This window comes from Mustelus asterias, unplaced genomic scaffold (genome assembly GCF_964213995.1).
Source record: "Mustelus asterias unplaced genomic scaffold, sMusAst1.hap1.1 HAP1_SCAFFOLD_199, whole genome shotgun sequence".
Classification (NCBI taxonomy): domain Eukaryota; kingdom Metazoa; phylum Chordata; class Chondrichthyes; order Carcharhiniformes; family Triakidae; genus Mustelus; species Mustelus asterias.
The window spans coordinates 696,813-768,901 of NW_027590191.1; the positions used below are offsets into that span (position 1 = coordinate 696,813).

The following is a 72,089-nucleotide window of genomic DNA, read 5'->3' on the forward strand; positions in this document are numbered from 1 at the left end:
TCCCCTTTTTCAAGAAGGGAAGTAGAGACAACCCTGGTAATTATAGACCAGTGAGCCTTACTTCTGTTGTGGGCAAAGTTTTGGAAAGGATTATAAGAGATAGGATTTATAAACATCTAGAAAGTAATAACTTGATTAGGGATAGTCAACACGGTTTTGTGAAGGGTAGTTCGTGCCTCACAAACCTTATTGAGTTCTTTGAGAAGGTGACCAACGAGGTGGATGAGGGTAAAGCAGTTGATGTGGTGTACATGAATTTCAGTAAAGCGTTTGATAAGCTTCCCCACGGTAAGGTACTGCAGAAAATACGGACACATGGGATTGAGGGTGATTTAGCGGTTTGGATCAGAAATTGGCTAGCTGTAAGAAGACAGAGGGTGGTGGTTGATGGGAAATGTTCATCCTGGAGTTCAGTTACTAGTCGTGTACCGCAACGATCTGTTTTGGGGCCACTGCTGTTTGTCATTTTTATTAATGACCTGGATGAGGGTGTAGAAGGATGGGTTAGTAAATTTGTGGACGACACTAAAGTTGGTGGAGTTGTGGACAGTACGGAAGGATGTTGCAGGTTACAGAGGAATATAAATAAGCTGCAGAGCTGGGCTGAGAGGTGGCAAATGGGGTTTAACGCGGAAAAGTGTGAGGTGATTCACTTTGGAAGGAGTAACAGGAATAGAGAGTACTGGGCTAATGGTAAGATTCTTGGTAGTGTGGATGAGCAGAGAGATCTCGGTGTCCATATGCATAGATGCCTGAAATTTGGCACCAAGGTTGATAGGGTTGTTAAGAAGGCGTACGGTGTGTTAGCTTTGATTGGGAGAGGGATTGAGTTTCGGAGCCATGAGGTCATGTTGCAGCTGTACAAACTCTGGTGCGGCCGCAGTTGGAGTATTGCGTACAGTTCTGGTCACCGCATTATCAGAAGGGTGTGGAAGCATTGGAAAGGGTGCAGAGGATATTTACCAGGATGTTGCCTGGTATGGTGGGAAAGTCTTATGTGGAAAGGCTGAGGGACTTGAGGCTGTTTTCGTTAGAGAGAAGAAGGTTAAGAGGTGACTTAATAGAGGCAGACAAAATGATCAGAGGATTAGATAGGGTGGATAGTGAGAGCCTTTTTCCTCAGATGGTGATGGCTAGCACGAGGGGGCATAGCTTTAAAATGAGGGGTGATAGATATAGGACAGATGTCAGAGGTAGGTTCTTTACTCAGAGAGTAGTAAGGATGTGGAATGCCCTGCCTACAGCAGTAGTGGACTCGCCAACATTAAGGGCATTTAAATGGTCATTGGATAAACATATGGATGGTATTGGAATAGTGTAGGTTAGAGGGGCATTAGATTGGTTTCACGGTCGGCGCAACAGCGAGGGCCGAAGGGCCTGTACTGCGCTGTAATGTTCTGTGTTCTATTATTCTGAGGCTGTGCCCTTGGATCATCGTCTGTCCTACGAATGGAAGCATTTTTGCCACATCCACTCTATCCAAGCCTTTCGGTATTCTGTAAGTTTAATTGAGCACCGCCCCTTCCCACCACCATCCGCCCCCCTCCCCCCCCCGCCCCCGGTTATCCTTCTAAACTCCATTGAGTACAGACCCAGAGTCCTCAAATGCTCCTCATACATCATGAAGCTCTGCTGGACTCTCTCCAGGACCATCACATCTTTCCTTTGATACAGGGCCCAAAATTGCTCATGATACTCCAAGTGTGGTTTGACAAGAGCCTTATAAAGCTTCAACAGTATTTCCCTGGTTTGGCAGCACGGATTATTTTAATTTCTAAATGTGGCAAAGACCTTGAGGTTAAAAAATAAAACTCATAGAAATCCTACAGTGCAGAAAGAGGCCATCCGGCCCATTGAGTCTGCTCTGACCACAATCCCACCCAGTCCCTAACCCTATACATTTACCCGCGAATCCCTCTAGCCTATGCATCTCAGGACACTAAGGGGCAATTTTTTAGCATGGCCAATCAACCTAACACGCACGTCTTTGGACTGTGGGAGGAAGCCGGAGCACCCAGAAAAAACCCACGCAGACAATGTGCAAATTCCACCCAGACAGTGACCCAAGCCGGGAATCGAACCCAGGTACCTGGAGCTGTGAAGCAGCAGTGCTAACCACTGTGCTATCGTGCCGCCTCAGCTGCTGAAGTTAATTATTACATGTCAATGTCCCAGATTGGTCTGTTATGATTGACCTAACAAGAGGAGATTCAGGTGCAGCTTCCAGTCGATTTCTCACCCACTGGGAGTTGCTTTGATTATTTATCTGATGTCTGTGATCACCCTGAACAAATATTAAACTGGAGAGATGATGAAGTTTTAATTGTAATATCTAACGGTGTAACTGGGAGCAAAGTGGATTTGATAAAGTCTGGAATACAGGCTGGGGGAATGAGAGGGAAGCTGTTGTGCTGAATGAATGGTTCTTGTTGTCGGGAGGGATGGAGGGAGGGAGGCGGGTGTGGATGGGGGTAAATTTGAGAAGGTGCTGACATTTGAACTGGTTCCCAGTGCCTCTGAACAGCTGAACTGGGGAAGCTTTTGGGCAGAGACGACACTGGTGCGACTGCTGTTTCTCCTCCTGATCGCCAGGGGTCGCTGTAGCGCTCCCAGCTGCTTCTCCACCCAGTGTCATCTGCGCCTGGACGCTGCCCTCTTTTTAGGTCAAACCAAATAAACAAACTCAGATTAAGTCAGGACAAAGTAAAAGGGACAGCTCCCCAAAAGGAGGGGCAACAGCCCGAACAGAAATCAAAGTACAAAGGAATCTTAAAAACATCAAATTAAAATGTGATTATTAGGGTCGATAATGCACCCCAAGGCGTCAACCGCGCCCGTGGACACCGCATGCTCCCTCTCCAGGGACACCTGGCCGCGAACGTAGCCGCGGTAGAGGGGAAGACAGTCAGGGTGGACGGCCCCCTCGATCGCCCGCTGCCTGGACCGGTAAATGGTGCATTTTGCCAGGCCCAGGAGCAGGTTCACGAGGAGGTCGCCATCCCGACCCTCCCCTCTCCGCACCGGGTGTCCGTAGATCAGGAGCGTGGGACTGAAGTGCAAACAAAACATCAATAAAAGGTTCTTTAGGAAAACATAAAGGGAGTGCAGCCTAAGACACACAACATAGACATGGTCCATGGACTCCACAAGGCCACAGAAAGGGCAGTCTTCGGAGCCTGTGAACCAGTGAATACTTGGGTTGTGCGGCACTGCTGCATTCATCACCCTCCACCCCAGGTCCCCGACATAATTGGGGGAGATCCCTCCATAGAGGGACCTCCAGCGGGGACCCCCGCCGCCCGGCGGCAACAAGGCCCGCCAAGGTGTATCCGGGCGACAGGCGAGGAGGCGGTAGTGGAGGGTGTGCAGCAGCAGCCCGCACAGGAAATGCCTCTGTGCAGTAGAAAAAGGCACGGAGGACATTTCCGCGAGGCGGCTCAGGCTGTGGGGCACCTCACCAAGGGAGGGGGGTTGAGGTTTTGGGCCAATGTGGAATTCCATCCTAACAGAGGAACGCTCGGGCGGGATCCCACCGCACACCTGCGCCGCCTCGAGTTTGCGTGCAGTTTCGGGGCCAAGCACGACCGTCCTAAGGTAAGGATGACTTTGGCCGCGTGCCAGACGGTCGTCCCCATGCGCTCAGCCAGCACGCGGGGACTCATCCAGCCCGCCCCTCCGCCATCGAGCACGTCCCCGATTCTGGTCACCCCGGCGTCCACAGCCCTCCTCTCCGCCAGCCACCTGAAGTTATATGGCTGGAGGAGCGGATTCCTGAGCAGCGGCTCTCGCACGAGAGCCGCTACTCCTGACGGGGGAGAGCTGCATCGCGAGGCGACCTTGTTCCAGACAGTGAGGAGGTCCTGGTAAAAGATGGGCAACTCCTGCAGGGTGGTCGAAGCACGCCCCAGTTCGATATGCAGGAGCTGCACGTCATAATTGAGGCCGTGCCACTGGCGGAAGAAATACGTCGCCATGGCACACCATTGTGGAGGGGGCTCAACGTAAAGGTACCTCTGCAGGGCCTGGAGGCGGAAGGTCGCTATCTGAGTGCGGAGGCACACCAGACTTTGTCCGCCCTCCTCAAGCGGGAGATACAGAACCGCAGCAGGGACCCAGTGCAGTCGATTGTCCCAGGAGAACCACAGGAAGGTTCTCTGGATATCGGCGACAAAGCCAGGGGGAGGGGTCAAAGGGACCAGCCGGTACCACAGCATGGAGGCGACCAGCTGGTTCATGACGCAAACTCGCGCCTCGTAGGACCAGCACTCGGAGCAGTCCTGTCCAGCGATTCAGGCGGGCGGAGACTTTGGCCTCCAGCTCCCGCCAGTTCGCCGGCCAGGATTCCTCGGCTGGGCAGAGATGGGCCCCCAAGTAGAGGAGGTTGGTCCTGCTCCAGGTAAAAGGCCTGAGCTCCTCCGGAAGGTGGTCCATCTCCCAAGGACCAACAAGGAGTCCAGAGCACTTGGCCCCGTTGATCCTGGCGGAGGACACGGCAGAGTACACCGCCTGGCATTCTCACATCCTCCGCAGGTCAGCCGGGTCCGTGAACATGAGGAGCACGTCGTCGGCGTAAGCTGACAGGACCACCCCTACGTCCGGTCTGCGCAGGGCCAAATCTGACAACCTCCTCCGCAAGAGGCGCAGGAATGGCTCCACGCATACGGAATATGCCTGGACGCTGCCCTCTTTTTTTTTTTAGGTCAAACCAAACCAAGTAAACAAACTCAGATTAAATCAGGACAAAGTAAAAGGGGCAGCTCCCCAAAAAGGAGGGGGAACAGCCCAAACAGAAATCAAAGTACAAAGGAAACTTAAAAACATCAAATTAAAATGTGATTATTGGGGTCAATGATGCACGCCAACCCCTGCGGTGCCCAGCGGGCGCGGAAAGCGTCAACCTCGCCCGTGGACACCGCATGCTCCCTCTCCAGGGACACCTGGCCGCGAACGTAGCCGCGGTAGAGGGGAAGACAGTCAGGATGGACGGCCCCCTCGATCGCCCGCAGCCTGGACCGGTAAATGGCGCGTTTCGCCAGGCCCAGGAGCAGGTTCACGAGGAGGTCGCCATCCCGACCCTCCCCTCTCCGCACCGGGTGTCCGTAGATCAGGAGCGTGGGACTGAAGTGCAGACAAAACATCAACAAAAGGTTCTGCAGGAAAACATAAAGGGAGTGCAGCCTAAGACACACAACAAAGACATGGTCCACGGATTCCACAAGGCCGCAGAAAGGGCAGTCTTCGGAGCCCGTGAACCAGTGAACCCTACGGTTGTGCGGAACTGCTGCATGCATCACCCTCCACCCCAGGTCCCCGACGTAATTGGGGGAGATCCCTCCGTAGAGGGACCTCCAGCGGGGACCTCCGCCGCCCGGTGTCAACAAGGCCCGCAAAGGTGTTTCCGGGCGACAGGCGAGGAGGCGGTAGTGGAAGGTGTGCAGCAGCAGCCCGCACAGGAAACGCCTCCGCGCGGTAGAAAAAGGCACGGAGGGCATTTCCGCGAGGCGGCTCAGGCTGTGGGGTACCTCACCCAGGGGAGGGGGCTGAGGCTTTGGGCCAATGTGGAATTCCGCCCGAACAGGGGAAAGCTCGGGCGGGATCCCACCGCACGCCTGCGCCGTCTGAAGTTTGCGTGCAGTTTCGGGGCCGAGCACGACCGTCCTAAGGTCTAGGATGGCTTTGGCCGCGCGCCAGACGGACGTCCCCGCGCGCTCAGCCAGCACGCGGGGACTCATCCAGCTCGCCCCTCCGCCATCGAGCACGTCCCCGATTCTGGTCACCCCGGCGTCCACAGCCCCCCTCTCCGCCAGCCACCTGAAGTTATACGGCTGGAGGAGCGGATTCCTGAGCAGCGGCTCTCGCACGAGAGCCGCTACTCCTGACGGGGGAGAGCTGCGTCGCGAGGCGACCGTGTTCCAGACAGTGAGGAGGTCCTGGTAAAAGACGGGCAACTCCTGCAGGGTGGTCGGAACACGCCCCAGTTCGATATGCAGGAGCTGCACGTCATAATTGAGGCCGTGCCACTGGCGGAAGAAATACGTCGCCATGGCACACCACTGTGGAGGGGGCTCAACGTAAAGGTACCTCTGCAGGGCCTGGAGACGGAAGGTCGCTATCTGAGTGCGGAGGCACACCAGACCTTGTCCGCCCTCCTCAAGCGGGAGATACAGGACCGCAGCAGGGACCCAGTGCAGTCGATTGCCCCAGAAGAACCACAGGAAGGTTCTCTGGATATCGGTGACAAAGCCAGGGGGAGGGGTCAAAGGGACCAGCCGGTACCACAGCATGGAGGCGACCAGCTGGTTTATGACGAGAACTCGCGCCCTGTAGGACAGCACTCGGAGCAGTCCTGTCCAGCGACTCAGGCGGGCGGAGACTTTGGCCTCCAGCTCCCGCCAGTTCGCCGGCCAGGATTCCTCGGCTGGGCAGAGATGGGCCCCCAAGTAGAGGAGGTTGGTCCTGCTCCAGGTGAAAGGCCTGAGCTCCTCCGGAAGGGGGTCCGTCTCCCAAGGACTGACAAGGAGTCCGGAGCACTTGGCCCAGTTGATCCTGGCGGAGGACGCGGCGGAGTACACCGCCTGGCATTCTCGCATCCTCCTCAGGTCAGCCGGGTCCGTGAACATGAGGAGCACGTCATCGGCGTAAGCTGACAGGACCACCCCTACGTCCGGTCTGCGCAGGGCCAAACCTGACAACCTCCTCCGCAAGAGGCGCAGGAATGGCTCCACGCATACGGAATATGCCTGGACGCTGCTCAGAGGTGGAACATCCGCGGTCTGTGGAGGGGCGGGACCATCGCCATATTGTTATGAAGTCACCGCGAGGCCCTCCCAGCCTTTTATTTTTCAATAAAAAGGAGAAAGTGAGAGAAATTCTGAGCCGGACAACCCGCCAGGAACGGAATTAAAATTAAATAAAATGCATATTTATATCAAAATGCCGGCGGCTGAACTGCGCATGTGCAGAACTTTCGCCCAGACGGCATCGCACAAGTCACATTTAAAAAAAAAATAGAAAATGAAGCGACGTTCGTGAATCGAGCAGGAACCGAAATTGTGACGAGAGGATCATAATCAAAATCATCAACATTTAAAGAAGATTAACATGTAGCTGCCTGTGCGCATGCGCATGAGGGGAATTCTCCCAGAGGGTAGCGGGCGGGTCGCCGCCCCATTGAAGCTGTCGCCCTGACATGGCCGCCGGCCGTCTCCACTGAGTTTGTTCATTTGGTTTGACGTAAAAAGAGGGCCGGCCGTCTCCACTGGCAACGCAAGATGGCCGCCAGCCGTTCTCCCACGCCAACGCAAGATGGCCGCCGGCCGTCAACCCTGGCAACCCAAGATGGCCGCCGGCGGTGGGTGTGATTGTGGCGCAGGCGCAGGTCTCCCTGCAGCCCATTGTCCAGGTTGCCCCCAGTGGATGTGGTTGGCATGGTACAGCAGATGGAGCAACAATCCCAGTTTCAATGGGGGGAAAGAAGCTGCAATGCTGCTCCCTGTTGTACACTCCTCTCCAGTCTCTGCATTGCAGAGCGTTTAAAGCCAGAGAGTGAATTGTCCGCGCAGCAGCTTGACGCTCTTCCCTTGGTATCAAACCAGCCCCAATTAAAACCATAGAATCCCGACAGTGCATCGAGTCTGCATTGACAGAGCATCTTACCTGATTCCCCTAACCCTGCATATTCATCCTCTAATCCCCCTAACCCACACATCTTTGGAATGTGGGAGGATACCGGAGCACCCGGAAGAAACCCACGCAGACACGGGGAGAACGTGCAGACCCCACCCATACAGTGACCCAAGGCTGGAATCGAACTCGGGTCGCTGGCGCTGTGAGGCAGCAACGCTAAACACTGTGTCACTGTGCTGCCACTCGGGCAAATGTATTTGTTTTGAACACGGGGCGGGCGGGGGGATTTCTAACTCACTTTGATTATTGGGTGGGGGGGTGAACTCAGCGTTGCCTCAATATCCACCCTCCCCCCCCCCCCCACCTCCCCCGCCTTCCTGCTCTTGTTTCTTATTTAAAAACAACTCATTCCTCCACCTGGCCCACCGATAGAGTAAGAGAAAGCAGAGAAAAGGTTACGGCATAGAAAGAGGCCATTCAGCCCATCCCATGGTGCACCAGCTCGAGAAATAGAAACTAGCATTCCATTCTAATCCCACCTTCTAGTGACCCAACCCCTCGCCCCATCTTTACAGGTTACAACATTTCAGCTACAGATCCGGGTGCTGATCGAGTGAGTCGAAGGGTTTCTGTCTGAACCACCAGTTTACACAACGAATTCCAGACACCCACTACACTCTGAGTGAAAAGCTTCTTCCTAATATCCCCTTTAATCCTCCCATCAATCCCCTTCAATCTGTGCGAACCCCACTCCCCAGGTAAGTGACGTCTCCCTGCTCCGGGGAAACTGCTGTTTCCTCTCCACCCTGTTTCGGCCCCTCAGATTTTTGGACACCTCAGTTTGGTCTCCCGTCCGCCTCATGTGTTCTCAGCAAAACAACCCTGGCCAAGCCGATCTTTCCTCATCGTCGCAATTTCCCAGTTCTGGCAACACTTCTATAAATCCAAATGGTTATCCAGTCACATTAAGCTGTCCATTTAACATTGCTTCATCGCCAACTGTGACACCAGCAGAGACGGTGCAAATGTTCGAATATTTATTTAGAAAACAATGGAATATTTATTGAAATGTTCAGGTGAATCTCAATGATGGTCATTGACCAGGTCTACATTAAACAATCGTGCAGTCCAAGGTTAAAAGTAATTTTAACAAAGTTGAAGGTTATCCTGAAATTGGAGATTGCCGGTGATTCCCAATAGATTTATCAATTCGAGCAATCGTTTATAAAAGCACCAGGATTGTGTGGAACTTTAACATTAACATTTCGATCTTCATGAGGAGTATTGTGTTTACTGCAGGCCACCACTTCAGCGCAGAGATTAGGAAGGGGACAGCGGAGACCTTTTGGAAGATTTTCAAAGATGAAATGCTTCAGTTATAAGGAGTTGTTGGAGGAGTTTGAGTTGTTGTGCTTCGAACATAGAAGATTAGAAAATAACCTAATCGTGGTTTTCCCGATGTGAGGTCTGGATGGAGTATGCAGGAAATGATTCCCTCTGCTTTAAAGTCAATTGCCAGGGGTCATGGATATCAAGGCAGTGGCAAAAGACAGAGAAAGGACGGGAGCATGTTTGGTGGGACCGCAAAGGTGGCAGTAGGTAATTTCATTAACAATTTTGAAAAGGGAATTGGAAAGCTATTTGAGGAAAAGCACCTGACAAGCACACAACTAATAAAAAACCACACAGGATAAATGAACGGAAATAACGCAGGCAGGGAGAAGCAGAAACTTGCACACGAACGTACACACGCGCATCTGTGCACACAGGCAGACACATGTATAATTAAACATAGAGTGACTTACACAAAGGGACAGAGGCACAGAAAGATCACTGCCAGTCATTAGGCCGATCATTCGTGTACTTAAGGCAGAAATTCCGTGAATAACGATTAGAAAAACATCTCTCATTGTTGAAAGGCAGGGGTTACCCTTCCGGGTAAGGCAGGATCCATCCCAAAGGAACGTGGTGAAACTTGAAACTGAATGAGGAATAGGGGAAACATGTTGGACAGGATTCGAACCGGAAGACTCCCATGTATTTCCAGTCCATCAGCTTAACCACTGGGCTATAACTACACTGGGTCGTATTCTAAAACATTAGACTGATCATCATTCAAAACAATTCGAATAAACATCACCGTCATGATGTGATTTCGACTTTTTAGTCAGGATGTAAATGCGTTTCATCACTCTGCTGGTTTCACAGATCTGTATTCTTTCCACATTTCAGCCCAATATAATTTGACGTACAAAGATATTTTTTTTCGACAAATACACGGATAATCCATGTGCATGCATCACAGTTGTGATATAAACAGTGAGACCGTGATGTAATCCAATACCGAGACAACACAATATCTCCCCGAAAGGCGCTATATGAACGCAATTTCTTATTTGATTCAGCTAACACCATGTTATCATGGTGATATAATATAGATTTAGAATTCAAACGACTCTCCCACGTACTAAGTACATATTGTATTCCTGAACGTCCGATTTGCAAATTTGAATTGAATTCGCGATTTTGCACGCTAAGGTTTTGTTTTCTGTATTTATTACCACGGAAATCCTCAGTCAAATACAATAAAAATAAAACATTCGACTGGTGTTGAATATTGAACTGCACTGAAAATGGTGCAAAAATCCTGAGGGTCCAGAAACATCTTAGACCCAGACAGTGGTTTGGCTTCTTAAGTCAAGAGAGAAACAGATTTAACGTTTCCAGTCCATGTGACCCTTCATCAGAGGTAAAAAGAGGGTTTCATTTTTGTTACATTTTCAGCTCAATGGCTTCAGTTCAGGTCTGAAATTTCCCAAAAGCCCCAAAGATATCCTGAACTTTCTTCTAAATCAATTGGTTAGTTCACATTCAGAAGTAAAAACACATCTCTTCCTTGCAGTTTATTACATACGGGGCTGAAACTAGATTCACAATAGAGAAGAGGTTTGAGAGCAGCCAGTATCGAAACATCGCTTCTGGGACACTGCCACAGCCCCTCCAACTACTTCCCCTCACCTCCCTCACCATCCCATCTCGCCCCCTTTCCCCGACAAGTTTAATATTCATTCCCTTCCTCACTGTCACACAATGACAGCAGTGCGTTGAATATATAACAAACAATATATAAGTCCCCAAACCCCGTTCTACAGCATCTTCCACACACAGGACCTCTATCACTTAGAAGGAGAAGTACAGACAATAAGTTCGCAAATCAAAACCTGCAGGTTACCTTCCAAGACGCATATGTTACTGTCCTGGTTCTGTGTCACCATTCTCTCATCTTCGCTTAGACAAAAACCTGGAAATCTCTCTGAAGATCACAGTGGATTTACCTACACCATGGGTTCAAGCAGTTGGCTCACAGCCACATTCAGAAGGATAATAAAGTTTTCTTTTTAAATAAATGGTGACCTTGCCAAAGACGCTCATGCACAGGAATAGAAACTTTTCCAAACCTCGGTCACCCTCTCTTGGCTTTGTGATCCAGTCTCTATTGAAAGTGACCCACAGTGCCCCCCGCCTCATCACCTACACACTGACAGATACAAGAATATCAGCCCCTGCTTCAGTGAGATTAATGTCCATGTTTTCTAGCTGGAATACATTCCCTTCATCGGGAATTCAGCCGAGACAGCGTACTTCCCACATCGAGTCCGACTGCCCATGATTCACAGGCTTCATGTCTGCATTGACTGGAAGGTTTCAAAATAGCAAATGATGTGAAGGTGATGGGAAAATTTCCCGATGCGAGTCTCCCACTCTCCGTCCTTCTCTCTCCCTCTCTCCTGCTGTCTCACTCTTTACTTCACACTGTCTCTCCCTCTTTCTCCCTTTGTCTCGCTCTCCGCCTCTTTCTGCCTCTCTCTCTTTCTCTCCGTTGCTCTTGCTCTCGCCCTCCAGCTACCTATCTCCCTCCCGCTGTTTCCTTCTCGCTGTGTCTTCTTCGCCCTATCATTGCTCCCTCTTTTTCCCATTCTCCAGTTGCCTCGTTTCCCTGCCTCCCGCTCTCGATATTTCTCCCTTCTGCTCTATCCCTTTGCTCTTGCTCTCTCCCCTTGTCTTTTGCTCCCGCGCCCCCCCCCCATCCGACCCCCCCCCCACCCCCTCCACTTTCTAACTTCCCACTTGCTGTCATCCTCTATCGTAGTCTCCCCCTCTCGCTAGCGCTTCCTCTCACTGTCTCTCCTCCTCATTGTCTCCCCATTATCTCAATAAATTACAGTTTGTGCAAAACCGTAATGTGGAGACAGCTGACAAGGTGACAGAGTAAAAAAAAAAGACCTGCCAATGTGGGGACGCATTTCATCTGCTACCAGGACATCGACAAATTGAGACAAACCCTGTCTCTCTCTCTCTCTTTCTAGTGAAGGGACATCTCATGGTCTGGCTTGTGAAAGTATCAGGCGCTCTCAATGTATTTTGTTTCTCTCTCCAGTTCTCTCTACCTCTGACACATTTTCCATCTCCCGATCTTATGAGTGGTTGGGATAGAGTTGTAAGAGGTGGGAGGTTTGTGAGGGATGAATGGTTTATGAAATGTTGAGGTTGATAAATCCACCATCTTATCTCAATTTGTCGATGTCCTGGTAGCAGATGAAATGCGTCACCACATTGGCACGTCTTTTTTTTAACTCTGTCACCTTGTCAGCTGTCTCCACATTAAGGTTTTGCACAAAATGTAATTTATTGATATATGGGATAACGTATCTGCACCGATGGAAGGTTGGCTAGCCAACAGGAAACGGAGAATTGTTTGAACGGCTGTGACGAGTGGTGTGCCATCGGCATCTGTGCTGGGTTCACAACCTTTTTACAATTTGTATGTAAATTATTTGGATGAAGGGACTGAAAGAACGGTTGCTAAATTTGCTCATGACACAAATATTGGTTGACAATTGTGATGAGGGCAGAAGGAGGCAAATACCTGACAAATGGAATATGAAGTGAAGTAAAGGGAAATTCGCAATGTTGATGCGAATAATACGAAAGAAGCTTATTATCCAAATGATGAGAGGCGGTAGAGCTGTGAAATGCAGAGCGATCTGGGTGTCCTGGTGCTTGAATCGCAAAAAAGCGAGTATCCAGCTGCAGCAAGTCATTGGGAAAGCGAATGGAAGGGTAAAATTTACTGTGAGGGGAAATGAATACAACATTCGGGAGGTTGTGCTTCAGTTCGATAGGGCATTGGTGAGATGATAACAGGAGACTTGTGTACATCTATGGTCTCCTTATTTAAGGAAAGATGCAAATTTATTGGAAGCAGTTCAGGACAAGTGTCCTGCACTAATATCTGTAAAGGGCTGCTTGCTGATTAAATAAGTTTGGCGAGATCAGGTTTGCATTCACTGCAGTTTAGGAGAGTAAGGAGCGATTTGATCAAAACCTCTAAGATCCTGAAGGGTACTGAAAGGGTAGATGTGGAAAGAATGTTCTCTCTTGCTGAAGAATCTAGAACGAGGGGCCACTATTTGCAACATGGGGTCGTCCATTTACCGGACAATATTTCTTTATTGTTGTACAGTAAGCGATTAGTTAATGAATTCCTAATGTATGCCAAATTTCCCATTTCCTTGTATGATTACACCCAACGTTACACCCAACATGTTTCTGAACTCTTTCACGAATAACCTCACAATTCCCCAATTTGACAGAAATTTGAAACAATTTCACTGCTTCTTCACCTGGCATTCTCTTCTCCCACCGCTGGTGTCGGTGTGTCACTCCCTCTCTCTCTCTGCACTCTTTGCTCCCACCGCTGGTGTCGCTGTCACTCTCCCCTTCTCTGTCACTCTCTCATCCCACTGGTGGGGCAGCTGTGCTCCCCCCTTCTCGCTCTGTCACTTTCTTCTCCCACAGCTGATGTCCCTGTTTCTCGTCCCCTCGCTCTGTCACCCCGACCACGGCTGGTGTCACTCTCTCTCCCTTTTTCGCCTTGTCACTCTCTCCTCCAATCGCTGGAGTTGCTGTCTTTTCCCCTCTGGTTCTGTCACTCTCTCCTCCCACCGCTGAAAGCTTTGTTTCCCCCCTCCCTCGGTCACTCACTCAAACCATCGCTGGTGTCACTGCCTCTCCCCCTCTGGCTCTGTCACTCTTCTCCCACAGCTGGTGTTTCTGTTTCTCCTCCTCCTCTCACTCGCATGGTGGCACAGTGGTTAGCACTGCTGCCAGACAGTGCCAAGGAATCGGGTTCAATTCCTAGCTTGGTCATTTTCTATGCGAAGTCTGCACGTACTCCCCATGTCTGTGTGGGTTTCCTCCGGGTGCTCTGGTTTCCTCCCACATTCAGAAAGATGTGTTAACGGAGGATTGGGCATGCTAAATACTCACTCAGTCTATCCGAACAGGCGTCACTGTGGATTTCACAGTAACTTCATTGCATCTCAAGGTAAGCCGACTTGTGATACTAATAAATAAACCCTCTCCTCCAACCACTGGCGCCACTGTCTCTGCGACTCTCTTCTCAACAACTTTATTGACAACAAGTCGTTGTGGACCTGACACAGCGGAACACAGCAAGTTCAGTGGCAGAAAAAAAGCGCGAGCGAGGTGGGCCTATATTTAAACATTTCCGTCTTAATCTGCGCTCAGAACATGGTACTGAATTGTTCAGCTTTATCACCATTCCCAGTATTTATGTATTTGTCAAATGACGGTCTTCAGCTGATGCATATTTTTATTTTAATGGCCGTAACGACCGAAGGATGGTTAGAATTGCCGGGGCGATAGTGCAGGGGCTGATCTGGAGTAAATGAAAACGAATGGATTACTGGATATAAATCTTGTGAAATTATAATGAAAAGGAGACATGGAAATCTGACCAGCATCTTCACATCTCCCGGTGCCGAGTACGAGCGGTAGTGCTGGGACGCAACATCATGTTGTATTCAGTTGCTTGGGAAATGCAGTGGACCCTCCCCCTCGCCTCCATGACAATCTAGAGTGCATTAAGTGACGATAACGGAAACAAATCATGTAATTATCTGCCCTAATCTTTATTTAAAGAAAAGCTTTTACGAAATAAATTTCAAATGCACTTGACAAAAATACACATCAAATTTTGAATTATAGTAACTGCTCCGTTCCGCAATGCAATGCGATGTTACAGCTTTAATATGGACAGTGCAATACTCGATATACATTCTACGTTGTTTCTCATTGTTCATTGAATCGAACGTTTACTTTTTCACGCAAAACGAAAAAAGACAAAACACAGCATGAAGTAACAACCTATTGATACAAAAACAACAATATTTATATCTAGACTTAAAGCATATTCGACATGGCGATATTTGTGGAAAAGTTAAGGGGCGTTCGCTTTCATTTAGTGCCATGATTCATATGTCTGAGGACGTCACATCCTGGATTTGTTGATGACTGTGACCTGAAACGGTAAAAGAGAAATGAGTGAGAATTACAATCATTTCCACAATCAGTTCAACACTTCACAAGTACTTGTATTAAATTCCAGCTCAACTGGCTGTTTCTTTCTATGCAAAACACACTGCACATTTTCTCCGACACCTTCAATGTAAAACACCACTGAAAATACTGCAGGAAATCACAGCAGAAACCACGTGAGACAGGTCACATCCCTCCACTGGCACACCCATTGCAAAATGTCATAAAAATACGGTTGAGCAGTATATTGTATATGTATATCTTCGGAGATGCATTGTCACTGCCCAATGACAGGTAAAACCCCAGGCTTGTGCCAGAGATAACGTTGTTATTCTTAGCTGGCGTGGAAAGAACCGATAAGAGGGGTCAATGCGAATCTACTGTACACTGTGGGGGTAGACATATTTTTAGTGAACTTTGTGCTTAAAATGGATTCTTTGTTTAATACAATTCTGCGCATTCGCGACAGGAACTAAAAACAAATGCCGCATTATTCTTTGATCGACTGCACACCAGAGCGAGTATATTCCACACAAGAGGGCGGGAGATTGCAGTAATAATCAGAGGTGATAATCAATTCAGAAAGCTGTCGCAGCATGGGACTCCATGAAGGACAACAGAAATGACAGGGATTTCCTCACAGTATCCATGAAATGCTAAATTTCAATCTGAAGTCAACTTTGTTCATTAATTTAGCAATCAATTAAACATTGCACAAAAACAACAATATTCAAATATTGGAATATAATACAAGTACTTGTGAAGTGTTGAACTAATTGTGAAACGATTGTGTGAATTTTAATCGCTGGTTGAAAACAAGTTTTTATAACCTCTCAGCTGGAGCTAGTTAATTAGAAAGCAGGATTAATGTCGCTTCGGAAGCCTTGAATTTCGGGGCAAAAACAGATGGTACTTCAGTGTGGCCTTGTCTGGAGCTTCGTGAAACGGGAAGTCACAGGGCTGAGTTTGAAGGAATGATGCAATTTAATTTAATGGTTTATTTCAATCTAAAAATCAATCTGAAGCCCAGAATGTTTTTAACTAATAAAAACAAAATAAGGGCAGCACGGTGAGACAGTGGTTCGCACTGCTGCCTCACAGCATCAGAGACCCCGTTTTCAGTCCCGACCTGATTGTGAAGTTTGCATATTCTCCCCGTGTCTGTGTGGCTTTCCTCCGGGTGCTCTGGTTTCCTTCCACAGTCCAAAAAGTGCAGATTAGGTTGATTGGACATGCTAAATCGCCCCTTAGTGTTAGGCAAACAAGCAGAGAAAATATATAGGGCCTGGCGCGGAGGTACCACTTTTGGTGGACTGATTGCGAAACTGTTGGGATAATGGCTTTACCTTTGATAGGAGTAACATCACAATTCATGGCACCACATTTGGCTCCATTGTGCGAGAAAGAAGCAGAAGATGTGGGAATGCAATACTTATAGGAGATTCAATTGTCAGGGAAATTGAAAGGCATTTCTTTGGCCGGAAACGATACTCCAGGCTGATATGTTGTGTCCCTGGTGCTCGCGTCAAGGATGTCTCAGAGCGGTTAGAGGATATTCTGCAGGGGGCGCTGAGCAGCCACTTGTCATGATTTGCATCGGTATTAATCAAATGGGTTAAAAATCATTAGATCCAAAAAGTCGAATATGGGGAGTTGGGAAGTAAATTGAAAAGTATTACCTCTAAGGTAGTGATTTCAGAGTTACTATCAGCTCCATGTGTTCGTCAAAGTATATGCAGAAGGACATATCAGCTGACACCCGGCAGGGAAATGGTGCTCTGGTGACGGGTTTTAGATTCCTGGGACTTTGGGGCCGGTTCTGGGGGTGCGGGGAGCGGGGGTGAGAGGGGGTGGGGAGTGGGTGGGATCAAAACAAACTGGACGAGTTGCACCTGGCCAGGGCAGGAAATGCTGTCCTGTGGCGAGTACTTGATAGTGTGGTTAGGAAGGAATAAAATGGAATGACAAGTGGATGGGAACGCAAACTGTGTGACACAGGAAGGAGAAACACGAGAAACAGTAATAAAAGAGAGAACAATAAAATGCAAAAACGGGTGATGGCTTAATCAAGGACGAGAGGCAAATATGGCCACAACACAAATAATGATTAATAATGGCTAAAAAGTCAACACTAAACGCTTTATATCTTAATGCACAAAGAGTTCAGAATAGGTTCGATGAACAGACAGCGCAAACTAAGGTACCTGGATTTGAGTGAATAGCTTTTACGGAGACTTGGTTGAAAGTAAATCAGAGCTGGGACCTTAAGTTTCAGGGATATTCGACCTTTCACAATGACAGCAGGGAAGGAGAATATGGTGGGGTAGCACTGTTAATAAGGGCTGAAATGAGCACTTTTGTGGGAGAGCATCTGGGCATGGATGAAATAGGGTCCATGAGGACGGAGGTAGAAAACAGGAAGGGAAAAAATACATTGGTAGGAGGATAGAATACACCCTGAAACAAGAGTGTCAATATGATGAATGTCTGATCAGTGATGATCCACTGAAGGGCGGATCATTCTCGACGGACTGAACGGCCTAATCCTGTTCTAATTTCTTATCAACTTACGTTGTACTGATCCCGATCGACTGTCTAAGAAGAGGAACAATCAAAGATTTATCTCACCCAGAGTGCCGAGATCACCGCTGGAACTTGTCAAAGTGAAGATACCGTCAGGGTCCCTGTTCAGCAGCAAGTGCCCACTATGAAAGTCAATGGTTTCAGCCTCAGCATCATCATAGTCTGACAAAGCAGGAACTGAGAGGTAAAAGTATTTGAATTGAAGTTAATTAGTAATGAGGGACAGTTAGAATCATATCCTCAAATGTCTATTTCCACAGTAATTAAAACTCTATTGTGTTGTGGAGGCCAGTGAGTTTGAGCGCGGAGAATTATTGGGCCAAGTTTTCCCATAATATTTTCAAGTTGAGTTGAAGTTTATACCGTTCCCAATGAGTCACCGATCCCACCAACTCGCACACATTTCACAGCCAAGAGAGGCTTCTGGGGAAATGCATGCAACTTTTTAAAAATGTAATTTATATTGCTGGGAACAATGGTAAGAAATTGTTTCAGACACAACATTTCTGTAATTGAAATCATTCTGCAATACCTGAGCTACTTGGCACTGCCATTTCATGTTGTACACGTCATGGTGTACAGTTTCGGAGATTTCAGAAGCTATTTTGATATTACAGAGTGAGCAGGTTCGGAAGGAAATGGTAGGATATGAACTTCGACCTACCCTGTATAGAGGAGGATTCCACTTCTGGATATTCTGATCCAGGATCCGTGTCTCCCAAACTGTGACTGGTGTAATATTCAACGTGATTGAAGGAGTCAATGGTTGAAGAAACTGGTAAGCACAAAATAATTGTTTGTTAGACAAACTGTTTGTGGTTGAGTCATTACGATGTTATCATGGCAGAGAATGATTCAGAAAGTTGAAGTCGAGATCACAACAACTTCTTCGCCTCTGTGACAATGCCCTGCAATTTGATCATGGCACCAATTTGTGAGAACAGTCAGCAGACTGACTGCAGCGGTTCGAAATTAAGAACAATGGTGAGTGGACTCGATGGGCCGAATGGCCGAATGGCCTTACTTCCGCTCCTATGTCTTATGGTCTTATGGTCTTAACAAGCACCCACTTCATTGTACAATCGGTGTTACTCTGGCTCCAAAATGCCCAGTCGTTTCGGAGAGACAATGCGTGAAATATCAGAGAATAGGAAATTATTTAAGAGAAAATCCATTTTGTCTGGGTCAGTTGACCGACTTTCTGATCCAGAATCTCTTCGCCCTGCCACACTATTATCTTCAGAGGTGAAATTCCATCGAATTATAGAATCACAGAAACCCGACAGTACAGAAGGAGGCTATTCGGCTCATAGAGTCTGTATGGACAACAATCCCACCCAGGCTCTATCCCCGTCACTCCACATATTTACGCTTTTAATCCCTCTAAACCTACACTGAGGGGCAATTTAGCATGGCCAATCAGCCTAACGTGCACATCTTTGGACTGTGGGAGGAAACCGAAGCACCTGGAGGGAACCCACGCAGACACGGGGAAAACGTGCAAACTCCACACAGACAGTGACCCAAGCTGGGAATCGAACACAGTTCTCTGGAGCAATGAGGCAGCAGTGCTAACCACGTGCCACCGTGCCGCCATCAGTAGTGAAAACAAATCATGGAAGCCGTGGGCGAGACGCCAGAAACGAGAATGAATAGGCCAATTGGGATTTTTAAAAATTCTGTTCAGCCATTCCGAATAGGTCTCAACCGTTCTTACTGTTGACATTGTTGTAATTTTGTTCAAACTTCTCCTGAACCCTGTATCGTTTTGCTGAAATCCTGTTCAGACCCATGCAATCCACTCAAAATGGCATCAAAGCAATGTTCAGTTGACATGCACCCTCGCTCTTTTGAGCAATGATTCGGTGAAAAGCTGCAATTCAGCCTCTGCTCGAATTTTCCTTTCTTTGAAAATGCATGGATGGAAATGTTCCAATGAGTTTTATGCTTTTAGTTCGTTTTTGTTTCTACCTGTTGATACCATTCCCATTCACAGCTTGTGAAGTCATGAACTTAAGTGTTATCTCTGGTATAAACTGAAACAAACAATTGATTAATATTTCTGTCATTTCAGCATTGTTGACTATTGGTAAAAACTATCCCTCGAAAATACCTGAAGTTAATTCTGAGTTGGCCGTTTTATTTCCGTTTTGATTGAATATTTTGCTATTTCAGTTAACACTCCATTCTTTACTAATATAGTAGTCCTCCTTTGTCACCTTCACTAATTACATCATCTTTTTTCCCGATTCCACATCTCACTTTGCTCAGTTCGCTACTCCACTGAGTCTAACACATTTCCCCCATTGTTTTTCCTTGTTTGCATTGGCGATGTTTCTTTATACTTAATAGTTTGCATTTGTTTTTTGTTTTTTCTTGTTATATTTTTCCTTTGATTCGGTCCAAAAATGGTTTTAAAACTACCCATTTTAGCAAAACAAACCTATTATACTCCAGTTACTTTCCCAAATACTAATCTGTCCCTGTAATTAGGTGCTGTGCATGAGGCCAGCAGTAATGTATTGAATTGATTTACATATTCAATCAAATGTTTTACTTCTTATTATTTAAATCAGACTTTGATGTGTGCAAGGTGCAAAGCAGTTGGAAATTGGAAATAGTTACTCGACTCACTACTTTTACACAGAAGGCAGAAATATTCTTGAAAAATAATGAACATTGGTAATCGAATCAGTACTCGAATCCTCTCAAGATAAATAAGGGCATTTAATAAGTCTCCTTTCTACATGAGCACGGTGAGAGTAATGGTTCTCTTGACCATGGTTAAAGGGGGTAAACATGAAGCGGCATTTTTGCAGTGTGGCTTGGGTTTTAAAAAGAACACAAACCTGAAGCACGAGACTGAGTGTATAGCTTGGCGGGAGGAATATTATCTATTTCTTCATAAATGGCTTGGTATAAAACAGAAGGTGGATCCCAGCTACCAGCAACAGGTTCTGTTGGAGGAAGATCGGGGCAGTTAGCATATTGTTACATTCTGGAACTATATTTCAGTTCAGGATTTTGATTTCATATCTCACTCTATGTCGAGGTGAGATTCAAACCAGGGTCCGGTGGAATTTTTTTGTTTCTCTGCATCATCAATCCAGTGATGATACCACTGCCTCCATCACAAGGAACACTGAGACATTTAGAGACCAATGAAGGTCAGCGCATAAGATATGAATCAAGAGAACTCGGTGCGAGTTCAGATACATGCAATATTTTTGTTTATCTGTTCAAAAACAGTGGTGCAAAAGGCAGACATTCAACAAACTCCATGGCCATGTTTTAGCATGGAGCTGGTCGGTAACCTGTCACCAGAGGAGCGCCATTCCAAACCAAGCGTGGCCGAACAGGATTATCTCCCACTCTCACCGCATGACATTGTTGCCTTGGAAGTGTGTTACAGGAAGTTCTGACACTTATTTCGTATAAAGTCTTGGGACCGAACGTGAAACATCTGACTCAGAAAGAGGCAGGCTTCTCACAATACCACCGGCATTGATCCTGTGATATTAGTGGAATAGTTTGCTGGGATGCAGTATTGGCATTGATAATTGTGGAAAATCATACCATCACGTCTCAAAATGGGTCGAGTACTGTTAGAGAACTTGACACGGCAAAAAACTCAGTGTTGGTTTGCAACCAATTGTAAGTGGAAACAAAATGCAAGTTGCTAAATAATTAATGAACACAGTGGAACATAGGAAATAGGAGCGAGATTGGGCAATTCAGCCATTTGAGCCCGCTCCACCATTCTATATGATCATGGCTGATCTTATCCTGCTTTCAAATCCACAAACCTGCCTGCCTCATTTGAGCTTTGTCCAGCTTTCATTGAGACACATATTTCTTTCGTTCTTGAATCTGCTGACTGATTCTGTCTCCCCTGCACTTTGGGCAATCGTTCAACAGGTTCACAAAACTCTGAGGGAATTTGTCCCTCACCCCAGATTTGGAACTACTTTGGCTCACTCTTAATCTATGAGCCTTTGTTGTAGACTCTCCAACAAAGCGGAATATCTGTTCAACATCCACCTCATCAATCGCTTTAGCATTTTATATACCTCAATCAGATCCCCCCTTATTCTTTTGATCTCCACCGAGTATAAGCCCAAGTTTTCAAACGCTCCTCGTATGGTAGCCCTTTCATCCCTGGAATCAATCTGGTGAACATCTTCTCAACTGCCTCCAGTGTCAGCACTTCCTTCATCAGGTACGGAGACTAAATCTGGACACAATACTCCAGGTGTCGTCTCACGAAGGCCCTTATCCAGTGTTAACGACATTTCTTTACATTTCAAACCGGGTCCTTTTGTAATAAATTCCAATATTCAATTTGCCTTTCTTATGAAATGCTGCGCCTGCAAATTCATGTTCTGTCATTCATGCACAAGGACACCCAGATCCCTCTGCACTGACAGACTTTGAATGCTCGTCCCATATAAATAATCATTTACCCTTTTAATGTTTTGTCGTGAAAATGGATGACCACACACGTATCCACATGAATCTCCATTTGCCACATTCTGGCCCATTCTCCTAGCCTGTCAATATCCAACTGTAAACTCTATAATCTGAACAGAGCCTGCTTTCCCACTCATCTTCGGATCCTCCGCGAATCTTGCTATGTTGCATTCTGGCCCTAATCGCAGGTCAGTTAAATCGGTTGTAAACAGTTGAAAACTGAAAACGGCGTCATCCGTCGTGTTACAGTCAATTTCACTCCAGAGAAGGACCCATTTATCCCGACCCTATGCTTTCTCTCACTCAATCAATCCTCTATCCAAGCCAATGTTCTGTGCCCAGCCCCTGGGATCTAACACTCTTGTCCAATGCCTTCTATAATCCAGATATGCCACATCCACGTGATCCCCATCATAGAACCATAGAACCATAGAAAATTACAGCTCAGAAACAGGCCTTTTGGCCCTTCTTGTCTGTGCCGAACCATTTTATGCCTCGTCCCGCTGACCTGCACTTGGACCATATCCCTCCACACCCCTCTCATCCATGAACCCGTCCAAGTTTATCTTAAATGTTTATCTGGCTGCTCATTCCACACTCCCACCACTCTCTGCGTGAAGAAGCCCCCCCTAATATTCCCTTTAAACTTTTCTCCTTTCACCCTTAACCCATGCCCTCTGGTTTTTTTCTCCCCTAGCCTCAGCGGAAAAAGCCTGCTTGCATTCACCCTATCTATACCCATCAAAATCTTATACACCTCTATCAAATCTCCCCTCAATCTTCTACGCTCCAGGGAATAAAGTCCCAACCTATTCAATCTCTCTCTGTAACTCAGCTTCTCAAGTCCCGGCAACATCCTTGTGAACCTTCTCTGCACTCTTTCAATCTTATTTACATCCTTCCTGTAACTAGGTGACCAAAACTGTACACAATACTCCAAATTCGGCCTCACCAATGCCTTATATAACCTTACCATAACACTCCAACTTTTATACTCGATACTCCGATTTATAAAGGCCAATGTACCAAAGGCACTCTTTACGACCCTATCCACCTGTGACGTCACTTTTAGGGAATTCTGTACCTGTATTCCCAGATCCCTCTGTTCAATGCACTCTTCAGAGTACTACCATTTACCGAGTACGTTCTTCTTTGGTTTGTCCTTCCAAAGTGCAATATCTCATACTTGTCTGCGTTAAATTCCATTTGCCATTTTTCAGCCCATTTTTCTAGTTGGTCCAAATCCCTCTGCAAGCTTTGAAAACCTTCCTCACTGTCCACTACACCTCCAATCTTTGTATCATCAGCAAACTTGCTGATCCAATTTACCACATTATCATCCAGATCATTGATATAGATGACAAACAACAATGGACCCAACACCGATCCCTGCGGCACACCACTCGTCACAGGCCTCCACTCAGAGAAGCAATCCTCCACAACCACTCTCTGGCTTCTTCCATTGAGCCAGTGTCTTATCCAATTTACTACCTCCCCATGTATACCTAGCGACTGAACCTTCCTAACTAACCTCCCATGAGGGACGTTGTCAAAGGCCTTGCTGAAATCCAGGTAGACAACATCCACCGCCTTCCCTTCATCCACTTTCCTGGTAACCTCCTCGAAAAACTCTAATAGATTGGTCAAACATGACCTACCACGCACAAAGCCACGTTGACTCTCCCTAATAAGTCCCTGTCTATCCAAATATTTGTAGATCCTATCCCTTATCACACCTTCCCATAACTTGCCCACCACCGACGTCAAACTTACTGGCCGATAATTTCCCGGATTTCTTTTGGAACCTTTTTTAAACAACGGAATAACATGAGCCACCCTCCAATCATCCGGCACCTCCCCCGTGAATACTGACATTTTAAATATGTCTGCCAGGGCCCCTGCAAGTTCAACACTAGCTTCCCTCAAGGTCCGTGGGAATACCCTGTCCGGTCCTGGGGATTTATCCACTCTGATTTGCCTCAAGACAGCGAGCACCTCCTCCCCTTTAATCTGTAAAGATTCCATGGCCTCCCTAACAGTTTGCCCTATTTCCGTAGACTCCATGCCCGTTTCCTCAGTAAATACGGATGCAAAAAAAACATTTAGTATCTCCCCCATCTCTTTTGGTTCCATACACAGTCTACCACTCTGGTCTTCAAGAGGACCAATTTTATCCCTCACTATCCTTTTGCTCCTAACATACCTATAGAAGCTCTTTGGATTTTCCTTCGCTCTGTGTGCCAAAGCAACCTCATGTCTTCTTTTAGCCCTCCTGATTTCCCTCTTAAGTAGCTTCTTGCACTTTTTATACTCCTCGAGCATCTGATGTGTTCCTTGCTGCCTGTACATTTCATACAACTCTCTCTTCCTCTTAATCAGTGTTACAATCTCCCTCGAGAACCAAGGTTCCTTATTCCTATTTACTTTGCCTTTAATCCTGACAGAAACATACAAACTCTGCACTCTCAAAATTTCTCCTTTGAAGCCCTCCCACTTTCCATTTACATCCTTACCAGAGAACAGCCTGTGCCAATCCACACTTCCCAGATCCCATCTCATTTCATCAAATTTGGCCTTTTTCCAGTTCAGAACTTCAACCCGAGGACCAGATCTATCCTTATCCACGATCAGGTTGAAACTAATGGCATTATGATCACTGGATCCAAAGTGTTCCCTCACACTCACATCCATCACCTGCCCTAACTCATTTCCCAATAGGAGATCCAATATCGCATCCTCTCTAGTTGGCACCTCTATATACTGATGTAGAAAATTCTCCTGAACACATTTTACAAACTCTACCCCGTCTAAACCTTTAACAGTATGCGAGTCCCAATCTATATGTGGAAAATTAACATCCCCTACTATCACAACTTTGTGTTTCTTGCAGTTGTCAGCTATCTCTCCGCTGATTTGCTCCTCCAATTCTCGCTGACTATTGGGTGGTCTATAATACAAGCCCATTAATGTGGTCATACCTTTCCTGTTTCTCAGCTCCACCCATAGGGCCTCTGTAGACAAGCTCCCTAATCTATCCTGCCTGAATACCGCTGTAACATTTTCCCTGACCAACAATGCCAGCCCCCCACCTTTTATCCCTCTGCCTCTATCCCGCCTGAAACATTGGAACCCTGGAACATTGAGCTGCCAGTCCTGCCCCTCCTGTAGCCAAGTTTCACTAATGGCTATAATGTCATATTTCCACGTGTCTATCCACGCCTTCAGCTCATCTGCCTTCCCCACAATACTCCTGGCATTGAAATAGACACACCTCAAAAAATTATTTCCACCACACTCTACCCTTCCATTTGTGATTTTGCTTGAACTAACCTGTCTTTTTACCCCTGCTCCACTATCTGCTCTGGCACTCTGGTTCCCACCCCCCTGCAAATCTAGTTGAAACGCTCCCCAATAACACTAGCAAATCTACCTGCAAGTATATTGGTCCCCTTGTAGTTTAGGTGTAACCCGTCTCTCTTGTACAGGTCCCACCTGCCCCTGTAGGTGGTCTACAGTTTGCCACTTTTTGCGTCTCTCCTTTTTTGAATAAGGGTGTCAGATAAGCGTGTTTCCAATCCATTGGTATCTTTCCAGAACCTATGAAAAATTGGAATATCATAACTAATTCACCCACTATCTCTACTGCCATCTCCTTTAATACCAGAGAGTGCAGGCCATCGGAGTTTAATTTCTTTCAATCAACGTTTTAATCTGTTGCAACAAAAATAAATCCCATTCCATGTCTCATGTACTGGTGGGTGGAGCAGGAATATGAATGTAGATAACTCCCTCATTTATATGTAATATTTTACTGTTTCTCATGTGGCTTGAAATAACTTGCTGGCCAATCTCAGTTAAGTTGTTTCTGAATTGTACCCAAGTCATTCTTTGCAAAACGGCAGAGAATCCCCTCTGATGTATGAAGCAACATCCATGACTCAGCGTGGGTTCAGGGATATGATTCGAGCCTTACCTTTTATTGATGATCTCCTCTGCATTACTGCCAAAAGGGCGATTAACTCACAGATTAACAGGACACCGAGTGAGATGCAGATCACCAGAGGGGTGGAGGTGCTTTCATCTTCATGTCCTTGATGAAAGATTCCAAGACGTTTTGTGAGATAAAATGTCCACCATGTTTTTAAATACTTATATGATCAGGAAACACTCAGAATGTCGTTAGAAATTGACAAAATTAAGGCAATGCCAATGTGTGATAATTATTTATCCCAATGTAAAATTAGCCGTAATCGTGATTGATATTTATTACAGAGATATACCTGAAGGTGTGGGCGGAGAAGTCGGAGATAATTCCGGACCTGATGAAGACATGGTAAAAAGAGCACAATTATTTGCATTGTTGGTCAGAAAGACATCTGAAAACATGAATTATATTCAGCAAAAATGGGCCGGACAACGTCGCACAGTCCCAAACGGAACCGATCAGTGGAACACATACCGGAGCAAATCACACTGGCATCTTCCTTGTGATCACAGTCAGCTTGAGCTAATGACGAAGAAGGGCAGTCAAACAGAAAGGCTTCGCTTCCGGCACACCTGACGTCATCCAGCCAGACAGTACCGTTACCCTGCCCAAAAGCGGCCCCTCCTGAGGCCATTAGAGCAGAGCCACAGCCCAGCTGTCTGCAGACAACACTGGCATCGTTCATACCCCACGAATCATCACAAACCGTGCCCCAGGCTCGATTACACAATACCTCCAATCTCCCGGAGCAGTTGTTGTTACCTCCAGCCAAGCGCAAACTTTGCCCTAAATTTGTCAAAGATAATAAATAAATTATTAACCTTGATGTAGCGCAAGAGAGGAATACAAGCAGATCGTTGTTTTATTAAAGTTGAGAAAGAACCTGATTCTCGCTTGCAGCCGTTTGCACTGTCCTGCTCTTGCTTCGGTGTGTCTCCCCCTGTTGATAAGACAAACATGCTGACTCCATGAGGAACATCAATATTTCAAATCACACCTGCAAGCAAAATGATTGATTGTGTTACCTGAACAAACGACACCTGCATCTTCCCGATGATGACAGTTGTGTTGACCCCACGGGTCTGCCTGGCATTGCCAAAGGGTCGACTCGTGTGAAAGGCACTCGACCTCATCCAACCAAATAGGTCCGGATCCTTCTCCGAATGAGCGAGCGTCATAGTCGATGGAAACGAGTGTGCCGCAACCTAACTGTTTACAGATCACTGTTCCAGCATCTTGATACAGGTTTTCAGAGCAAACTGTTCCCCAGGTCCCATTATAGAACACTTCCACTCTGCCCTCACAGCGATGCTTTCCCTTCACCAAACGCAGCTCTTTGTGCTCTGTCAAGCAAGTAATAAATAACCACATGGTTCAGTTAACAATTCTGTATCCACAGTGCACTGTGGGTATATATATGTATGTATATATATATATATATATATATATATGTCTAAGTTGAGTTCACGGTTTGCCATAATTATTTCACAAAGGTCACAGAAATACAGATATAATCAAGAATAAGCAACATTGAATTTCAATCGAAATATTTGAATGATGGACCCGATTGATTGCTTGCCGGAATGGTGAGAGGGCCAATGCTTTATGCTCTGTGCGCAGACTACCAGAAGAGCTTCAAAAAGTTCCCATAGTGAAAGCCCATGAAAGACAATGGGAAACCAGGCAACCAGTGTCAAAGTAGATTTTAAAAGTTTGTAAAGTTTCTCGTTACTTAAGTAGCAAAAGTTCCGGTGTGAGATTCACATGGATTGGCGCTGCGGTCGCTGCTCCTTGGGAGTTACATAAGCGACTTTGTGATCGGCAGTAAAAAATGAACGCCTATTGTGGCAGCAAACTGGTTTGTATAGTTAATACTGAAGAGGACTGCAAAGTATGTATCAAAATGTTAATACATGGCAGGATACACATGCCAATGACAACTTAGTTTTCGTCCTGCCAAGAGGAATGGAGCGAATTTTGATGCGAAGAATAAAGTGACAGCATGCTTCTTGAGAAATTAGTGATTAAATCAAATATCTTTGCAAAATAATGTAGTTATCCGGTACATTTTACACATACCCTGATGAAATTTAAGGCTCGTGATCAGAATAGTCAGTGATATTAAGTGGAAGATGCATTTATGTCAGGAAATGAGGGATAAAGAAACATAAGGCAACACATCAGATGTCGGCTGTCGAAATACTTTAGCAATAATTACGTCCAGAATTTAAAAAAATCAGAGAGGGATTTGACAGAATGTCCTTCGTAAGCACCGTCCTGAGGTATATCAGGAACATATCTTATGTATGAAAGTTCTAATGTAACTGAAGTTGGGACAGTTACCAGAGCACATGATCTTCACATCTTCTTTATGATTACAGTCATGGTTACCCCACAGTGCATGGGGACATTCCCAGAGAAATGATTCACTCCCGGAGCATTCCAGCTCATCCAACCAAATTGGGTCTGCGTCAGGTCCAGCCGATATATGAAGAGGAAGCCGCAATGCGTGTCCACAATCCAGCTGCTTGCAAACCACGTCAGCGTCTTTCAGATCCCAGGAATCATCACAAACTGAGCCCCAGGTCCCATTGTGATAAATCTCCAGTCGGCCAGCACATCGGCTTCCACCGCCAGAGAGCCTTAACTGCTTGTGTTCTAATAGAATAATGAAAGTTTCATATTATGTTTCTTAAACATATTCATCTCGTTGCTAAATTCAAACTATTGTGTAATTTCCAGCTCAATTAAAACCTGCATTTTAACTGCCGTTGACAGCGACATTAATCTATGCTCTAGAAAAAACAGTTTCTGTTCGGAGGGAAAATAAATGATGGAGAGTTTACAAATCTTCTCGATATTCACATTTCCAACGGGAATATAATGCGACGGTTTTCGGTTTGGATCTGACCCACTCATTGCAGCTTGTTTTGCTTTGTCATCAATTATGTAATTGTGGTAATTAGTTGTTCCACACAGAATGTTTTAAGCAGACATTTGCTTCTTTGTTTTTCACTGCCTCATTTTGCCATGCACACTTCATCAGATACTTCACCAGTTCACACATATATATCGGAACAAATCAGAGGTACTGCAAATATGCAAGTCGGCTGGCAGTGACTTGACCTTTCAGACAGTGTCCTTTCTTGCGAACTCACCCAAAATGTTCATCAGTTCCTTGTTATCTCAAGAATGCAGATTTCAAAACTACTCTGATGGACGCCCCTCCAAAACACGTGAATGCAATCAGAACTTTTCGAAACGAACCGCGCACATTTCAAATCACCAGCCGCGACCAGCGCACGCATTAACCCGCACTCGCACCCCCTCCCTCCCCAATCCCTACCCCTGCCCCCATACTGACCAACAGCACCACCAGCCCTGGCTATTTGATCTGCATTAGACTCTCTTCCGTCAATACAAATTGGCTTCAAAATATCATGGTCATGTTCAGAGATATCGATGCTCTCCACTCCTGCTCACCGCTCTGCCATAGCCAGCCCCACTACCCCGAGCGATCATGAAAATCACCGCTCATGGATCCAATCCACACGGCAGCACAGTGGTTAGCACTGCTGTGTTCGCAACACCAGGGACCTGGGTTTGATTCCTGGCTTGGATCACTGTCTGTGCGGAATTTGTACATTCTCCCCGTGTCTGCGTGGGTTTGCTCCGGTTTCCGCCCATATTCTGAAAGACGTGCATTGACCCAAGCAGGCGGTGGACTGTGGCGACTCGGGGAATTTCACTGTAACTTCATTCCAGTGTTCATGTCAGCCTTACTTGTTACCAATAAATTACCTTTAACTAAAATTTTGGCTTTCCGTCCCATCTGACGCTTCATGCAGCAATCAAGAACAAAGAACAAAGAACAATACAGCACAGGAACAGGCCCTTCGGCCCTCCAAGCCCGCGCCGCTCCCCGGTCCAGGATTGAATCCTGAATCCAGGATCCCCGCCCAATTTTCCAGCCTATCTACATCCTAATATCCTATCCACCGAGCTGTCCCTCACAGCTACGATGCTTTGTTCATCACAACCTATTAACTCACCCCCCGCCCCCCCCCCCCCGCCAACTCCAGACCATGTGATCTCCAGGGAGAGGCGAAAACCCAGAGTGAAAACCCCAGGGCCAATATGGGGAAAAAAAAATCTGGGAAATTCCTCTCCGACCCCCTGAGGCGATCGAAACGAGTCCAGGAGATCACACTGGCCCTGATCAGAAAATGCTTCCCAACCCTATTCATTTCCACTTCTGCTTTACGAACACCATCTGAATTCCCTGCCCCCGAGACAGGTTCCCAACTATCCGCAGTCTCGCTCTGTACTGGCATCAGCAAGATGATCATAGAATGAAGCCTTGAAACGAGAAACAAAGAACAATTAGCCCGCGCCGCTCCCTGGTCCAAACTAGACCACTCTTTTGTATCCCTCCATTCCCACTCCGTTCATATAGCTGTCGAGATAAGTCTTAAACGTTCCCAGTGTGTCCGCCTCCACCACCTTGCCCGGCAACACATTCCAGGCCCCCACGACCCTCTGTGTAAAATATGTCCTTCTGATATCTGTGTTAAACCTCCCCCCCCTTCACCTTGAACCTATGACCCCTCGTGAACGTCACCACCGACCCGGGGAAAAGCTTCCCACCGTTCACCCTATCTATGTCTTTCATACTTCTTTCTTCATACTTATTTAACAGTCATTATGTGAGTGACTGGGACACAAGGTTGCAATCCCCTTCTTAAACGTGGCCCCCTCTCTCTCTTCGTTGTGCTGTTGAAACCCACCCCACTGATCAGCACATTAGTCCCCATTGCCGATTTGTCTTTAGTTGTGTTGGTCTCAATTTACAGAGGGAAGTTACCTGGAGATTTGTAAAGTTGTTAAATGATTTTATTAAATTGTTATTGTCATCATATTCCAAACTATTAAGTTTTATTTTTCTTTCCGGGGCGTCCTGTCCTGCATCCAAGCACCAGTGTGAAATATCTCAGCTACGTGTTCCCGAGGAAGAAGTAAAGTATATTCCCCAGTTGACCAAGATTACATTTTTCCCTTTATGTTTCTGGAAAAGTGACCTGTTTATTCACCTGAGCACAGAACCCCTACGCCGATGCTGTCACTGCGATGCGGGTTCAATGTGAATATGGTGCACTTTCGGAGATGCGATTCGTTTCCTTCACACCGGACATCATTCACCCACACAGGCCCTTCACCCTCTCCGTACTTTGAATTGTTATAGGAGGCTTCCGCTTCGCCGCAGCCCAGCTGTCTGCAGGCCACGTTCGCGTCATTCAGGTCCCAGAGGCTGTCGTGCACTCTGCCCCAGCTTTGGTTGTGGTAAATCTCCACTCGCCCGTCACACCGACTTCCCCCATTCATCAATCTCAGTGACCAGTTTTCATCTAGGCGAAGAAAGACATGGACAACAGTGGTTACAGTGCAGCAAATTAATTCAAATTAATATTACCTTTCGCCAGAGCAGCTCCCCCGGTGCAGTGGTGAAGGATGTCATGTGATGCTGCTGAGCACAGCCAGACAGGAGGCTGAACAGCCAACGTGGCTGCTCCATATTTGAAGCAAATACATTGATAAGCGGATGAATAATATATGTTTATGGAACTCAAGGACGGGGTAGCATTTGGGCGGTTAAATGCAGAAATATCCTCACTAATCCCAGCACCACGTGTTTTGCTTTCGGGACTCACCAGTGCAGATGACACTGGCGTCATTTTCATGTGAGCAGTGATACTCTTCCACGGATGAAACCGGACACTCCAACAACCGGGACTCGTTGCCGCGACAGCTGTAGTTCTCCTTCCACATTGTGCCATTTCCCTTCCCAAAGGCTGCACCTCTCGGGATTTTCTCTACCACTCCACACTGAAGATGCTCACAGATCACACTGGCGTCTTCTAAACCAAAGTAAGCATCACAGAGCGTCCCCCAGCGTTCTCCGTGCAGCACTTCCACACGGCCGGAGCACCTGTCCTTTCCACCAACCAATCTCGGCCCATGATTTCCTGTTTCAGGTACAAACCCAGACCCAAATAATTTATACATCGAAATTAGAAAAACACATGGCAGTTTATTTTTGTAAACGGGAAAACACACTTTATATCTGCATCTACAATCATTGCCCAATATTCACAAATGATCACATAGAACTAATTAACATTCTGTGTGATGCTTTTAGGAAGGTGCTTCAACCCAAAGAGAACAGTCCATCCTGAAGAGAAAAGCTAATGTGCCATTGGCAGAATATACTGTCTTTGGAACAGGTCCAGTATACATTTTAAATAAAGTGCACAGTGTTTAAGCATTGCATGACGATGCAATTATAAAACGATATTCTCTGGGAGCAATAAGCTGCGCATAAAATGGTAAGTGCAACCTCCAAAATTAGACAGAATCTCGGACCGGATAATTCAGAAAATAAATTTCGTTCGAAAGATTACCGTATTATTCTGGAGGTTATGCACATTATTGACACGTTATCCATGCTTTGAAATCTCCTCTACACATTAGTACAATTTTCCACCTGAACAGCTGGATGTGAAGCATGAACTTGCAATGCCTTTACTGAGCTCATTCAATTATTTTGTTTAATGCAAGATATTTGAAATATAAAGCCCTTCATTTATTCTGCTGCGCCAATAACCTCTTTAAAATGCAAACACAGTTACTGTCTGCTATAATCCATGCAGTGCGTTCATGGCTTGGGAGGCAGAGCACGTCTACCTAACAGCTCCACAAATAATGTCATATCAAATGTTTAAGAGAAACCTATGTTTAGCCAAGGTTCGAAATCAACAATAAGAATCTGCTCATTTCAGACCACGAATAAAAATGCAGACATTTCTGATTTGCAAAAAACGTGCATATTTTGAAATAATGTTTCAAAATTACAACAAATTTACAGTGAAATATGAAGGTCTGGTTAGGTATGTCCATGTTAGAGAGAAAGAGAAATGTAATCTCTCCATTGCTGAAATATTAAGAGAAATTTTTCTAATATTCACAAGTCTGCACTCACCGGAACAGATCACACTGACATCGTTCCTGTGGGTGCACTCGGACCGATTTACAGGAACAAGGGTGCAGTACATCAGGCCTGTCTCGCTGCCTTTACATTCAAGTCTATCGTTCCATATTAATCCAGCGCCCTCTCCAAAATAAGCCCCGCTTCTAATGGAAATGGCGTTTCCGCACTGAAGCTCAGCACAGACCACTCTGGCGTCATTCCAATCCAAGTCAAGGTCACACACTGTGCCAGATTCTATACCGTTATGGATCTCCAATCTGCCGGAGCATGGGAAAGCTCTGGATACTAGTTTTGGAAATCTGTGGGCTGAATAACAACAGATCAGAATCACACTAATTATTATCAAAAAGTATTCACAACCGCTTAATTAGATTCTATCATGATTGGTTCTGAATCTGGTTCATTTTAGTTGCCCCTTAATCTAAAGATGCATCGTTCAGGGGAATTATCGAGGTAAAAACTTGGGGTACGACCTGGGTTAGATGCTCTGTCGGTTCGACTCAACGGGCTGAATGTCCTTCTTCTGCATTAAGAAATTCTATAATTAAAGATGTTTCATTAAGTTCAATAGGTGTCAACTATTATACTCTCCAGAAGCCGTGTTCAGTCTCACAGCGATTCCTCTGGAACACTCTTCCCCATTCCCCCCTTAAATTGAACCGAGCGCTGGTTTATCTCAATAAATTCTGAGTATAACTGCCCCCTACCGCCTGGTGATGGGAAATATCACAATGTGCAACAGGCGGACCTGAATCAATAACATATGGAATTATTTGCACAGGGACGTTCTAACTGATAGGCATCAAACGAAATCCTATATTTATTTTTCGGCGTGTTGAGAATGAACGTTCTGAAAGGACTTCAAGCAGAAATGAAACGGTGGATTCCAGAATGTCTCAATGGTGATTTGCAAACAACACTCGAGCTTTATTGAGGGTCCATGTGTACAGATCACAAAATGCAAAGGCCAGGTGCAAAACGTAATCAAAAATCCTCCTGGAATTTTAGCATTTCTATTTAGATGGCTCGACTATGAAAGCGGGGGGGGGGGGCGGGGGGGGGAGGTGGGTTGGGGGAGAGTTTCTGCTTCAAGTTTCAAAAACTTGGTCAGTCCATATCTGGAATGGAATCGGCAATTCAGGGAACTGCATCCGTGAAAGGATCTCCTGTTCTGGAAAATAGTCCAGTGAGAGTGTCCCAGGCTACTGGTTACTGAGTCTAGACAACATCTCCTTCTGTCAGTTTACACTGTGTGAAATCTGCCTGAAGCTGCAGCAGCTGTAAATGTTAAAAAAACTCATCTTCCTTCATTTTATTCTGGAGAAAGTATCAACTGCCGCACATTTGTTTGAAATATAACCTAATGAACAAATTGAGCCAGCACTATTCATTCAAATACAAAGGAACTCTCTCCCAATAACATTTCTGATTTCTCTCCCTGACAGATTCTAAAGGTAAACTCCTCTAAAACAAATAACACGAGGGGAAATCAGATAGGAACAGTTGGGATTCATCAGATTCAGGGCGTGAGAGGGAGAAAACTTTCCAAATAGCATCAAACATTTTGGGACGAGGATTTACATGACAGTTATTAAAACGACACGCTTGGAGAGACAGGAGATATCCAGCCAGTCCCCTCTCACACAAAATCAGAAAACGTTGGAACAATTCAGCAGCTGTGGCAGAATTTGTGGCGAAGGAAGAATAGAGGGAAGTTTCCAGCACGCATGAATCTCCTCCAGACCCTTCTCATCCTCACTCCGCTCTTGGAACACGTTCAATCTGACCAGTGATTGCAGCTCTGAAAGTAGCCGCAGTGACTGGATAAGCGGTCTATGGCCTCCGCAATCAATAGTCAGTAAATGTCAAACACATGGACCGAGACACCCGGATTTAATTCAGCGACAGCCGACAATTCCGACGGAGTGTCGCATGATCCGGACTCCCCATAAGTATAATTACGTGCACAGCCAGCCGATCAAAGCATGCCCGAACTTTTGACTCTGCAGAGGCAAGATCGGGACACATTAGCATGCCTGGGCTTCCCTCAACCACCTCCTCCCCCACGTAGTTGCTGTGTGGTTGTGTCGGTTGAGGCACTGGGGGAGGGGTGGTGGTGGAGAGCTCGAAGGGTTGGGGGATGGGGATGCCTCCGACCGTATCTCTGGGGTTCGGACCACATTTTCATCTGAGGGGACAATTTCTGGACACTGATGCAAAAAATAGGCATTAAGAATGGAACGATTTGGAGTTAAGTTAAAACAGCAGAATAACCCAAACGCTGCGGACAGATGAATATAAACGATTGCTCAGCAGAAGCCCGATTGTTGGACAGGATTTGCTCTGCATGGTCCTGGAATGCTTCATTATTTGTTGAAAGGTGATCGGAACTGATCAGTGAGGAACCAGGAGCGAACAACTCCTCTCCTCAACATAGCTAGCAGCAAGCGCTCAGCTCAAGGACACAGCGGGCCTGTGCACGGTTGTGGTCATTGTTAATCACTCTCATTGCTGTTACTTTATTATAAACTTAAATCCTGGTGTTAATGTAAGAAAACTTCTATCTTCAGAATATTGAAATTATTCACCACGCTCTTTACCACTGCGTCCAGTCTCAGAAACCTTTATCCGCCCCTTCCCGGAGAGCAGGCTGTAGATGATGGACAGATTTGTTTTTTTTTACCTGAGCAAATCACACCGGCATCGTTGGAGTGCGGAAGGCTATAGTGATCCCATGTCTCAGAGCGACAGTCCCGCAGAGCGGTCTCGCTCCCTTTGCACTGAACATCATACGTCACAATGGGTCCGGATCCTTCCCCAAAGTGAGCCCCGCGCGGTGCAGAGAGCGCGGTCCCGCAGCCCAGCTCCCCACACACAACAGCGGCGTCCGGCTGGTCCCAGTTATAATCATGCACGGTCCCCCACTGTCCCTTGTAGCGAATCTCCACTCTCCCAGCGCACCGACTCTGCCCATTCGCCAGTCTCAGCTTCACCGCCTCTGTAAAATACAGAAATAAACCAACAGTTATTGGCCGGCTGATACGGCAGGTCCGATCGGAATAATTTGAAACATCGAGTGTGTCCAGAACCTCAACAAACCCTGACAGAATATTCGAGATTGCAGTGGAAGCGGGAATATAAATAGACAGTGGGAACAATCCGTGATTCAGTTGGAAGTTTGAAGCATCATTCTGCTGCATCAGGCGGGAGTGTCGATAGGCGCATTTGATTGAATCAGTGCCAGTCAGGACTGTCATGTTCCACGGTCTATCATACTGCCTGGAATAACATAGTGAAATGTCAATCCTAGTATCGATTCGATATTGCCATCACTGTCGAAACAGGGCCGCCCTGCTGCACCGAGCTGAATTAGACAGTCAGGTAGTCTCCAGCCCTTCCAGGGGCGGAAAGATGCGGCGGGTTTTCGGCGGAACCCTAATATGTCGGTGGTGGGAGGGGCAATAGCAATTGCGCTGCATGTCAGCGCTGGCTGGTAACTCGGGAAGTGAAAAATTATCTCCAAACGGTAGCGGGGCCGCGTTGCTTCTCACCCTGCTCCTCAGGGACCTAATTTAATGTCGTACTGAATCGGGGTGCAGCAATGAAAGATTTTGAGAAAAACAGTGCAAGACCATTTTCCTTCACAACTGACAGGCAGACCCAGAATGGAAACATTGAACACAAAGACACTGAAATTGTCTCAGGATTTAACATTCAGTTGGATGGATTAGTGCAGTCAAATGTCAGATATGAACTTGGAGGGCGATTACCTGATCGGTCAGCCTGACTGTTTCCTGGTCTGCCTGAAATGAAATTTTGAAAATTAATCTTCGCTGCAACACGAGATGAATGAAACTGTCAAAACCATACATCACAATGTCAACACCGAGGATCTGTGTTATTTCTTCATGATATGATTTGCAAGGACTTGATGTTAAAAAGTTTTATTCAAATTACCACACCCGTGATATTATGGCCTATGAATATCCTGGTCTCATTCCATCTTTTAAAAAATCTTTTAACCACGTGTTACCGTATTCCCAAACTGGGAGATTTTGTGTCAGTCAAATCTCCTAATCCATTTGAGTCCCCAGTTTACATAATAGAATCAACAGGACAGTGATTCTTGTCTCCAGTTGGGTTGATGAAATGTATGACTTGATACACAGAGTAACAATGATAAAGTTACTCGAATATCTCTGCACCGCCGTCCACAATACGGAGAGTGCGTCATTTATTTCCAATGCAGACAATACTCAGTCATCCTTCTTAACTCTTCACTATCAATAGACAATATCAAACACCTTCCACTTATTTGCTCCTCGTTGCCAGAATTGTGGGAAAACATTTCAATATTTACTCAAATTTTTCAAACTCTCGATGGTCCAACTAGAATCTCTAGACCCTCTTCATCCATTCCGTCTTTCTATCCGTGTCTAACTCCACTTTTCAGCTTTCAGTAATTCTCCCACTGAATCTTTGACCCATTTCAAGATCAAAGAACAAAGAAAAGTACAGCACAGGTACTTCGGTCCTTCATGTCGATTAGGATGATCGAACTAAAAAAAAACCTGCTGCCCTCACTCCGTCCACATATTTGTATTTCTTGCCTGTTCATGTACCCATCCAGATGCCTCTTAAATGTTGCGAATATGCCTACTTCCACCACCTCCTCTGGCAGCACGTCCCAGGCACCCACTACTCTCTGTGAAGAACTTCCCTCACACATCTCAAACTTTCCCCCTCTCACCTTGAGCCTGTTCCCCCTTTCCTCCTGCATCAGGTCACTAATGACACTAACAAGCAATAAAATAGAAGTTGCTGGCCACCATACAAGCCGCCTGATTTTCTGGACATGCCAGCCATCACCTGAAACATCTGTGTACCGTGTAGATGATACACAGCAGCAAATGACCAAAACCCATTCCACAGTTCATTCCAAAACCGCGATCTCTACCACCTAAAAGCACAAGGACAGACATACAGCGGTACCTTGAATTTCGCATTCCCTTCTAAGTCGGACAACATGCTGAGTTGGGACTATATTGGGGTTGCTTCATTCTCTTGTGAGCTCAATCCGTAACGCCACTATGCTTGCATCAGTGTATCATATACTGCAGCCAGTCAGGGAAAAAAAGGCTCAGAGACATATTCCTGAATACATCTGGGGACAGGCAACAAATGCTGCATTGTCAGGGACACTGCCCTCACAAAAATAGTATAATAATGAGTGCAAAAGCCGTGTCGGAATGTGGGATGTTAACTTTGTTTGAAAGAGATATAGAGACATGGAAAGTGTGGTACTGTAAAATGTAGGCCCATTTAAGATCATAAAACGCCATTGGTACAAAACAGTCAGGGAACAAATATATCTCCTCATGACTGAGTCGATCGATCTGTTAAACTATGGGACCTAACACATAACAAATAAATATCAGCTTTGCGTGTGGAATTAATTACGTAACATTGTATTTGTCGTTGAAAACCACCGTTAAACTCTGATACCATTTAGCTCACAGCACAAAAGACAGATTATGAGTCGCTGGTGGAACCATAATTTCCAAACGTATGGCCATGCCAAATGAACTCTTGGCTGAAGAGAAGAAATCGCATTTAGAATATAAGCAGGCACGTGTCCAATCTTTGCGAGAGAAGGTGATATATTTCTGAGGTCTGGAGGCCGAAGCTAACTGTACAAAATCGTTCAAAACATTTCACAAGGAAACGGTGGAATTCGCCAATAGAAACATAGAAAAATAGAAAAACTACAGCAAAAAACAGGCCCTTCAGCCCCACAAGTTGTGCCGAACATATCCCTACATTTGAGGCCTACCTATAACCCTCCATCCTATTAAGTCCCATGAACTCATCCAGGAATCTCTTAAAAAACCCGATTGAATTTGCCTCCACCACCACCGACGACAGCCGATTCCACTCGCCCACCACCCTCTGTGTGAAAAGCTTCCCCCTAACATTTCCCCTGGACCTACCCCCCAGCACCTTAAACCTGTGTCCTCTCGGAGCAGCCATTTCCACCCTGGGAAAAAGCCTCTGTTAGGTCTCCTCTCATCCTACGTCTCTCCAAGGAGAAAAAACCGAGCTCCCTCAGCCTACCCTCATAAGGCATGCCACTCAATCCAGGCAACATCCTTGTAAATCTCCTCTACACCCTTTCAATCTTTTCCACATCCTTCCTGTAATGAGGCGACCAGAACTGAGCCCGCAGTACATCCACCCAGGTCCTTCTCCTCTGTGAAAACCGAGGGAAGATACTCATTAAGCACCTCTGCCATTTCTACTGGTTCTGTACAGACTTTCCCGCCTTCACCTTTTATAGGCCCTATTCCTTCACATCTCATCCTTTTACTCTTCACATATTTATAGATCGCCTTAGGGTTTTCCTTAATCCTACCTGCCAAGGCCTTCTCGTGACCCCTTCTGGCTCTCCTAATTTCCTCCTTTAGTCCCTTCCTACAAGCTGTATACTCATCTAGATCCCTATCTTCGCCAAGCTCTCGGAACCTTTTGTACGCTTTCCTTTTCTTCTCGACTAGGTCCCGCACAGCTTTCGTGCACCACGGTTCCTTTAACCTACCAATTCCTCCCTGTCTGCTCGGAACGTTGTCCTGTAGAACTCAAGACAGACATTCCTTGAAAAACTGCCACCTCTCTTCAGTACATTTCCCCAAGAATACCTCCTTCCAATTTACTCCTCTAATTTGCTGCCTTCTGCCTTCATATTTCCCCTTACTCCATATAAATGCGTTCCTAGCTTGCCTGATCCTCTCTTTTTCGAATGCAAGCATAAAGGAGATAGAGCTATGATCGCTATCCCCAAGATACTCTCCCACTGAGAGATCTGACACCTCTCCAGGTTCATTGGTCAGTATCAGATCAAGTAAAACCTCTCCTCTTGTCGGCTTGTCCACATGCTGTGTCAGGAAACCCTCCTGAACACACCTAACGGACTCCTCCCCATCCAATCCCCTTACCCTAGGGATATTCCAATCTATGTTTGGGAAATTAAAGTTTCCCATCACAACAACTCTGCTATTATTGCAACCCTCCAGGATCTGTTTCCCTATCTGCTCCTCCACCTCCCTGTTACAATTGGGCGGCCTATAGAAAACTCCCAGCAAAGTGATCGACCCCTTCCCACTCCGAACTTCCACCCACAGAGACTCTATAGACAATCCCTCCACAGTATACTCCTTCTCTACAGCTTTTGCTTCCCTGCAATCTCGAATCAGTAACAGGTTTTCACATCTCATTAAATGAAACAGAGAGCTTAATGGATATTGAGAGTATCTCGGAAGAGGTTGACAAACATCCAGTGACTGGTACAGAATACTGATGTTAATGTATGGTTAGAAAGCTTTGTTGTGATTTCTGAAGTTCATTGTACCCAAGAGGAATCAAAAATGCCCATGCAGCAAATTCGCGGAAGAAGTCAGATTTTTCACTTCCCTATTATTTCACTAGTGCCACTGATATCAAGTATATTGCTCAATAAGCCGGTTAAAGCAATGTTGGTCCCACCTCGATTTAATATTTAACTTTTCACTATTTACAGCCGTGTCCACTTCTCCAACTCAAAATAATCTGTTTAACAAAAGGCAGCTCACTGAACCACACAACGAGCATTCAGCTCTTCCACTGAGAAGCATCAATCCCAAATGTGTGCACGCATTCCATCGGCAGAAATTATAACTTTTACTGTTATTCCACAAGCAGTTCATTGACTTAGATTCCATTCTGCAATGTATGCTATTCCACCTGTGGCGACGGTCTACACCCAGACTGCGCTGTTTAACTAGAATTTCAATTCCGTCTGTCCAGCAGACCCAGTAGAATATTTAATCCTACCTGCCGTATCTGAGTTGGATTCCGTGGTAAATCTAAGTTTCTTATTCATTTGCTGATGTTTTTGAAGACTAATGAACTGAAAATGTAACTTTGCGCAAAATGTATTATGATAAGATTCTACAAGTTAAGTAAACCATTTCAACATTCACTTCATAAGACCCCAACTAGCGATTCAGTTGCAACAAAAAAAATCAATGTTGAATGAGGTGAGTCTCTTGAGCACAGGATTAATGGTAAAACAATATAAAATATGTTCTTCTTTCTTTTACAAAGCATGTTCTTATAAGCAACTGCAAAGTCCAATCAGTATTTTTAAAAATTTATTTCGCGGACTGTATGTTCTTTACTGCGTGAAGTGTTTGATAACAGTAATGGGGCGCTTTCCTATCAGTAAAACAGCATTTGCAGTGACATTGGGAAGAATAAATATAACAGAAGAGGCACGTTGGGAACCAAGGGAAACTGAACCAAGTCAACGACTTAAATCTCAACAAAACTAGTGGGCCTGTGGAAGGAGATGAAAGATCAGGTCTCGATCTGCCACAGAAAACGGCATGAGACAGAGAGAAAATGAAACCGTGGAATAGTTTTGAGAATGAAAAATAATTGGAACCTGAAAAAATCTCTGCATAGAAATATTAATTTAACACATTCTGGTAAAATTCCCGTGGGAGATATGAGGCAATTGAGCAGCAAACGTCAGAAAGCAAATCACGCATATTTAGCAAATTACATTATCAACATAAGATACGTTTTTTCTTCATATTAATGAAATTAATAAATGACATTATTAATTGCGATTCAAGTCAATGTGTTGAAATGCATTATTCACAGACCTAGCCCAACACTCTGAGGCGGAGGCAGCTATTTTAAATGATTTGTTTGTTTTCTCTCTACACGGGGTTCAGACGGAAAATATACTGAGAAATATCAAGAGAAATATGTCTGGACGGTCCTCGCCAAAATTCCTGCATTTTTAAACGCAGTGAGTTGGCTTCCACTCAAACTCCTTTTCAGCAAATTCTAACAGCGACTGCTCTAATTTGTACCAACACAAATCAAGTGGTCCGAATAGAGGTTTTACAGTAAGATGTTGTCCATGCGCAAGCGCGGCATTTCCATTCAATTTTGTATTTAAATCTCAGGTTGCCGTAAGTCTCGGCCGAGAAATTAAAACATGCTTTAATCAGATGTTCTATATTCTAAATATATTTGGAAGGAAATAAGTTAAAAACAAACTGGGGATCTCAATTATTCACCAACTGAAACTTCTGCAACTTAAATTTCCAATTTCAATGCGCACTTCATAACAACGAAGGACGAATTTGAATATATCAGAGCCGTCTTCCTAAGTGGAGCGGGGAATTCAAAACACTGCTGGAAAAAATACATAATTTTCCAGATTTAGATTTGACAGTCCATTTTGATTCTCAACTCCAATTAATTTAATCTGCTCACGAATGTAAGGCAGACGGCGATTAAATACACTTTTCGTTGGACACTCGTGGACTCGGAGCAATACTCGGCAAAGGTGTTAGGCCCCTCGGTCCAAAGGGACTGTGCCGGGTGGAATAAAATCAATTCAGTCTAACCCCACTGGCCTGTTCTTGGCTCCTTTGTGCGTTACAATACTTCAAACGCAGAAGCAAGCAGGTTTTCAATGTGCTGAGCACTTCTTCATCCTCCAGCTTTTCAGACACTGAACTCGCCTCCTCTCATTGTTAAATTGATGTACATTAATATCCCATTACCTCCAGATGACAATTATTATTCAAATTATCAACTTTCCCTTACATAGGTCACCAACATTTTTATTACGAAAGCTCAATGTATCTATATATTTGTTAAAATTTTATGTTCGGGAATTCTCAATAGACATCGGGATACTTTCAATCAATAATAACTCACAGTTGAGAAGCTGCAATGTAATTAGAGTCAGGAAGGAGCGCAGCATCATCCCGACTGTCGGTTACTGCGATCAGACTTGAATGTTCACCGAGTTTTGTCCATCGGTACCGGGCTGTCCTTCCAACACTTTCTGAAATACCAAACGCTCCAGGAATGAATTATTTGAGAAAGCTGTGTTCAGAAAATAATGTTTCCTCGCGTCTGACTAATTGATGCTCCGAATTGATGTGTGAAATGTCAATTGCCGTTTGATAAAAGATACCAATGACAGTTATATCCACCTCCTTGTCCTGTGCAGCTAATGAGGCCTTCATTTTTGAAAAGGAAACGAGTCACCAACCCAGCATCGGATCATCGAATCATCATATCTTCCAGCACAGACACAGGCGAGTGAAGGAAATGCATATGGAAAATGTTTGCAAATCATATTCGGCCTGCACTGGATTATGTACATTGTTTTTGCACTGTTTTACCGCATACTTCAACGAACCATTTCCGAGAAACAGTTGAAGGCCGTGGACAGGATTAGGGTTAAAATTTTCAGGTTAAATCCAGGGGAAATGGATTGGTGCGATGTGGAGAAAATGCATAAATTGCACGTCAGATCCATTCACTTTCCTCAAGAAATCTATCAGTGACAAGTCCAGTCTGATCGGCAGTTCAAGAATCCAGTGGAGTCCGAATACAGCATGTATTCACAACCTGATTTTAACATCTTCACAAGGGAAAAGTGAATAGACTTCACTCCAGCAGCAACTCAAGCAAGAAGTTCAAATCTGTAACACCTGGAATAAAAATAAATCTTTGTCCGAGTGAAAATCAGCCTTTTCCTATTTGTTCTAAGAACAACTTCCGAAGTTTTTACTGTCTCTATTTGGAGAACAATATTCTCGAAGGACAGAGAGCCCAATTTATGCATGTCTTCTTATCTGTAGCACCTCCGTACGGAAATCTTGGATGAAATGCTTCTGTTAAAAGACTGTTATTCTCTATTTGAACTTAATTACTTTTTGAACATACTGTCGAGGCCACCATTACATCTCTGAGCGATTTTGCTGCCTCCGCCCAGTTTAGAGTGACAGAGTTCGGCGGGACGATGCGGCTCAGAAATATTTCTTATCTGCTGGACAAATGTAATTTTATTTTCATGATCAACTTGACAGTAATTTGAGTGAATGTCTTCACAGAGCCGCGTTGAGAGAAGGGAAGCCCACAAACATATTTGTTCCCTACAGGAAGAAATGATTCCTGAGAAGCTGAACAATTGGTATTGAGTTATACTTTGTGTCATCCCGAAGCAGCTCACTGTCTGCGCAGCCTCAGAACACTCGCTGCGCGTTTTCCTGTTTGCTGAACAGACAGGAAACACCTGGCCTTGTGGCCATGTCTCTGCTCGCATGTTAGTCGCTGCTGCCCTTTAACATTGACGGATTGCAATAGGACTTTCGAACTTGTGTCGGGCAGTGCACTGGGACATGTAAAACTTCAAGTACCTTCATGAATTCACTAGCAGCATATGACAGAATGGCATCTACAAATATTCCTACAGGGTTATCGGGGACTCCAGGAATAGTGTGTCGCTAAACCTTATAAAATTTCACTTGTGTTCAACAACATTGAAATCAATGGTGTGAGATTAAAACGATTGCCTGGGCTGCATAAATCAATCGATAACACATAGACCTTGCCACGCGTAGATGCTGTGGGTCCACCATTCAGCCCCATATCTATTATCCCTCAGTGCTTCCCTCGTTAACACAGCAGACCGGGTGCACAAGTTCACTTATAGTGTTGAGATGAGAGCAGATAAGAACTTTGGATAATGGGTACAGCTCCTCCTTTAGTTACAAAATATCTTTACAGTTTTTGGTCAATTTCAATGTGTTTCAGTTCTCAAAAATGTATCCAATCTATGAAATGATTAACTACAAACACAGGATGATTTCCATATTGGTCATTTTGTGACGTTGGCATCCCTGACTTCCTTTATTACTGAGAGGGCGGTTTAAGCACTGCAGTCACTTTGTGAAGAGAGAAAGTCTTAAGCAGGTCCTGGGTGCCATGGAAATTAGAGCTTCGGATATTGATATAGGGTGGAGACTCATTATTAGGGTGGAGACTCATTATTCTACCACGTACTGGTTATTTAGGAAATACTGTGCGTATCGAGTCTGTTTATGGAGGTTGAATTAGCAAGCATTGGTTGCTCTTTGATATCATTAGCATTCATCTTTCCATTTGGCAGCACCTGTCTGCCGAACATAATTTTCCAGCTAAAATTTCTCACGTCTCACATCTCCTCGCAAAAATATATTGGTTATTTGACTGTTTGTTTAATCAGTGTCTAAATGTCTTGGGGAAGAATTTTATTTGCCTCAGCATCAACTAAGATCGCATCATATAAGCATTAACCCCAATTCCGGAACTCACAGGTTAACACTCAGTGATTGAACCATAGGATCCCTATTTTGCAGCAGGAGGTCATTCGACGTATCGAGCCTGAACTGGCTCTCCAACAGAGCATCTTACTCATGCTTTATCCCTGTAACACCACATATTTATCCCGCTAAACACCGAATTTATACATCTTGGGACACTAGGGGGCAATTAGTAATCGAACTCACTTGCCCACCTTTGCACTGTTTTGGAATGGTTCAATTCCTTTGTACAAAGGAACATTCAATGTCTCTCTCTGCTATCGACATCCTGACCACGATGTGGAGATGTCGGCGTTGGACTGGGGTGGGCGCAGTAAGAAGTCTCACAACAACACGTTAAAGTCCAACAGGTTCATTTCGAATCACGAGCACGAGGAGCGCTGCTCTTTCATCACTCACCTGATGAAGGAGCAGTGCTCTGAAAGCTCGTGATACCAAATACACCTGTTGGACTTTAACCTGGTGTTGTGAGACTTCTGACGATATCCTGCCCATTTGTTCGAAGTGGTGCAGGACAGAGGGAGAGATTCTCAGCAGGGGTACTGAGGGTGAGTAAAGTGCTGTGATTTATTTATTGATTTATTTAATCCGTTTTTTCGCGGGCTTTTTTCAAGGGTTTAAACTCTGAGGAAGTGGGAGTAGGCTGCAGGGGACTCTGGCAGATTGTGTTTTTTAGTATAAAAGTCACTCTATACAGCGGGCAACGTCGGGAGCGGGCAGGGGAGTGAGTGGAAAGCTGAGTGAAAGCTGTAAGGGCTTTGGCTCACAGGGTTTCGGGGGAAAGGGCGAGGCAGGGGTGAGTTTAACTCATTTTTGCTGTTTCTACCTGGTACTGGCAAGGTATCTAGAGGGGATGGGTGTGCAGGCAGTGCTATGTTCCTCTTGCAGTATGTTTGAGGTGAGGGACGACGTCAGTGTCCCTGCTGATTACACCTGTGGGAAGTGCACCCATCTGCAGCTCCTCCAAAACCGTGTTAGGGAACTGGAGCTGGAGTTCGATGAACTTAGGATCATTAGGGACGCAGAGGTGGCCATAGACAGAAGCTTTAGGAATACAGTTACTCCGAGGAATGAAAACAGATGGGTGACGGTGAGAGGGGCTGGGAGGAAGCAGTCCGTGCAGGGATCCCCGGTGTCGTTCCCCTCAGCAACAAGTATTCCGCTTTGGATACGGTTGAGGGGGACGACATACCAGTGGTGAGCCGCAGTGAGAGGATCTCCAGCACTGTGTCCGTCTCTGTGGCTCGGGAGGGTAAGGGACAGAGCGGGAGGGCAATAGTTATTGGGGACTCGTTAGTTAGAGGGATAGATAGGAGGTTCTGTGGCAGCAAAAGAGACTCACGGATGGTATGTTGCCAAGGTCCGTGACGTCTCAGACCGTGTTTTCCGGATTCTGAAGGGGGAGGGGAAAGAGTCACAAGTCGTGGTACACATTGGTACCAATGACATAGGTAAGAGAAGGGACGGGGATTTAAAGCGGGAATTTCTGGAGCTGGGCTGGAAGCCAAGAGCCAAGACGAAACATGTAGTCATCTCTGGTACGTTGCCGGTGCCACGTGATAGCGAGTTGAGGAACAGGGAGAGAGTGCAGTTAAACATGTGGTTCCAGGCATGGTGTAGGAGGGAGGGTTTCAGATACGTAGATAATTGGAACACATTCTGGGGAAGGTGGGACCTGTACAAACAGGACGGGGTGCACCTGAACCAGAGGGGCGCCAATATCCTAGGAGGGAAATTTGTTACGGCTCTTCAGGGGGGTTTAAACTAATTTGTCAGGGGAGTGGGAAAAGGAGTTGTAATCCAGAAGTCAGTGAGGGTGGTGAGGTATTGGGGAAGGTATCAGGGTCAAGGGTGGGTACCGGTAGACAGGAAGGTGGGTTGAAGTGTGTCTACTTCAATGCAAGGAGCATCCGGAACAAGGTAGATGAACTTGGGGCGTGGATTGGTACTTGGGACTACGATGTTGTGGCCATTACGGAGACGTGGGTAGAAGAAGGACAGGAATGATTGTTGGGCGTTCCGGGGTATAGATGTTTCACTAAGTGTAGGGAAGCTGGTAAAAGAGGTGGAGGAGTGGCATTGTTAATCAAGGATAGTTTAACGGCTGCGGAAAGGCACTTCGAGGGGGATCTGCACACTGAGGTAATATGGGCTGAGGTTAGAAATAGGAAAGGAGCGGTCACGTTGTTAGGAGTTTACTATAGGCCCCCAAATAGTAACAGAGATGTGGAGGAAGAAATTGCTAAGCAGATTATGGATATGTGTGGGGGTCACAGGGTAGTTGTCATGGGGGACTTTAACTTTCCAAATATTGATTGGAACCTTTGTAGGTCAAATAGTTCGGATGGGGCAGTTTTTGTGCAGTGTGTGCAGGAGGGTTTCCTGACACAATATGTGGATAGGCCAACAAGAGGTGAGGCGACATTGGATTTGGTACTGGGAAATGAACCGGGCCAAGTGTTAGATTTGGTTGTGGGAGAGCACTTTGGAGATAGTGACCACAATTCGGTGTCTTTTGTTATTGCAATGGAGAGGGATAGGGCCGTACGGCAGGGCAAGGTTTACAATTGGGGGAGAGGTAATTATGATGCAATTAGGCAAGAATTAGGGGGCATAAGTTGGGAACAGAAACTGTCAGGGAAAGGAACTAATGAAAAGTGGAACTTTTTCAAGGAACAAATACTGGATGTCCTTGATAGGTATGTCCCTGTCAGGCAGGGAGGAAATGGCCGAGTGAGGGAACAATGGTTCACAAAAGAGGTGGAATGTCTTGTGAAAAGGAAGAGGGAAGCTTATGTAGGGATGAGGAAACAAGGTTCAGATGGCTCGATTGAGGGTTACAAGTTAGCAAGGAATGAGCTGAAAAAGGGGCTTAGGAGAGCTAGGAGGGGATACGAGAAGTCCTTGGCGAGTCGGATCAAGGAAAACCCCAAGGCCTTTTACTCTTATGTGAGGAATAAAAGAATGACCAGGGTGAGGTTAGGACTGGTCAAGGACAGTAGTGGGAACTTGTGTATGGAGTCAGTAGAGATAGGCGAGGTGATGAATGAATACTTTTCTTCAGTGTTCACCAAGGAGAGGGGCCATGTTTTTGAGGAAGAGAAGGTGTTACAGGCTAATAGGCTGGAGGAAATAGATGTTTGGAGGGAGGATGTCCTGGCAGTTTTGAATAAACTGAAGGTCGATAAGTCCCCTGGGCCTGATGAAATGTATCCTAGGATTCTTTGGGAGGCAAGGGATGAGATTGCAGAGCCTTTGGCTTTGATCTTTGGGTCCTCGCTGTCCACGGGGATGGTGCCAGAGGACTGGAGAATGGTGAATGTTGTTCCTCTGTTTAAGAAAGGGAATAGATATGACCCTGGTAATTATAGACCGGTTAGTCTTACTTCGGTGGTTGGTAAATTGATGGAAAAGGTCCTTAGAGATGGGATTTATGACCATTTAGAAAGATGCGGATTAATCCGGGATAGTCAGCACGGATTCGTGAAGGGCAAGTCGTGCCTCACAAATTTGATAGAATTTTTTGAGGAGGTAACTAAGTGTGTTGATGAAGGTAGGGCAGTTGATGTCATATACATGGATTTTAGTAAGGCGTTTGATAAGGTCCCCCATGGTCGGCTTATGATGAAAGTGAGGAGGTGTGGGATAGAGGGAAAGTTGGCCGATTGGATAGGTAACTGGCTGTCTGATCGAAGACAGAGGGTGGTGGTGGATGGAAAAGTTTCGGATTGGAGGCAGGTTGCTAGCGGTGTGCCGGAGGGATCAGTGCTTGGTCCTCTGCTCTTTGTGATTTTTATTAATGACTTAGAGGAGGGGGCTGAAGGGTGGATCAGTAAATTTGCTGATGACACCAAGATTGGTGGAGTAGTGGATGAGGTGGAGGGCTGTTGTAGGCTGCAAAGACACATAGATAGGATGCAAAGCTGGGCTGAAAAATGGCAAATGGAGTTTAACCCTGATAAATGTGAGGTGATTCATTTTGGTAGGACTAATTTAAATGTGGATTACAGGGTCATAGGTAGGGTTCTGAAGACTGTGGAGGAACAGAAAGATCTTGGGGTTCATATCCACAGATCTCTAAAGGTTGCCACTCAAGTGGATAGAGCTGTGAAGAAGGCCTATCGTGTGTTAGCTTTTATTAACAGGGGGTTGGAGTTTAAGAGCCGTGGGGTTATGCTGCAACTGTTCAGGACCTTGGTGAGACCACATTTGGAGTATTGTGTGCAGTTTTGGTCACCTCACTATAGCAAGGATGTGGAAGCGCTGGAAAGAGTGCAGAGGAGATTTACCAGGATACTGCCTGGTTTGGAGGGTAGGTCTTATGAGGAAAGGTTGCGGGAGCTAGGGCTGTTCTCTCTGGAGCGGAGGAGGCTGAGGGGAGACTTAATAGAGGTTTATAAAATGATGAAGGGGATAGATAGAGTGAACGTTCAAAGACTATTTCCTCGGGTGGATGGAGCCATTACAAGGCGGCATAACTATAGGGTTCGTGGTGGGAGATACAGGAAGGATATCAGAGGTAGGTTCTTTACGCAGAGAGTGGTTGGGGTGTGGAATGGACTGCCTGCAGTGATAGTGGATTCAGACACTTTGGGAACATTTAAGCGGTTATTGGATAGGCACATGGAGTACACCAGGATGATAGGGAGTGGGATAGCTTGATCTTGCTTTCAGGTAAAGCTCGGCACAACATCGTGGGCCGAAGGGCCTGTTCTGTGCTGTACTGTTCTATGTTCTATGAGCTGATTCAGGAAATGTTTCGGCCGCTCCCACTAGAGTCAAAAGGCTCGTCTCCTACCTCGTTTGTTGTCAGTTCTCCACGCATTTTCCTCCACGCAACAGCTTGAGAAAAATCCAATTTCACGCGGTGTGGGAAAGTCCACTTCGCCAAAACAAGGCAAATGAGCGATATTGTTCCTTTCAGCGTGTCCAACTATTTCAATTCTAACCCAAATGATTCCTGCATGGATAGATGCATATCAGTCGGCCTGTGTGTGTGTGTTCTTGGAGTTCCGCAGCTGTTCGACCGTTTTGCAACTGACCAGCCGGCACTGGAAGTTCCAGATCAAGAACTTTATTCATGTTAAAGCAAGAACGTCTGTCAGCCACTGGGGATCGCAAGCTCTCCGAATAAGAAAATGCAATGCCAGCTATGAACTTTAGCTCAACTACAAGCAATTATGTTCGACCATGAATAGATTTGTTTACAAATTATCTATGCCCATTCCGTTTAATATTTGGGATTACATAATGTATAACATGTGAGTATAGTTGTCCAATTACAATTTAAGTACATCTATTTAATTGCAATATCAACCATACATTCCATTCTATTGATCCACCAACGTCACGACATAATACATATATATTTAATTGACCAATAGTTTATCGACTTCCATGTTTTCAGCGAATGTACACAAGTTTCAGCTGCACAGAGTTCAATTTGATTCTTGTGTGTATATTATATCAAGAAATCCTTCGTGTAATTAAAACAACCATTGCCCTTGAATATTATTTGTATCTGAGAAACATTTTGTTTCATCAGGGTCTCTCTGTCTTTGAAATTTTAACAGAACGCAACATTTCTTTAAAAACTTGTATGATTTTTAACGCTTTCAGGACGTATGTGTGTGTTTGTTGGTGTGTGCCTGTGTGTTTATCTGTATGTGCCTGTGTGTGTGTTTGTCTGTGCGTTTTTGTTCGTGCTTGGCGTGTGTTTGTCTGCGTGTTTGTCTACGTGCTTGTCCATGTGTGTGCCTGTGTGTGTACTTGTCTTTCTGGCGGGCACGTTCGACATTTTTCCGATTGGCTTTCTGTTTCTGTCTGACCAATGGCTTATAGTTCAGAGTGAAATGGGACCCTAAATATGCTGGAATCAAGAATTCAGATAAGCAAATACACTTTAAATATACACGAATAAAATATAAGTAGGGCTGGGCTGGATTTGTGACGGGACGAAGAAAAGAAATAATAGCTGAGGAATGGAAAATTGAGAGAAATCTTTCGAGCCTTAATCACACTGTGTCCGTGCTGTATCAAAAAAAGAAGAGATATCAACGTTTTCCCATTTTGCAGCTCTTGATCTACAAGAAACGAAGATACAGATAAAACAACTGATTTGGATTCCAAATGCTCCACGACCCCTCTTCTCCGTCTCTCTGCCTCTCTCCTCTCTGTCTCTCTCTCTCTGTCTCTTTCTCTCTCTCTCTCTCTCTCTTTGACTCTCTCTCTCTATCGATTTCTCTGTCTATCTCATACGCACACACACAGATATATATGGACAGGCACACTTATAAACACAGAGACACTCACTCACACAGAGCAGAACAGACAGAAAAAAACAGAATTTTTCACAAGCACCCACAAATTAACAAAAAGACCATCACAGACACAAACAAAAAGAGGAACCAAGTTCACATATCAGGAAGTAGTCCTAAATCTTGATAAAATATACTATGTGTTTCAGCTGGTGTAGTGTGCTAATTGCTGGACCCCACACTTTGGGAAGCACATGAACACTTCCTTTAAGGCACAGAGATTTACTGGAATGGTCCCCAGGATAAGATCGAACAGTTTCTCAGAGGGGCTGGTGAAAGTTGGGATATTTACCTCCGAACAGAGGTTTAATGGAGCAGTTTAAAATCATGACATGTAAATCAAGTCCTAAAATCTCCAACAAGAGGAGGTAGTTGCTCTTTATCAATCCTCTCCATTGCCATTAAGGTTTGATTGAAACTATATATGATATCATTCCTTCACTCTAACACCAGGGATTCAGTGTAAAGCTTCACCTCCACTGCAGATCCAAAAGTCCAAAGCCTGCTGGGAGTGGATTTATTTACAGTTTAAAATTCCCTCCGCTCTATCCTAGTGTCGTTTGAGATTTTTAACATGGAAATCAACCTCAAGATTCACAGCTCATCAGTGTGGGATTTTAAATCTGATTTTTCTTCTCCCCTCACTTATCTTTTGCACTTTTGCAGTCACTCACGGTCTGGTTTTGCACTCCAAAGAAGTGTTCCGCGGTGGTTGAATTATCCAATGCTGGAGATGGAGACTCTGCCACAGCTTTCTTCGGTGGTGGGCAGGTGGGACACTCTGGATAATGCGCTCTCTTTCTGATGTTGATGTTTTGCCACCATGTGCTGTGCCCAGTGATGCTCGAGGTGATTGGTGCCTTCACGGATGTTTCTTCTCCATTTTGGTCATTCTACGGCAAGCAATTCCCAAGTGTCGATTCGGATGCTGTATTAATTTAGGGAGGCTTTCCGAGTGTCCTTATTCCTCTCCCCTCGAGTGATCGCTTACCTATACAGAGCTCGGTGCAGAGCACATGTTTTGGGAGATTTGAGTATGGCATGCGACTATGTGCCTTGTCGGTCACAGCTGGTCGAGTGTGACCAGTGCCTCGATATTGGGGATATTTGCATGGGAGAGGACACTCACATTCGTACGTCTATCCTCCCTGTTGCTCGAATTTGCAAAGGCAATATTGGTGATATCTCCAAATGGATTTGAGATGTCTGCAGTACATAACCCATGTTTCTCATGATTACAGCATGGTGGGGACCACGAGCCTAGTGCTGGGTTTGAGATTTCCGTGTTTGAACATTCTGTTTCAGGCGTCCAAAGACTGCACTGGCACACTGGGGTCGATGCTGAATTTCATCGCCAATTTCTGTTCCTGCCGAGAGGAGGCACCTGACTTATTGGAAATGATCCACGTTGTCCAAGGACTCCCCTTGGATCCTGATGGCTTGGAGGGTAGCTTTGTGTTGCAGGGGAGCACTGGTAGAGAACTTTTAAATTTTTACTGTTTAGTCCGACGCCCATCCTGTCATATGCCTTGCTGAATGTGTCCACAAATGCACTGCCTGTTGATCGAATCGTTTGAGCTTTTAGTGGTGGAGTATTGACAAATGGGGTAACTTAATCAATCTCTTTGCATATGAGAAGTATCTAAATGGTGTCTGTCTGGTGAAAAGTAGTTGAGACCTGCTCATATCGGACATTATCTTCTTGAATGGCGGGTCAGGCGTGAGGGACCAACAGACTTCTCATATAGCAAACCTGCCATCCCAGGAATCAGCCTGGTAAACCTTCGCTCTACTCCCTCTATACCAAGGATATCCTTCCTCAAATAGTAAAGCTCTGATTTCAATCAGTCAATATTTCTTCTCCACAAATATAAAATGGGACAATTCTGAAGCTGCATTTGATAATTGATCACTTTTAAAATGTGTCGCCTGACAGAAAGGCACCTGATCCATATCTTTTCTAAGTACAGCTTAACGAAGTTATTCACCTGGGGTAATCTGCAAATTTGTGCGAATTTGATCGGAGAATGATTGGATTTGATCCGGGAATAATATGACCGCCAAATGTGACATTTCACAATACTGATAATGGATGAGCTCTGCGGGGAATATCGTTCAGCTGGGGCTGTATTGTCCCCTTCCCTTTCTGTGCATTTTCGATGAGATCCGACTCTCTTTTCCTGACACAGAACACTTGATTATCGACCTGCACTAGTTTTTGTATGAGGCCCATGGGAGGCTCATGCACTGTGGGTCTCAGTGCACAGTAATACACGGCGCTGTCTGGCATCTTCAAATCTTTCATTGACAAGTGAAAAGTGCTTTGTTTCTGGTTGAGGTTCCCGCTGAAATGTTTAAAGCCGGGAGCCGTCTCGTTAAACCCATAACTATCGGCTCTGAGCAGATACCGAGGAGCTCGATGTGTATACTGGCGATACCAGAACAGGTAATGTTGTACAGCTGAACTCGGTACCGAGTAACTGCAGGGTATTGCTGAATCTTCACCCTCTGCTGCTTCAACTCCTGGTTCTGACTGGGACACTGAGTCTCCGTTACTCACGTCTGCCTTTGGCTAAGATCAAGTGTAGTATAGATTGCCTGCACTTGGTTGGGGTCATTGGGTTACGCTGAGGCTTCATATGTTTCATATGAAGCAATTTTTAAAAGCGGCATCTCGGCCTTTTGGCTAAGATGCAAATGAGCTCAAGTCTTGGAGGAGGAACCTCCCCCTTCTCCAATCAGCTTGACTCATGTAGATCAGGCCCAGGACAGGGGGGTTTTGGTCTCCCGTCCTGTCTTGTCAGCCTGGATCTGAAATGTCTCAACTTGTTGAGACTCTGAATTGGATTTGATTTGATTGAATTGGAAAAGTATAAAAAAAAAGAAAATATACAGCGGATACAAAGCGGGTTAGGAGACAGAGGAAGACAATAGTCACACAGAGCTGGGAAACGGAAATTGCACAAGGGTTGAAATATACTTTACAATATAAGATCAGAATCACTGACCTGGGATCAGAGCAATAGTAAGAAGTCTCACAACACCAGGTTAAAGTCCAACAGGTTTTTTTTTATTTCAAAAATATACTTTATTCACACAAAAAAAACTCTCCAATAAAACATTGCAAAATTACAGATCCAAAAGTCATAAACAGTGTAAAAAAGAATCATTTTTACAGTCCAATACCGTGCTCATTTACAAAAACATTACATTCCATTACATTTCATTTCTTAAAACTATATACATGTGTCAGAGTTTACTGTGTGCCGTTATTTTTCAGGTTGGCACACAGTTACGCAGGCCGAGAGTATTCTGCAGTTACCCGGCCCTCGGTCTGCCTCGGTTGAGACGCTTTACACGGTGGTCTTTCCCCATTGTGCCTTGGCGGCGGCTGCCCCAAGCTTGACCGCGTCCCTCAGCACGTAGTCCTGGACCTTGGAATGTGCCAGTCTGCAACACTCGGTCGAGGACAATTCTTTCAGCTGGAAGATCAGCAAGTTTCGGGCGGACCAAAGCGCGTCCTTCACCGAGTTGATGACCCTCCAGCAGCGGTTGATATTTGTCTCGGTGTGCGTCCCCGGAAACAGCCCGTAGAGCACAGAGTCCTGCGTCACCGAGCTGCTCGGGACGAACCGCGACAAATACCACTGCATCTCGTTCCAGACCTTCTTTGCAAAGGCACATTCCACAAGGAGGTGTGCCACCGTCTCATCAGCCCCGCAGCCGCTTCGAGGGCAGCGTGCGGTGAGGTTGAGACCCCGGGCGTGCATAAAGGATCTGACGGGGAGTGCCCTTCTCACCACCAGCCAAGCCAGGTCTTGGTGCTTGTTTGTGAGTTCTGGTGATGAGGTATTCTGCCAAATGACATTGACAGTCCGCTCAGGGAACCATCCGACAGGATCTGCCGTCTCCTTTTCTCTCAGGGCCTCAAGGACATTACGTGCTGACCACTGCTTGATAGCCATGTGGTCAAAGGTGTGTTTCCGGAAGAATTTCTCCACGAAGGACAGGTGCTGCGGTACGGTCCAACTACTTGGAACGTTCCGCGGCAATGTGGCCAGACCCATCCTCCGCAACACTTGGGACAGGTAGAACCTCAAAAAATAGTGGCACTTGCTGTTACTGTACCGAGGATCTACACACAGCTTGATGCAGCCGCACACAAAGGTGGCCATCAGGATGAGGGCGGCGTTGGGAACGTTTTTCCCTCCATTCTCTGGAGATTTGTGCATCGCCTCCCTCCGGACACGATCCATCTTTGATCTCCAGATGAACTTGAAGATGGCCCGGGTCACTGCTGCTGCGCAGGACTTGGGGATTGGCCACACCTGCGCCACGTACAACAACACGGACAGAACCTCGCATCAGATCACAAGGTTCTTCCCAGTAATGGAGAGGGAGCGTTGCTCCCACAATCCCAATTTTTGTTTGGCTTTGGCGATGCGCTCCTCCCAGTTTTTGGCGCATGCCCCTGGCGCTCCGAACCATATCCCCAGCACCTTGAGGTAGTCGGCCCTAATGGTGAAAGGGACAAAGGATGTGTCAGGCCAGTTCCCAAAGAATATGGCCTCACTCTTACCCTGGTTGACTTTGGCCCCCGAGGCCAGCTCGAACTGCTCACATACTCGAAGAAGCCTGCGAACAGACGAGGGGTCCGAGCAGAAAACAGCCACGTCATCCATGTAGAGGGAGGCTTTGACTTGCGTCCCTCCGCTGCCTGGGATTGTAACCCCTTTGATGCCTGAGTCGCTTCTGAGGGCCTCGGCAAAGGGTTCAATGCAACACACAAAAAGGACGGAGAGAGGGCAGCCCTGCCTGACTCCAGACCTGATTTGAAACATATCTGATTCCCACCCATTGATTGAAACTGCGCTACTGATGTCTGTGTAGAGCAGTTGGATCCAATTGCAGATTCCCTCCCCAAATCCCATTTTGGAGAGCACATCCACCATGTAGCTGTGCGATATTCTGTCAAACGCCTTCTCCTGGTCTAGACTGATGAGGCAGGTGTCCACCCGCCTGTCCTGCACGTAGGCGATCGTATCCCTGAGTAGCGCAAGGCTATCAGAGATCTTCCTGCCGGGTACAGCACAGGTTTGATCAGGATGGATTACTGACCCCAGAGCAGACTTGACCCGGTTGGCGATGACCTTGGCCAGAATCTTGTAATCCACATTCAATAGTGAAATAGGTCTCCAATTTCTAATTTCTTCCCTTTCCCCCTTCTGCTTGTAGATGAGAGTAATGATGCCTTTCCTCATGGATTCTGACATGCTGCCTTCCAGAAGCATACTCTCGTATACTTCCAGGAGGTCCGGGCCCGTCAAGTCCCACAACGCCGAGTAAAACTCAGCCGGTAAGCCGTCGCTACCGGGAGTTTTACCCTTCTGAAGGGACTCGACGGCCTTTGTCAGCTCATCCAGAGCTACCGGTCTGTCCAGGCTCTCCCGCTCGCCGTCGTCCATGACTTGCGTGATGGACGACAGGAAAGACTGGGAGGCCGTGCTGTCTGTTGGCTTCAGGTCATACAGTCCGGCATAGAAGGATTTGCAGATCCTCAGAATGTCAGACTGCGATGACCCTACAGAGCCATCTTCTTCCTTCAGGCTTGTGATCACAGAGGATTCTCTGTGCACCTTCTGGAAGAAGAAGCGCGAGCACGTTTCGTCCTGCTCCACGGAGCGGACCCTGGACCGGAAGATAACCTTGGAGGCCTCCGAGGCAAAGAGCGAGGCTTGCTGGCTCTTCACCTCCCTGAGGTCCTCCTTGACATCCACCCCCATCGACTGCAGTTGGAGTAGCTCCTGCATGCTTTTCTGGAGTCGGGACATTTCCCCCCGTCTCTCCCTGGCCTTCTGAACCCCTTTTCGGATGAAGAACCTCTTGATGTTGCCCTTGATGGTTTCCCACCAGAGCGATGGAGACTCAAAGAAGGGTTTCACGGTTCTCCAACCGTGGTAAACCCTCTTGAGTTCCTCGAGGTTCTCTGGGGTCAACAGTTCTACATTAAGCTTCCAGGACCCCCTGCCCACTTTCTGGTTTTCCTCCAGCTGACAGTCTGCCAGCAGGAGGCAGTGGTCAGAGAAGAACACCGGCTTGACGTCGGTGGACCTGACCGTGAGCGCGCGGGATACAAACATGAAGTTGATCCTGGAGCGGACAGACCCGTCTGGCCGCGACCACGTGTATCTATGCTGCCCTCCGTCTGCTGGATTGCTGAAGACGTCGAGCAGCTTGGCATCTTTGACTGTTTCCAGCAGGGCTCTGGACGTAGCGTCCAGTTTACTTTCGGCCCTGTTGGATCGGCCGGCCTTGTCAATGATGCAGTCAAAGTCCCCACCCAGTATGATTGGCCTGGAGGTGGTGAGTAGCAGTGGCAGCTGTTCGAAGAGTGCCAGCCGCTCGGTCTTGACGGCAGGGGCATACACATTGATCAGCCTGAGAGGGCAGTTTTTGTACGTGACATCTGCTACGAGGAGGCGTCCTCCCACCACCTCCTTAACTTCGGAGACGGTGAAGTTGCCCCCCCGCAGCAGAATGCCTAGGCCGGATGAACGGCAGTCGTTCCCACCTGACCAGATGGACGGTCCGTGGGACCACACACTCGACCAGCGCCTGTAGTTGCTGAGGTGTGGTATTCCACACTCCTGCAGGAACAGCAGGTCGGCCTTGATCTTGGCCAGGTAGGACAAGCTGGCCGCAAATCTCAGGCTGTCTTTAACACTGCGAACATTTAAGGATGCAAACTTTAAAGACATTTTAATGTTTAAGAGGTTTGTCAGTTCTTACGTGTCCTTCTTTATTGGGATCAGGCAGAAATTGGCAGCTCTTGATTGGGAGAGGCTGTTTGAGGGTAAATCCACATCTGGTATGTGGCAGTCTTTTAAGGAACGGTTGTTAGGGCTACAGGACAAGCATGTGCCTGTAAAAAAGAAGGATAGGAAGGGTAGGATTAGAGAACCGTGGATAACCAGGGAAATTGAGGGACTGGTCAAAAGGAAAAGAGAGGCGTATGTTAGGTCCAATCAGCTAAAAACGGAGGGAGCTCTGGAGGAGTATAATGAAAGTAGGAAAATACTCAAACGGGGAATTAGAAGAGCAAAAAGGGGTCACGAAATGTTCTTGGCAGACAGGATTAAGGAGAATCCCAAGGCATTTTATTCATACGTTAGGAACAAAAGGGTTGTTAGGGAAAAAATCGGACCTCTCAGGGACAAAAGTGGGGACTTATGCTTGGAGCCCAAAGAGGTAGGGGAGATCCTAAATGAATACTTTACGTCGGTATTCACAAAGGAGAGGGATGTGTTGACTGGGAGTGTCTCAGAGGGGAGTGTTGAACCGTTGGAGAAAATCTCCATTACAAAGGAGGAAGTGTTAGGTTTGTTAGAGAATATAAAGACTGACAAATCCCCAGGGCCTGATGGAATCTATCCAAGGCTGCTCAGGGAGACGAGAGGTGAAATCGTTGGGCCTCTGACGCAAATCTTTGTCTCGTCACTGGACACAGGTGAGGTCCCAGAGGATTGGAGGATAGCCAATGTGGTCCCGTTATTTAAGAAGGGTAGGAAGGATAACCCGGGTAATTATAGGCCGGTGAGCTTGACGTCCGTGGTGGGGAAGTTGTTGGAGAAGATTCTTAAAGATAGGATGTATGCGCATTTAGAAAGGAATAAACTCATTAACGATAGTCAACATGGTTTTGTGAGAGGGAGGTCATGCCTCACGAACCTGGTGGTGTTTTTTGAAGAAGTGACCAAAATGGTTGACGAAGGAAGGGCCGTGGATGTTGTCTATATGGACTTTAGTAAAGCATTTGACAAAGTCCCTCATGGTAGGCTAGTGAAAAAGGTTGGATCCCATGGGATAAAGGGGGAGGTGGCTAGATGGATGGAGAACTGGCTTGGTCATAGAAGACAGAGGGTGGTAGTGGAAGGGTCTTTTTCCGGCTGGAGGCCTGTGACTAGTGGTGTACCGCAGGGCTCTGTATTGGGACCTCTGCTGTTTGTGATTTATATAAATGATCTGGAAGAAGGAGTAACTGGGGTGATCAGTAAGTTTGCGGACGACACAAAACTGGCAGGACTTGCAGATAGTGAGGAACATTGTCAGAGGCTACAGAAGGATATAGATAGGCTGGAAATTTGGGCAAGGAAATGGCAGATGGAGTTCAATCCTGATAAATGCGAAGTGATGCATTTTGGTGGGAATAATGTAGGGAGGAGCTACACGATAAATGGAAGAACCATAAAGGGTGTAGAGACGCAGAGGGACCTGGGTGTGCAAGTCCACAGATCTTTGAAGGTGACGTCACAGGTGGAGAAGGTGGTGAAGAAGGCATATGGCATGCTTGCCTTTATAGGATGGGGCATAGAGTATAAAAGTTGGGGTCTGATGTTGCAGATGTATAGAACGTTGGTTCGGCCGCATTTGGAATACTGCGTCCAGTTCTGGTCACCACACTACCAGAAGGACGTGGAGGCTTTGGAGAGAGTACAGAGGAGGTTTACCAGGATGTTGCCTGGTATGGAGGGGCTTGGTTATGAGGAGAGATTGGGGAAACTGGGGTTGTTCTCCTTGGAAAGACGGAGGATGAGGGGAGACTTAATAGAGGTGTATAAAATTATGAAAGGCATAGATAGGGTGAACGGTGGGAAGCTTTTCCCCGGGTCGGTGGTGACGTTCACGAGGGGTCATAGGTTCAAGGTGAAGGGGGGGAGGTTTAACACAGATATCAGAAGGACATATTTGACACAGAGGGTCGTGGGGGCCTGGAATGTGTTGCCGGGCAAGGTGGTGGAGGCGGACACACTGGGAACGTTTAAGACTTATCTAGACAGCTATATGAACGGAGTGGGAATGGAGGGATACAAAAGAGTGGTCTAGTTTGGACCAGGGAACGGCGCGGGCTAATTGTTCCTGGTTTCTCGTTTCAAGGCTTCATTCTATGATCATCTTGCTGGTGCCAGTACAGAGCGAGACTGCGGATAGTTGGGAACCTGTCTCGGGGGCAGGGAATTCATATGGTGTTCGTGGAAGTGGAAATGACTAGGGTTGGGAAGCATTTTCCGATCAGGGCCATTGTGATCTCCTGGACTCGTTTCGATCGCCTCAGGGGGTCGGAGAGGAATTTCCCAGATTTTTTTTCCCCATATTGGCCCTGGGGTTTTTCACTCTGGGTTTTCGCCTCTCCCTGGAGATCACATGGTCTGGAATGGGGGGGTGGGGGTAGGTTAATAGGTTGTAATGAACAAAGCATCGTAGCTGTGAGGGACAGCTCGGTGGATAGGATATTGGTATGTAGATAGGCTGGAAAATTGGGCGGGGATCCTGGATTCAGGATTCAATCCTGGACCGGGGAGCGGCGCGGGCTTGGGGGGCCGAAGGGCCTGTTCCTGTGCTGTATTGTTCTTTGTTCTTTGTTCAGTCAGCCTCCTCCAGGTGCTGCATTCCTGTGGCGCTGACGAAATTCTGCAGGGCTGCAGGGCTGAGGTAGCAGTCCGACCCTGCGTCAGGGCCCCGACCACGACTGGGTGACATGGTCGGTGTCGTGTAGCCCTCGGTTGGTGCTGGGCTTGCGGCCCGGTCTCCGCCTTGGGCGTTGTCGGTGTCCTCGTTCCTGCTGTCCGGGGCTTCGGGGGCCTCGGCCGCACTGCTGCATCCGTCGGCTGGATGGTCCCCGGCTGCTTTGTGGTCGTTGGTCCGAGTCCATTGTGGTTCCCGTGCCGCTTTCCTAATGCGCCGTTTGAGGCTTTGTCGGTTGCCCGCTTTCTTTTCCTCGTCTGAGGAGACGTCGCCACTGGAGACCCTAGCTGCGCAGGATTTCCTTTTCTGGGTTCTTTTCTTTTTCTTTACCACCTGCCAGGGGCCCTCGGGATCTCCGTTCTCCTGCTCCGTGTCCTCTGCGCCCTCTGCTGGTGGTGGTGTGGATGTGTCATCATCCTGCTGCACTCGGGGGTCCACCTTTGCTTCAGAAGCTTTCTCCGTGCCAGCTTCTTTTGGGGTGGGCTTCTTGTTCCCTGAGGCGGCAGGAGCACTCGCCTTCCTCGCTCCGCCTCCGGTGATCTGGGCGTACGTGACCTTCCGCTTGGGGCAGACTCTGTATACATGGCCAGTCTCCCCACACAGGTTGCAACTTTTGCTTTCTTTGCACTCGTCGGTCGAGTGCCCCTCCTTCAGGCAGTTTCTGCATACCGTGACGGTGCAGCTCGCGGCAAAATGGCCGGTTTTGCCACAGTTGCGGCACAGTCGTGGCTGGCCCGTGTAGTACAGGAAGCCTCGATTCCCTCCGATGGTAAAATTGGAGGGCGGGTGCAGAAGGCCTCCCTTGGGGTCAGTCTTCAGGGTGACTCTCACTTGCCTATTACAGGTCCATATTCCGTACTGGTCCATGACGTCCACGCTCTCTCCCTTCACCTCCACGTACCTGGAGAGGAACGTCAGCACATCAGCCGCAGGGACGAAGTGGTTATACATATGAAATGTGATAACCCGGTTCCGCTGGGACGGCATGGTGAACAGGGGCTCCGCCGTCAGGATAGAGAGGGGCCCTTCTTTGCCTTTCTCCTTCACCGCTGTCAGGAGCTTGAGGCATCCTGACAGGCTCCTGAAGCTGACATCCACGTGCGGCGGCTTGCTGTACTCAGCCACACCGTAGACGTCGGCTGCTTGGAATCCGCAGCACTCGAACAATACCTTCTTCACGAGGTAGTCGCGGCCCACAGGCGAGCCTCCTCCCGAAGCCTTCACCCGGATGGTGTTGGGCTGCCTTTGGCCTGTAGCTTTCAGAGCAGCTGCAGCCATAGCTCGATAACACTGAGTCTTGCTGTACCGGCGTTAGGTCCAAGCCAGAGGCTTGAAACCAGCATAAAGATCCACCAGTAGCAGCAGAGCTCAAGTGTTGTAGACGGTCGTCTGCCGGTCGTCTGACGCCTGCTTCTTCAATCCACAATCCCCATCGAAACTCGATAGCTCCTTGCGAAATCCGAGCCCTTGGCACTTGATCTTAGCCAAAAGGCCGAGAAGCATGTGCATTCAATTTTGATTTGATTTATTGTCAAATGTATTGGGATCCACTGAAAAGTATTGTTTCTTGCACGCTATACAGACAAAGCATACCTTTCATGGAGTACATGGGGAGAAGGAAAGGATAGGGTGCAGGTACAGGTAGGGTGAAGAGAAAGATCAGCTTAATATATGATAGGACCATTCAAACATGACAGTAAGGAAGAAGTTGTTCTTGAGTCGTTTGGTACATGTTTTCAGACTTTTGCATAAATTTACTGAGAAGGTGGTGGTAGGCTGCCTTCCTTCAGTCCATGTGTTATAGGTACACCCATAGTGCTGTTAGGGAGGGAATTACAGGATTTTGATCCAGTGACAATGAAGGAACGGTGATGTATTTCCAAGTTAGGAAGGTGTGTGGCTAGGAGGGGAATTTCCAGCAGGTGGTGTTCCCATGTGTCTGCTGTCCTTGTCCTTCTAGATGATGGTGGTTGTGTGTGTGGGAAGAGATTGACTCAGTCTTTTATCAGCTTTGTTTGTGGGAATACATTTGTTGACAACGGATCCACTGCTTTTCGGTATTTTCCTAATCCACCACAATCCAGTTGCGTCCTCATAACTTCACGGTTACTTCTGTTAGGATTTAAGACTCCTGTTTCAGATTGAGTAACATTGTTTTCAAACTTAGTGTAAAATTCTATTATAAATTTATTATATATTTCGCTCTCAGCCAACCTCACTAAAAACAGATCACCTCTGATCAGCATCACATTTCTGTCTGCGCATCGAGGTACCCTGAGGTTGTGAAAGGCACTATATAAATGAAAATTCTTCCAACTGCAGCCCAGTTGCTGTGGTTATCAGCAACAGCATCAAGACTCCCCTGTTTTATAATGAACAAGGTTCACCCCCGAATCTGATTAACAGCAGTAATAGCTGCAGAATCAGAACAGTGCAGTTGCTTGTGAACCCGCTGGTGTCTCACAAGGTTGGATGATTGAGTGAATCCCTTCCCACACACTGAGCAGCTGAATGGCCTCTCCCCGGTGTGAACTTGCTGGTGTCGCAGCAGGATTGATGATTCAGCAAATCCCTTCCCACACACACAGCAGGGGAATGGTCTCTCCCCGGTGTGAACTCGCTTGTGTCTCAGCAGGGCCGATGACTCAGTGAATCTCTTTCCACACACCCAGCAGGTGAACGGTCTCTCTCCAGTGTGAACTCGCTGGTGTGTCAGCAGGTGGGATGACTGAGTGAATCCCTTTCCGCACTGGGAGCAGGTGAAAGGTTTCTCCCCGGTGTGAACCTGCTGGTGTCGCAACATGTTTGAAAATCGAGTGAATCGCTTTTCACACAAGGGGCAGGTGAATGGACTCATTCCAGTGTGACTGCATTGATGAATTTCCTGATCAGAGGGATAACAGAATCCCTTCCCGGTATCCCCACATTGTCCACATGGACTCTCCCCAGTGTGACCAAATCGATTAGTTTCCTGATCAGACGGATAATGGAATACATTCCCAGTATTCCCACATTGTCCACATGGACTCTCCCTGTTTTGGTTACACTTGTGCCTTCCCATATCAGTCGATTGGTTGAATCCAGATCCACATGTGGAACACGTGTACAGTTTGTCTTCGCTGTGACTGCTGCTCTCCCCTTCCATGATGCCAATGATATTCAGTCCTGATGAATCGAGCGACTCGGTGAGATTGATGTGATGTCTGGTCTGAGCTTCCTGTTCATTTAACTATTTATATTAGTAATTACTGTAAAGAAAAAAGGACCATTTCAGGGTGGACAGTTTTATAACTTTACATTATTTTTATTCTCCTGAATCCCACTCTCCCTCCTCTTTGTTGAAATGAGCCTCTCTCACAATACTTCTGTCCTGCTCAAATGACAACAGCACAGAGGGACAGTGTCCCTTTAAATATGCAGATCACCTGCCAGCACCACACATGCTCAGTTGGCTCAGGCCAATGGGACCAGCACAGTGCCTCCACAGTGGGCTGCTGGGTAAGGAGCTACAGCAGATGAGCTGGGGTGGGGTGGGGTGGGGTCAGGTGACGTTACGGGGATTGAAATATCTGGTATTAGTGATGGTGTGGATATGTGGTCAGAAACTCATCTTGGGGTCAAATCTGACATGGAGATTGTGAAGAGTGTGATTCAGCTTCAGACAGCTCCCAGGGAGAGGGATGGACTCGGTAGTTAGGGAACAGAATTTGTAGTGGTGACTGAAGACAATGACTTTGGTCTTCCCAATTTTTAATTGGAGGAAATTTCTGTTCATCCAGTACTGAATGTGGGATAAGCAGTTTGATAATTTAGTAACAGTGGAGGAATGGAGAGGGATGGGTAGAGCTGGGTGTTGTCAGTGTAGATGGGAAAACTAACACGGTGCTTTTGGATGATGTCATTCAGTGGCAGCATGTGGATGAGAAATAGGAGGGGCCAAGGATAGATCCTTGGGGCTCACCGAGTTCAGGGGGTTTGGAGAGGAAAGGGAGATTGGAGATGGGGCAATAGTTGGCAAAGACTGTGGGATTGAGTGTTTTTTTCAGGGTGGGTGATTTCAGAGGATTCAAAAGTGAGGGGGACAGTACCAGGGAAAAGAGAGAACCATTAACAATATCACCAAATGTGGGGAAGTTGGATGATCAGCAATTTAGTGAGAATAGGGTCGATGGAGCACGGGGTGGGTCTCATGGACAAGATAAACATGGAGAGGGCACGAGGGGAGATAGGAGAGAAACTGGAGAAAGATGTCTGTTCTGGGCTTGGTCAAGAGGGAACTTTAGACATGGTTTGTCCCAGTAGGCGAGTGGAAGGGAGGGATACAGCAGCAGCAGCTGATCGAATTATCTCAATCTTAGTAACAAAGAAGCTTCATGAACTCCTCACACTTGTTGAGGTGAGAATAGAGGAGATGGGCGAGAAAGAGACCTTCAGAAGGAACTAACTAATGTTTGAGGTGTTAAAGATTCAACATAATGTGCGAACACAATGTTGACTTATTTAACTTTAATCCAGAGTATTAGCCCATGTAACTGGGTTGAAGTTTACCAACTAAGCTTTGACAAAGGGTCATCTGGACTTCATAGAAATCATAGAAATCATAGAAACCCTACAGTGCAGAAGGAGGCCATTCGGCCCATCGAGTCTGCACCGACCACTATCCCACCCAGGCCCTATCCCCACATATTTTACCTGCTAATCCCTCTAACCTACACATCCCAGGACTCTCAGGGGCAATTTTTTAACCTGGCCAATCAACCTAACCCGCACATCTTTGGACTGTGGGAGGAAACCGGAGCACCCAGAGGAAACCCACGCAGACACGAGGAGAATGTGCAAACTCCACACAGAAAGTGACCCGAGCCGGGAATCGAACCCAGGACCCTGGAGCTGTGAAGCAGCAGTGCTAACCACTGTGCTACCGTGCCGCCCGTGACTTGAAACGTCAGCTCTTTTCTCTCTTTAAAGATGCTGCCAGACCTGCTGAGATTTTCCAGCATTTTCTCTTTTGGTTTGAAGTTTACCAACATGAACAGAAACAGACCCCAATGAACATGGATCAGTCCTGATCTTATTAACAGTAAAATCTAATCACCTTAGTTACCTATGAACTCGCTGGTGTGTCAGCAGAGGGGATGACTGAGTGAATCCCTTCCCACACTGGGAGCAGGTGAATGGTTTCTCCCCAGTGTGAACTCGCTGATGTACAGTGAGGTCAGATGATGTCTTGAACCCAGCGTCACAGTGAGAGCACCTGAATGGTTTCTCGTCAGTGTGAACACGTTGATGGCGCATCAGTTCCCCAGAACTTTTAAAGCACTTCTCACAGTCTGGACATTTAAAAGGTCTCTCCTCAGTGTGAACTCGTTGATGGTGGAGCAGTTATCGGGAACTTTTGTAGCACTTCCTGCAGTCTGGACATTGAAATGGTCTCTTCTCATTGTGAACACTCTGGTGGTTCAGCAGAGTGGATAATTGAGTGAATCCCTTTCCACACTCAGAACAGGTGAAAGGTCTCTCCCCAGTGTGAATTCGCTGGTGTGTCCGCAGGTTAGATGACCGACTGAACCCATTCCCACACACAGAGCAGGTGAATGGCCTCTCCCCGGTGTGACTACACTGGTGTTCAATGAGTTGAGATGATTGTTTGAACCCAGTCCCACAGTGAGAGCATCTGAATGGCCTCTCATCACTGTGAGCACGTTGATGGAGTATCAGGTCCCGGGAACCTTTATACCACTTCCCAGTCTGGACATTTAAATGGTCTCTCGTCAGTGTGAACTCGCTGGTGCGCCATCAAGTCAGATGACCGAGCGAATCCTTTCTCACACTCTGAGCAAGTGAATGGTCTCTTCCCAGTGTGAACTCGCTGGTGTCTCAGCAGGTTGCCTGACTGAGCGAATCCCTTCCCACAGTTGGAACAATTGAAAGGTCTCTCTCCAGTGTGAACTCGCTGGTGTTGCAGCAGGCTGGATGAGCGAGAGAATCCTTCCCACACTTGGAGCAAATGAATGACCTCTCCCCGGTGTGTCTGGGCTGATGAGTTTCCAGTTCACATAGAGATCTGAATCCCTCCCCACATTCCCATCGTTTCTCAACACTGTGAACGACACTTTATCCTTCTATTTTCACGATTCACAAATATTCAGGTTACGATAAATTAGGTGACTTCATTTGAATCTGATGGGATGTTTGGTTTGAGTTTTCTGACTGCAAATCCTCCCCTTCTGATACCCCGTGGAATTGATCTCAGACAGTAAAATGGGAGCGAGAGAGAACTCACAAAAACAGGTTGTGAAATTGTGAATGAATTTGGTGTTATATGGGGCTGACAGGAGGGAAAGGTGACCATGAAAGCTGTTGGATCTTTTGTGAAAAGTGATCAGGTTCAATCAGCTCCTTCAGGGAAGGGAGCCTGCCACTCCGTCTGAGTCTACACATAGATCTGCACGAACACAAGCAATAGGAGCAGGAGTAGACCATTTGGCCTGTTGAGCCGGCTCCAGCCATTCAACATGATCATGGCTGGTGTTGGTCTTCAATTCCACTTTCCCGCCAGCTCCCCATATCTTTCAGCTCCACCTCCACCGCCCCCCCCTCTCCCCACCCTGCCCCACCCAAGAAACCAAAAATCTCTCCATCCCATCCTTAAACTTAACCAACGATGAAACATCTACCACCCTGGGCTAGAGAATTCAATGCGACAAGAGAGACAGAAAGAGTAAGAATGAGAGAAGTGGGTGGGAGAGACATGGGCAATGGAGAGGCATTTTATAGACCTAGAACAGAGCCACAATTTGATAGAATCTCCGAAACCCTCAACCTCCACCACCTGGATGGACCAGGGCAGCAGGAGTATGTGGACACCATCACCTGCAAGCTCCCCTCTGAGCCACGCACCATCCAAATTCGTCTGACATTAGACCATAAGACCATAAGACATAGGAGCGGAAGTAAGGCCATTCGGCCCATTGAGTCCACTCCACCATTCAATCATGGTTGATTTCAACTCCATTTACCCGCTCTCTCCCCATAGCCCTTAATTCCTCGAGAAGAGTGAACCCATTGCACTCAGTTCCTCGCCAGCAACTCTGTCCCTGTCCCTACCAAATGAATGAGACTGAACCAGACTTTTTTTTTTAAAGGTTATGTGCTCACTCGCATCAAAGCTTGTTCGGCCATCACCGTAGAGCTTACCAGTCTACAAACACTTCCTTTTAAGAAGCACCAAATTTTTAAATTTCTCATTCCTGTTTACCTACATAGTTGCAATCATCCAAATTTATGTAATATTTCTCAGCCACACAGGCTCTTAAGCATTTCCGATTTTAATCACTCTCCCAGTAATGACCTTTTTCATTTGTCCAAGTCACAAGCTCTGGAATTTCCTCCTTAAGCCGCTCTGATTCTCTACCTCACTCTCCTTCGTTAAGACTACTCAAAACTGATGGCACAGTGGTTAGCACTGCTGTCTCATAGCGCCAAGGACTCAGGTTCAATTCCAGCCTCTGTGCAGAGTTTGCACATTTCCCCGATGTCTGCATGAGTTTCCTCCGGGTGCCCCAGTTTCCTCTCTCACTCCAAAGGTGTGCAGGTTGGGATGAATGGCTATGCTGCATTGCCCCTTCATGTCAGCAGGGTAAATACGTGGGGTTACAGGAATAGGGTCTGGGTGGGATTGTTGTTGATGCAGTCTCGATGGGCCCAATGGTTTGCACGACAGGGATTCTGTGATCTCGTCATTTGGCTCAGTGTCAATTGTTATTTTGTAACATTTCTCCGAATTGCCTTAAAACTTTTATTTTGTTGAAGACACAACATAAATAGAAATGATTGTCACTGCCCTGGCCATTTATCATTGTTCTGCCTCAATAATAAGAAACTGGAAGCGTGAAGCAGGTTGATTTCTCGTGGAAAAAATAATCAAAATTATTGCCCCCAACAAAGATGGCGGTTGCGCATGCGCTCTACCTGGTACCCGAATAAAACTGGCGGCTGCGCATGCGCCCTATCTACTGCGAGTGCCCGGATAAGGATGGCGGCCGCTAACCCAGCTCTGTGAGAAAAGCACTCCAGGGCGGGGGAACGGTCCCCGGGAACCGGTGGGTTATTCTTTCTCATTTGCAATCTATATGACATGCTTACGAAGCGTATCCAGTCACTGACCTGATCCATCGCTCCCGCCATTCTCTCCTGGACGGATTGCAGATCGGAAAAAAAATCTTCCCCATTGCCCTTAATCACACTGCGCATGCCTCACTCAGCCTCGCCTCTCATTCATTCCGATTGGTCCTCCAGCCCCGTCCCCTCCTTCTATTGGTTGGAGCTGCTGTCAATCAGTCCCCGGGCATTGTGAGGTGTCAGGTGAGAGGTCAGTGCCGGGGGGATTACAATGAACATTCTCCACTCTCACTATTCACCGCTTCCGTTTTCTCCCCACAAGCCACCTCCAATAAAGAGAGCAGGGGGGACACACTGACCGAGTGACAATGTCGCTGCATTAGTAATCCAGAGAGACAGCACAATGTTCTAGGGACAGGGCTTCAAATCCATTCAATTAATACAATCTGCAATTTAAAGTTAGATTCAGTGATGGTAATCATAGGATCCCTGCAGTACAGAAGACTATTCGGCCCATTGAATCTGCACCGACCTCAATCACACCCAGGCCCTATTCCCGTAACCCCACACATTTACCCTGCTAATCCCCCCTGACACTAGGGTCAATTTAGCATAGCCAATCAACCTAACCTGCATACCTTTGGACTGTGAGGAAACCGGAGTCCCCGGAGGAAACCCATGCAAACATGGGGAGAAAATGCAAACTCCACACAGAAAGTGATCCAAGCCGGGAATTGAACCCGGGTCCCTGATGCTGTGAGGCAAACCCATTGTAAACCCCTGGTGACTGAAGCTCCTCTGAGAAAATCTCCACACACACAGTTCTGGACGCAAGGTTAGAGTCATAGAGGTTTACGGCATGGAAACAGGCCCTTCGGCCCAACTTGTCCATGCCGCCCTTTTTGTTTAAACCCCTAAACTACTCCCAATCGCTTGCATTTGGTCCATATCCCTCTATACCCATCTTACCCATGTAACTGTTAACATTAACGTCTGTTATTCTGTCTGGCCAGTCAGAGTGATTCAGATTCATGTTTGTCACAAGTAATGAATGAAATTATGCTCAATTTGTTATTTTTGTTAAAATTGTTTTTTTTTTGTTAAATTTGTTAAAAGGATCTCGAAAGAATTATCCAAAACTTAATTTGGATTTCCAGGGAGGAGGGAGAGTGTGTGGGATGGGGATATACAGATTTGAATTGTCTGTTGAGAATTTATATCCTGGACTGACATTGGTTACATTTGTAAACACCATTGACAACATATTAGAAGCTGAGGATTTGTGGAGAAGATATTCAATTTAGGATCAATTCAGGACCAAATTAATTTGGGGGAATGAAAGTGGAAAATATTCCACCAAATGAGAACTGTCTGTTAAGAATTTCTATCTTGTACTGACAGTGATGACTTTTCAATCTCCTTTATCAGGTTATTAGAAGCAGAGGATTTGGAGGTGGGAAACGCAAACCAAACATCGCATCAATATCTGATACTCAATGAATCGGAGTGTGAGTATTATTGCCCTTTGAATATGGAGGGAAGATTGTTTTAACAGTTGCATAGTGTATAAAACATTGCAATTGAAGCAGAGAGAATCCGTACACGTGTACTGTGTACGAGGCTTGAGCTGATCATCCAACCTGGAGAGAAATAAGGACACCAGCATCACGGAGAAACTGTGTAAATGTGGAGATTGCGGAAAGGGATTCAAATACCCATCCTTGCTGGAAATTCAGTCACACTGGAGAGAAGCTGTTCACTTGTTCCGTATGTGGGAAGGGATTCACTCAGTCATCTGAGCTTCTGATACATCAGAGAGTTCATACTGGAGGAAAGCCATTCACCTGTTCTGTTTGTGGGAGGGGATTCATTCAGTTATCCCAGCTGCTGACACACCAGCGAGTTCACACTGGGGAGAGGCCATTCACCTGCTCTGTGTGTGAGAAGAGATTCACTAATTCATCAAACATTCTGACACACCAGCGAGTTCACACTGGTGAGAGACCATTCATTTGTTCCATGTGTGAGAAAGGATTCAAAACTTCATCAAACCTTCTGACACACCAGCGAGTTGACACCCGGGAGAGGCCATTCACCTGTTCGGTGTGTGAGAGGGGATTCAGTCAGCTAGCCCACCTGATGACACACCAGCAAGTTCACAAGTGACTAAAGGGTTTGGATTCCACTGATGTTGCTGGCGTTCATCATACCCAGGACTGAACCATGTTCATTCTGACAATTCAGGTTTGTTTCTCTGATGTTACCAACTATAGTACTGGCTGGAGTTTAAGATTCTAGTTAATTAGCTGATTATGTGACCTGCAGTCTCCCTTTAAGAATATGTGCCTGTGATCATTCCCCTGAATTCAGAGACTGAACTTGTGGCAATGTCACTGCGTTAGTAATCCAGAGAGGCAGCACAATGGTCTGGGGACAGGGCTTCAAATCCATCCAATTTATACAAGCTGCAATTTAAAGTTAGTCCCAGTGGTGGTGACCAAGGCTCATCTGAAAATATCTCCACACACCCAGCTCTGAACACAAGATTCAGATCCATGTTTTTCACAAGGCATGAATGAAATTATGTTCTGTTTGTTATTTTTGTTAAAATTGGTTATTCTTTTGTTAAATTTGTTAAAAATTTGGGAGCTTTTGGAACACTGCTCCTTCATCAGGTGAACACGCTCACCTAATGAAGGAGCAGTGCTCTGAAAGCTCGTGATACCAAATAAACCTGTTGGACTTTAACCTGGTGTTGTGAGACTTTGTACTTCTCCCTAATATACTCTACGAATGGTATGTTTTGT

General features: G+C 46.4%; 1 protein-coding gene across 1 annotated transcript; it reads right to left on the minus strand.

Annotated features, from left to right (window-relative positions):
* Window positions 1-14,600: 14,600 nt before the first annotated feature.
* Window positions 14,601-43,130, minus strand: LOC144485568 (scavenger receptor cysteine-rich domain-containing protein DMBT1-like). Its single transcript, XM_078203694.1, has 16 exons — window positions 42,885-43,130; window positions 36,881-36,913; window positions 35,794-36,108; window positions 33,102-33,416; window positions 31,774-32,088; window positions 31,156-31,470; window positions 28,409-28,723; window positions 27,091-27,408; window positions 26,949-27,005; window positions 26,540-26,851; window positions 26,361-26,399; window positions 26,054-26,170; window positions 20,460-20,567; window positions 18,275-18,385; window positions 17,656-17,787; window positions 14,601-15,010 (listed from the first exon to the last, which is right to left on the minus strand). Exons 1-16 carry the CDS (start codon window positions 42,931-42,933, stop codon window positions 14,964-14,966), a joined length of 2,898 nt encoding a protein of 965 aa, XP_078059820.1. The 5' UTR covers window positions 42,934-43,130; the 3' UTR covers window positions 14,601-14,963.
* Between the last annotated feature and the right edge of the window lie 28,959 nt (window positions 43,131-72,089).

Coding starts and splice junctions, on each gene's coding strand:
- LOC144485568 (XM_078203694.1), bottom strand. CDS start 42,933: ATGATGCTGCGCTCCTTCCTGACTCTAATTACATTGCAGCTTCTCAAC. Junction 36,109..36,880: donor CAGTCAGGCTGACCGATCAG/GTAATCGCCCTC, acceptor TGTATTTTACAG/AGGCGGTGAAGCTGAGACTG. Junction 28,724..31,155: donor CGTAGGGGTTCTGTGCTCAG/GTGAATAAACAG, acceptor TTATTCTATTAG/AACACAAGCAGTTAAGGCTC.